We start from the raw sequence: 71,100 nt of genomic DNA on the forward strand, positions 1-71,100 counted from the left end.
CATGCTCTCAAAAATTACTACTGTCAGCAAACTTCCCCACCTCACTGCTCATGCCCTTTTCCAGGTCACTTAGGAGCATGCATTTTTAATGGCACAGATCTCTCCAGGGCTCCCATGTCGACCTTGCTCCTTTGCAAGACCTGACCATTCCTACCTTCCTGACCTTTAACAGGGATTTATCCTTGCAAGGACTTTTCTCCTCTGCTTAGTTTCCCCAGATAGCCAAATTTCCTCTGCATGGTTGCACCAAATAGCCAAATGCCCTCTGCTTAGTTGCACCAAACAGCCAAATGTCCTCTGCTTACTTTCCTCAAATAGCCAAATGCCCTCTGCTTAGTTGCACCAAACAGCCAAATGCCCTCTGCTTAGTTTCCCCAAATAGCCAAATGCCCTCTGCTTAGTTTCCCCAAATAACCAAATGTCCTCTGCTCACATTCCTCAAATAAATGCCAAATTTCCTCTGCTTAGTTTCCCCAAATAGCCAAATGCCCTCTGCTTAGTTTCCCCAAATAGCCAAATTTCCTCTGCTTCGTTTCCCCAAATAGCCAAATGCCCTCTGCTTAGTTTCCCCAAATAACCAAATGTCCTCTGCTCACATTCCTCAAATAAATGCCAAATTTCCTCTGCTTAGTTTCCCCAAATAGCCAAATTTCCTCTGCTTAGTTTCCTCAAACAGTCAACATTTCCTCAAATAGCCAAACCCAAATGTCTTTTTAATCTGACAGTTGCATCTAATAACAACCAAACCAACCATGTGAAGATAAAACCAGGCTGGACAGATGGGCAGAGTCCAAGGGTATGAGATTTAACATATCCAAGAGCTGTGTTCTACACATTGGCCACAACAACCCAAGGCAGTGCTACAGGCTGGGGTCAGAGTGGCTGAAGAGCAGCCAGGCAGAGAGGGACCTGGGGGTGCTGGTTGATGGTAGGCTGAACGTGAGCCAGCAGTGTGCCCAGGTGGCCAAGAGGGCCAATGGCATCCTGGCCTGCATCAGGAACAGTGTGGCCAGCAGGAGCAGGGAGGTCATTCTGCCCTGTACTTAGCACTGGTTAGGGCACAACTTAAGTCCTGTGTCCAGTTCTGGGCTCCTCAGTTTAGGAAAGATGTTGACTTACTGGAAGGTGTCCAAAGAAGGGCAACAAAGCTGGGGAGGGGTCTGGGATACAGCCCTGTGAGGAGAGGCTGAGGGAGCTGGGGTTGCTTAGCCTGCAGAAGAGGATGCTCAGAGGAGACCTTCTTGCTCTCTCTAACTCCCTGAAGGGAGGTTGTAGCCAGGTGGGGGTTGGTCTCTTCTCCCAGGCAACCAGCACCAGAACAAGAGGACACAGTCTCAAGCTGTGCCAGGGGAGGTTTAGGCTGGATGTTAGGAAGAAATTCTTCCCAGCAAGAGAGATTGCCCATTGGAATGTGCTGCCCAGGGAGGTGCTGGAGTCACCATCACTGGAGGTGTTTAGGAAGAGCCTGGATGAGGCACTTGGTGCCATGGTTTAGTTCATTAGGTGGTGTTGGCTGATAGGCTGGACTTGATGATCTCGACGGTCTTTCCCAACCTGGTTAATTCTATTCTATTCTATTCTATTCTATTCTATTCTATTCTATTCTATTCTATTCTATTCTATTCTATTCTATTCTATTCCATTCCATTCCATTCCATTCCATTCCATTCCATTCCATTCCATTCCATTCCATTCCATTCCATTCATATGATCATAGAATCAGCCAGGTTGGAAAAGACCTCAGAGATCATCAAGTCCAACTTATTAGCTAATACCTATCACCTCCTGACAACTAAACCATGGCTCCAAGTGCCACATCCAAGCCTTTTTTGAACACCTCCAGGGATGGGGACTCCACCACCTCCCTGGGCAGCACATTCCATTTGATGATGATGATGATGAATTAATCCAAGAAAGATTACCTTCTCCTTCCTCTCTTTCAGCACCTGAAGATTTGTGAGACTAACTTTTCATCTGATTTTTGGGGGGGGGGGTGCATCTCAAACCCTTCAGGGAAGGGAAAATTGGTTTCCCAACTGCTTTTCTAGCGGTGAGTAAATATCCTCAAATGGAGCTGTGCTGCCTCTCTCCTCCTTCCCTGCTCATTTGATTAAATCTGGCTAATGTTTGACATGGACACACTGGATGCAACTGGGATCTTTTTTTAGAGCTGCACATTCAGAACTCTGCTGGTGTAATTACAGTAGTGTGAGGGCTGACACTGGTACAGTTTGTTTTCTCCATCAAGGGGTATCTGCAGTGATATAAACCGCCTAAAAATAAACACTTATAACTATATTCACATCAGGAGGTTTATCAGCTTGCACTTGCTAATGGAAGACAGGAGATTAAAGTCACTTTTGAGCTTGCATGTACTTAGAATCATAGAATTGTCAGGGTTGGAAAGGACCTCAAGGATCAGCCAGTTCTAACCCCTCTGCCATGGCCAGGGACACCTCACACTACAGCAGGTTGCTCACAGCCACATCCAGCCTGGCTGCAAAAACCTCCAGGCAGGAGGCTGCCACCACCTCCCTGGGCAACCTGTGCCAGGCTCTCACCATCTTCATGGGGAACAACTTCTTCCTAACATCCAATCTGAATCTACCCACTTCCAGTTTTTTTTCCATCCCCCCTAGTCCTATCACTCCCTGACACCCTCAGAAGTCCCTCCCCAGCTTTCTTGGAGCCCCCTTCAAATACTGGAAGGCCACAAGAAGGTCTCCTTGGAGCTTTCTCCTCTCCAGACTGAACTCTCTCACTCTGTCCTCATAGCAGAGGAGCTCCAGCCCTCTGCTCATCCTCGTGGACCTTCTCTGGACTACCTCCAGTGCCTCCAGATCTTTCCTGTAATAGAAGCTCCAGAACTGGATGCAGTACTCCAGGTGGGGTCTCAGCAGGGTGGACTAAAGGGGGAGAATCTGTTCCCTCAACCTTCTGGCTATACTTGGGAGGGTAACTCCTGCTATGCTGCAGGTAGAATCATAGAATACTTTAGGCTGGGAAAGACCTTTAAAATCAAGTCCAACCATGAACCCAATGCTACCAAGTCTGCTGCTAAACCCTGTCCTTCAGCACCACACCTACATGGCTTCTAAATCCTTCAAGGGATGGTGGCTGCTTGATGCCATGATTTAGTTGATTAGATGGTGTTGGGTGATAGGTTGGACTTGATGATCTCAAAGGTCTCTTCCAACCTGGTTAATTCTATTCTATTCTATTCTATCCTACTCTACTCTACTCTACTCTACTCTATTCGACTCTACTCTACTCTACTCTACTCTACTCTACTCTACTCTACTCTACTCTACTCTACTCTATTCTATTCTATTCTATTCTATTCTATTCTATCCTGGGCAGCCTGTCTCAGGGCTTGACAGCCCCTTTGGGGAAGAAGTTGTTCCTACTGTCCAACCTAAACTTCACCTAGTGCAGCCTGAGGCTGTTTCCTCTCACCCTGTCACTTGCTACTTGGGAGATGCTGTAGAAATTCCACCCCCCTCCCTCCCCATCATTTTCAGCCCCCTAGTCCTGCCTGCCCTCTGGGGCCTGCAATCTGCATGGGCTCTGTGTGTGTTTGTCTATTTCCCTCAGAATGGTCCCAAAAAAATGTTCTCCAGAGCTCTGGTTCAGTGTCAGTGCCAAGTTTCAATGAGAGGGGAAAACTTTTATTGCCATTATAAACCTTTATAAAGCAAGTGTGCCAGCACAACTTTCAGTCCAGCTGTGGGAACAACCCTACCTGACTTCCAGGGCACGTCTAAATGAGACACTCCTAACCACTGCAAAGAAAACAACAGAAGGTTTACAGTGCAAAACCAGCCTGGTAATTGTATTCCCAGTCCCTTCTTAAGCAGAATCAGGCTCCCAGCTGTAGCTGAAGCCCATAAAAAGCAAGCCATTAATTTTATGAAGAGAAGTAGCCAGTTTAGTCCTCTGGAAGCTCTGGAGTCTGTAAAGATAAAGGTGATGGACTTTTCTCACAGCTGCAAGAGCTCCATCTGGAAACCAGGTCTGTGCTGCACCATGGATCTGCAGGGGGCCTGGCAAAAGCATATCCTGGCCAAGGATGGGCACCACTGTGGCATCCCTTGAACAGCAATGTGCCCATTGTGAGAGCTATTGGCCTCAGGCTGTGCCAGGGGAAGTTTAGGCTGGATATTAGAAACATTTCTTTTGTGCAAGAGTGGTCAGGCATTGGAACAGGCTGCCCAGGGGGGTGGTGGAGTCACCATGCCTGGAGGCATTCAAGGAATGAGTAGGTGTGGCAATTTGGAACATGATGTTGGAGAGAAAGTTGGACTTGATGAGCTCAGAGGTCTTTCCCAACCTTTAATCACAGAATCAATAGGGTTGGAAGAGACCTCAAAGATGATCAAGTCCAACCTGTCACCCAACAGCTCATGACTACTAAACCATGGCACCAAGTACCACATCCAATCCCTTGTTGAACACCTCCAGGGATGGTGAATCCACCACCTCCCTGGGTAGCACATTCCAATAGGTAACAACTCTCTCTGTGAAGAACTTTTTCCTCACCCCCAGCCTAAACTTCCCCTGGTGCAGCTTGAGACTGTGTCCTCTTGTTCTGGTGCTAGTTGCTTGGGAGCTGGTGATGCTATGATCTTCTGCTTGCCTGCAGCGTGCCATGTTTGCTGTTGGCATCATGTTCTCTAGAGTAATGCTGGAGCAAAGGAGGTTGTAGGCAGGTTTGGGGTTGTTCTCTTCTCCCAGGCAAGCAGCGCAGAGGAAATTTAAGCTTGAGGTGAGGAGAAAGTTCTTCCCAGAAAGAGTAATTAGCCATTGGGATGTGCTGCCCAGGGAGGCTGTGGAGTCACCATCCCTGGAGGTGTTCCCAAAAGGCTTGGCTGTGGCACTTGGAGCCATGGTTTAGTTGTCAGGAGGTGTTGGGTATTAGGTAATAGGTTGGACTTGATGATCTCTGAGGCGGATTCTGTGATTCTGTGTGATTTTTCTTGCCAAAGAAGGACAATCCCCTGCAGTCTTGAGCAACAATGCAAAGGCCCAGAATGAACAAACAAAAAGAAGAAAAAAAACCCAAAGAAATAAATAAGAAGATCCAGTGAATCTGCTTTCCTAATTTCCCTGCTCTTCACTGTTGCCTCTTCTCGCCATCTAACTGTCCGGACTTCCCAAGAGCTGCCAGTCTGCTGTTTCATTTGCCATTCCCATGATCACAGCTGATGTTAGGCTTTATCGAGCAGCAAAGAGGTTTTGTCTTTTTAATTTTAAATTATTTTTTTTTTCACCCCTCTCTCAGAGATTTCACACCATCAGGGCCACTTGCTCAACTTATTGACAGCTTTATGAGCTCTGCTGGAACAGGACCAGCTTCCTTCGTTTCACGGCGGCGCTCCGGCTTTCCGCCGAGCGCAAAGGCAGCTTCTTAATTAGGGCCTGAGAGCCTTTGCTCCAGCATTCCCCAGGTACAGAGCCATACACTGGCCTTTCTGTGCTTAATCACTTCTCCAGACCTCAGCCTGCTAAAATTAGGTGGGTTCTTTGGTGAACTGTTTGCCTGGCTCAGGGCCATCTGAAGAACCTCTTTGGGCTGTCACATCTGCGCTTGGCCCTTGTGTCTGCTTTGGGCTGTGCTCACCAATTAACCAGGAGTGCAAATGCAGTGAAATAATAAACCTAATCTTGACCTGCTTATGAATTTTTCAAGTGAATTCCTGCACACACACACACACACACACCCCCACCCAAACCCCCCTCTTTACTGACTCTCCTTCCTTCCTTCTCACCCAGGTTTATAGTTGTGTCCTCCATGCTGCTTTGTGCTGGAGCGTCTCACCAGTTCCTCTGGCTGCCTTTCAGATCTGTTTATGAGAGTTTTAATCTTTTGTGTTTGTGGTTACACTTAAACTCCTCCTCATCATTATAGTCCTACCAAGCCAATGTCTTTCCCTTTGTAAAGGGAGGGTTGCAGCTTTTCCTTTCCTCCATTATTGCAGCCATGCTGGCAGCTCAGCGTGTTGATATTGGTTGTGTTTTGCTGTAGAGACTGCTCTGTGCTTGAAGCTGCTGGGGTTGCAGGAGCTGAGGACAGTAAGATTCCTTCACAGAATCCCAGCGTGGGTGGGTGTTGGAAGGGACCTCTGGAGATCATCCAGTCCAACACCCCTGCCAAATCAGAGGCACCCACAGCAGCTTGCCCAGGTTCACAATGGCCAGGCAGGGTTGGAAGCTCTCCAGAGAACGAGACTCCACAACCTCCCAGGGCAGCCTGCTCCAGGGCTCCAGCAACCTCACAGCAAAGAATTTTCTTCTCCCGTTCTGATGGAACTTCCTGGGTTCCAGTTTGTCCCTGTTGTTTGTTATCCTGTTGCCGGGCACCACTGGCAAGAGTCTGGCCCCAGCCTCTTGCCACCCACCCTTTAGCTCTTGCTGAGCATTGCTCAGATCCCCTCTGGGGCTGCTCTTCTCCAGGCTCAACAGCCCCAGGGCTCTCAGCTTTTCCTCCTCACAGAGGTGCTCCAGTCCCTTAGTCACTGAGAGTCCCTGTGTGGGTGAATAAATCAGAGCAGCCAACAGTTGCTGGTTGAGAAGATGGAGCCAGAATCTGATTTCCTTTTGTCTATGCCCTGAACCAGAGGGGTGTTTAGAAGTCTGGGGGCCTGACCTCAGGCTGCAGCTGTGCTGGCTATAGGGATTATTTTTTCCAGCTGTATGTCCATCCTGTTCCACAAGCCCACCAGCAAAGCTCTCCAGTAATTGCTCCCTTAATGGACTGTCCCAGTCCAAGCAAATCCAATCAGGGAAGAAGTGCTGTTGTATGTGCTGGAGTGTGTCCAGAGAAGGACCACGAGGATGAGCAGAGGGCTGGAGCTCCTCTCCTATGAGGACATAATGGGGGAGTTGGGGCTGTTCAGTCTGGAGAAGAGAAGGCTCCAAGAAGACCTTCTTGTGGCCTTCCAGTATCTGAAGGGGGCTACAAGAAAGCTGGGGAGGGACTTTTGAGGGTGTCAGGGAGTGATAGGACTGGGGGGAATGGAGCAAAACTAGAAGTGGGTAGATTGAGATTGGATGTGAGGAAGAAGTTGTTCCCCATGAGGGTGGTGAGAGCCTGGCACAGGTTGCCCAAGTTGGTGGTGGAAGCCTCCTGCCTGGAGGTGTTTGCAGCCAGGCTGGATGTGGCTGTGAGCAACCTGCTGCAGTGTGAGGTGTCCCTGCCCATGTCAGGGGGGTTTGGAACTGGCTGATCCTTGAGGTCCCTTCCAACCCTAACAGTTCTTTGATTCTATGATTCTATTGTTGCCATCAGGGAAGGGAGAGTGGCTGCTGTGCAGCTGCAGTTGATGTCTGATGAGGATGAGGGGGTGAGATGGGTGCAGCCTACATGAAGACTGCTCCTCTCCTTATTGCTGCTTCGATGCAGGGGTCAGTTGCACGGTGCTGTTTGTCCTGTAGGAATTAATGGGGAGCCAGAGATCCCAGGTGGGTCCATATCCACATCTTAGCACAGCCATGTGCTTCAGAGAAAGTTCAAAAGGGAAGAGCTGGACTGGGAGCTGCCCTTTGAACAGAGCTGTTGCATTAACCCTACAAAAATGTGATCCTAGAGCCTGTCCAAAACTCTCTTTCTTTTTTTTTTAAAGCAAGTATTTATCACTGTGAATATTATCTGGTTCACCTGGAGCCTGAAAAAGACCTCCCACAGCGATGGGCAGAGGAGGAGCATCTGCAGAGCTCATCTTGCCCTAAGGCCACCGAGCAGCAACCAGGTGGCAGCAGGCTCAGAGCGCACGCTGGAGCTGGGCCACCCCTGGCCAGCTCATCAGATCACTGGTTTGAATTCCTAACCACACAATCATCTCTTAGCCACCTAAGCCAGAGAAAAAGAGCTGGTCAGGAATGTCTGGGAAGGGTAAGTCTTGAGAAATTCACTTTTCCAAGTCGCCCTTAATGAGCAAAGGATCTTTTGAAGGCACAACTCGAGTTGTGCAGTATTGCAGAGCTGAATGCTCCCAGGGGGTTATTTTTTCCTTCCTTTTCTTTTTTTTTTTCATCCAGTCACTGTGTTGCTTTGGAATTCTCAGTAATCCCCAATAAAACAACCCCCAGGTTGCTCTATCTCTTCATCATAAAACCAAAGAAGAGAGAAAGTGTTGGGATTTCAGTTGGGAAAGCAATATTGATGTCTGCTCAGTTCAGTTGATGTTGGCTCACGCAGCTTTGTTGAGGTTTGAGGGGGGATTTGTGTGTGTCTTCTCCAGTTTTAAGAGGAGAGAGAGAGAAAATATTCTGGATTGGGAGTGTCAAGAGCTGGGAAATATTCTGCACAGCTGCCATCTTTCTTTTCCCTTCGATTGCCATATGCTCTGTAAGGGAAGAGATGCTTCTTTGAGCTAACTGGGCAGACTGGGATAAAGAAAGGGTATAGGAGGTTGTAGACAGGCAGGGGCTGGTCTCTTCTCCCAGGCAACCACCAACAGAACAAGAGGACACAGTCTCAAGCTGTGCCAGGGGAGTTTTAGGCTGGGTGTTAGGAAGAAATTCTTCCCAGAAAGAGAGATTGGCCATTGGGATGTGCTGCCCAGGGAGGTGGTGGAGTCACCATCACTGGGGGTGTTTAGGAAGAGACTGGATGGGGTGCTTGGTGCCATGGTTTAGTTGATTAGATGGTGTTGGGTGATAGGCTGGACACAATGATCTTGAAGGTCTCTTCTAACCTGGTCTATTCTCTTCTCTTCTCTTCTCTTCTCTTCTCTTCTGGAATGGAATGGAATGGAATGGAATGGAATAAACCAGGTTGGAAGAGACCTTCAAGATCATCGTGTCCAACCTATCATCCAACACCATCTAATCAAATAAACCATGCAAGCAAGCACCATATCAAGTCTCCTCCTAAACACCTCCAATGATGGTGACTCCACCACCTCCCTGGACAGCACATTCCAATGGGCAATCTCTCTCTGTGTAGAATGTCTTCCTAACCTCCAGCCTAAACTTCCCCTGGTGCAGCTTGAGACTGTGTCCTCTTGTTCTGCTGCTGCTTGCCTGGGAGAAGAGACCAACCCCCACCTGGCTACAACCTCCCTTCAGGGAGCTGTAGAGAGCAAGAAGGTCTCCCCTGAGCCTCCTCTTCTGCAGGCTAAGCAACCCCAGTTCCCTCAGCCTCTCTTCATAGGGCTGTGTTCCAAACCCCTCACCAACTTTGTTGCCCTTCTCTGGACACCTTCCAGCAACTCAACATCTTTCCTAAACTGAAGAGCCCAGAACTGGACACAGGACTCCAGGTGTGGCCTAACCAGTGCTGAGCACAGGGCAGAATGACCTCCCTGCTCCTGCTGGCCACACTCTTCCTGATGCAGGCCAGGATGCCTTTGGCCCTCTTGGCCTCCTGGGCACACTGCAGGCTCATGTTCAGCCTACTATCAACCAGTACCCCCAGGTCCCTCTCTGCCTGGCTGTTCTCCAGCCACTCTGACCCCAGCCTGTAGCTCTGCATGGGGTTGTTGTGGCCAATGTGCAGAACCTGGCACTTGGATGTGTTCAATCTCCTGCCCTTGGACTCTGCCCATCTGTCCAGCCTGTCGAGGTCCCTCTGCAGAGCCTCTCTACCCTCCAGCAGATCAGCTCCTGCCCCCAGCTTGGTGTCACCTGCAAATTTACTGATGATGGACTCAATGCTGAACTCCAGCTCCTCCAGGGAAAACCATGGACAACCTGTGCATTATCCTTGTTTGGGATAAGGAATGCAGAGATATCTCAGCTCCTATCCCCCCAGTGCTGGCAGCCCCTCTCCCCCCTCTCCTTTACTGCTCTGATTTCTCAGCCTTCTGGCTACTTGTTGTTTTCTTTGCTGCTAAACCAATTCTCGCTGTTGCTTTGGTTTGGGCTTTTCACATCACTTAGCTGGGCTGGGGGTGATGTGGAAACTCCCACTTGGAGCCTTCCCTCCAGGAGCAGGCCCATTCCAGAGGCTGCTTCACATATGGGCGTTAGCTGGAGGGGAATTATGTTCACCACTAATAACTTGGAGGGAGCAGCTTTGCTGAAAATCCCAGCTTGGACTCAGGATCAAAGGAAAACTTTGCTCCCAAGTGTGGCTGAAAAATACCTGTCTGAGAGGCAGTGCTCTGCTCTTCACCTCCCTGGGAGCAGGGTCTGGATCCAGGAAGTCTTTCCTTACTTTGGCAGCAATGGAAAGAGCTCAACTTATTGGATAGAGCCCATGAGTCTGCCAGGGAAACCAGGGTTTTCATTTTCTCTCCTATGAGATTTCAGTGTGGTCCAAGGAAGAGAGGATTCTAGTGTGGGAGATGTGATGTGAAATCCTCCTCCCTGCCTCCTCTGCACCGTTGCTGTGGGAGTCCTGGGGGAGGCAGGGTTTACGTGGTGCTTCCAGGAGGAGACATGTGGCACTGGTCCCAACCTGAGCTGCATCTCTCCAGCAGCTCCGGGGCTGCTGAGCTGCCCAAGCAATGTCTCCTTTTGTATTAGCAGACCTTAAGGATTATCAGCTTTGTCAACAGGGCTGACACTCCCTTTCCCAAGTGGGAGATCCTCAGAGCTCCGTGGAGCTGTGCTGACTGAGCTGGAAGCATTTAGATTCATCTTCTTTTAAAAGCAAATGCAAAAATAGCTTCCAGATTTTTGGTGTTCTGTCAAAAAAGGAGAAAAAACCCAACCCCAAAAAGGACTCTTTGGGCAAAAATAGCTGGTTCCTTTTCCCTTTGTTTTGTTTTTAAACACCAAACTGCTCCTGTCCCACCCTTCACCTGTGTGCCACCTGGGGTTGCTCTGTGCTGTGCCCCCATCAGTTCCTCTGCCATTTTTTGCCCCTTGTATTCCTTGTCAGGTCTAGATCATGCCTTTGGGGGGGTTTAACTGAGGACTGAGTCCATTTTGGGACAAGCTGGTGTCACTGTGTGATGGAGGCTGGGATCAGCAGTTTGTGGTAATAACCCTGCTATTGATTTTCCACTGCAGCTACAGAGCTGGGAGCTGCTTTGATGTAGCTGACTGCAGACAGAGCAACCTCCCCTTTCTGTCCTGATATGAGCACCTGACAGGAGAGGGGGGAAATCTGACTCCATTTACACCAAAGCTTGGTTTGGTGACTTGGGGAACAGCTGCTTGTCTGGGATTAACCCTAAGAGAAGGGGTTCAGAAAAGGGCAAGGAAGCTGGTGAAGGGTCTGGAGAACAGGTCTTGAGCAGCTGAGGGAACTGGGGTTGTTCAGCCTAGAGAAAAGGAAGCTCAGGAGCTTCTGGCTTTCTACAACTCTCTGAAAGGAGGTTGGAGCCAGGTGGGGGTTGGTCCCTTCTCCCTAGCAACAAGTGATAGAATCAAAGAAGTTCACGTTTCACCAGGGGAGGTTTAGGTTGTATATTGGAAGAAACATCTTCACCAAAAGAGTTCTCCAACACTGGAACAGGCTCCCCAGGGAGGTGCTTCAATCCCCATCCCCGAAGGTGTGTCAAAGAGGCAGAGATGTGTTGCTGGGGGACATGGCTAAGTATCAGACTTGGTAGAGTTAAGGAATGGTTGGACTTAAGGACCTTAAAGGTGTTTCCCAACTGAAACAATTCCATGATTCTATTCTATGATCCTATGATTCTAAGTTCCAGTTGTCTCTACCTATCAGCCCTGGGAAGAAGTCAAATGTACCTCTTTTCTCAGTGGTTGTGGTGTAATCCTCCCTGTGGGAGAAGAGGAAGAGCAAGGGTGGAAATGCAGCCTCCTGAGTCCAAAGGATGCTCCAGCACACCCTGTGGTGAGCAGCTCATCCCAACAGAGAGCTTGGAGCTGTCTGATTCTTGCACCCTCATGTTGAGCCAGATATATCTTCAGTATCTTCCAGTATCTGAAGGGGGCCTACATGAAAGCTGGGGAGGGACTTTTTAGGATGTCAGGGAGTGATAGAACTGGGGGGAATGGAGCAAAACTAGAAAAGGAGCAAAACTAGATTCAGATTGGATGTTAGGAAGTAGTTGCCTGGGAGAAGAGACCAAGGCCCACCTGGCTACAACCTCCCTTCAAGTAGTTGTAGAGAGCAAGAAGGTCTGCCCTGAGCCTCCTCTTCCACAGGTTAAACAACCCCAGCTCCCTCAGCCTCTCCTCACAGGGCTTGTGCTCAAGACCTCTCAAGGGCTAGAGGGCTGGAGCTGCTCCGCTATGAGGACAGACTGGGGGAGCTGGGGCTGTTCAGTCTGGAGAAGAGAAGGCTCTGACGAGACCTAATTGTGGCCTTCCAGTATCTGAAGGGGGCTCCAAGAAAGCTGGGGAGGGACTTTTGAGGGTGTCAGGGAGTGACAGGACTGGGGAGAACAGAGCAAAACTAGAAGTGGGTAAATTTGGATTGAATGTTAGGAAGAAGTTGTTCCCCATGAGGGTGATGAGAGCCTGGCACAGGCTGCCCAGGGAGGTGGTGGAAGCCTCCTGCCTGGAGGTGTTTGCAGCCAGGCTGGATGTGGCTGTGAGCAGCCTGCTGCAGTGTGAGGTGTCCCTGACCATGGCAGGGAGGTTGGAACTGGCTGATCCTCGAGGTCCCTTCCAACCCTAACAATTCTAGGATTCTATGTACATTCCAGACCTAGGTCCAAACGCTTCCAGCTTTTCGGAAGTGCTAATCCAGCTGAAATCTCAGGCATCTAGAACCATTTTTACTCCCAACCAAAGGCTGAAACAGGGGATTTGTGATTCACTGGTGACAGCAGACAAGCCCTGGCAAAGCATCCAGGGCCAAGCAGGAGCTAATTGCCTGCAATTTCCAGATCCAGCCTCCAATTCCTTACTTACGGCTCGACCTCCGCGGTAATTATTGCGTGTGGGGAAAAGGAGACCTCTCATTTTATTCTGAGCACAATATTAGCAGGAAAGGCCTTTTTTTTCCTTTCCCTTCCTCCCCCCACCTTTTCTGTTGTGGTTTGTTTCACCAAGGCCACTAATGAATGTATAAACACCTCCTGGCATGGATTTCCCAGTTTACCGTGGTGGGAGCTGAGGCGGCGAGCGCTCCTCCCCTGCACCGAGCGCCGCCTTCGTTAACCCTGGGCAGCCACTAATTAGCAGGTCACTTGCAGGTCAGAGGTGTGCTTCTGCTCTGCTGCTTGGCTGCTTGTTGTGTTATTACAGCAACTGGAAATGCCACATGCAGCAGGCTCCCAGAGTGTGTTTGGAAGGCTGGCTGTGTAATTAGGGGACATTATCCCAAGGCAGAGAATGCCAGCTGACATTCAAGAGGCAATAAAAACAACGTGAGGTTTGGGTTTGTTTCTTCCTTTCTTTCTTTTTTGCCTTTCCCCTCCTTACTTTGGCTGTCAAGGAAAATGAATTTGGAAGTGTTGCTGATTTTAGCTAGCTTGGGATAGTTTGCTCCAGGATCTCTCGTAGGAAGGAAGGCTGAGGGACTTGGAGCGTTTTAGCCTAGAGGAGACTGAAGGAAGGGGAAATCATCAATGCTCATAAATACTCAAAGGGTGGATGTCAGGGCAATGGGAGCAGGCTTTTTTACAGTGGTCCCCAGTGACAGGACAAGAGGCAATGAGCACAAACTTGAACAAAGGGAGTTTCTTCTAAACATGAGGAGGAACTTCTGAGGGGCTGAGGGAGCTGGGGTTGTTTAGCCTGGAGAAGAAGAGGCTCAGAGGAGACCTTCTTGCTGTCTACAACTACCTGAAGGGAGGTTGTAGCCAGGAAGGGCTTTGTTCTCTTCTCCCAGGCAGCCACCAACAGAGCAAGAGGACACAGTCTCAAGCTGTGCCAGGGGAAGTTTAGTCTGGAGGTGAGGAGAAAGTTCTTCCCAGAAAGAGTAATTGGCCATTGGGATCTGCTGCCCATGGAGGTGGTGGAGTCACCATCCCTGGAGGTGTTCAAAAAAGGCTTGGATGTGGCACTTGGAGCCATGGTTTAGTTGTCAGGAGGTGTTAGGTATTAGGCAATATGTTGGACTTGATGATCTCTGAGGTCTTCCCCAACCTGCTTGATTCTGTGGCTCTGTACTTTGAGGGTGGTAGAACACTGGAGCAGGCTGCCCAGAGAGGTTGTGGAGTCTCCATCTCTGGAGTCATTCCAAAGCCACTTGGACACCATCCTGTGCCACCCGCTTTAGGTGAACCTGCTCTGGCACGGGGGAGGTTGAACTAGATGATCTCCAGAGGTCCCTGCCAAACTCCATCCCGCTGGGATTCTGTGTTAGCTGAGTAATGCTGAGCCCTTAAAACCAGCATTTGGCTCCCTTCCGCTGCCCCTCAGCTTTCTGGGCATTTGTTGTCTCTGTTTTCTGGCTGCTTACCCATCCACCCCTTTGCAAAGGTTCTGTGGAGGTGTTTTCTGCTTGGCTGAGATCCTAGAGAGCAGCATTCTTTCTCCCTCTGTCGCGTGCCTCCTCCTAGTGAGGCTTTAAGCTGGTCATTAAACGCTCCGAGTGCTCTGCCTTTGCCCTTGACACGACATTAAGAACATGAAACTGCTTGGAAACAATTAGGTGGTGAATAAGTTGCTCGGTAAACATGCACAAACTGCTCTGGCTACACCCAGAGGCTCCTGCTCTGTCAGACTTTCCTTCTGCAGTGCTGGACTGGGAGATCTTCTGATCGTTAGCAGAGCTGTTTGAACATCCATCGCCTGCTGCTTCCTCACCTCTCAGATGTGTGATCAAATCAGAACTAGTCAGAATATAGAATCATAGAAAGGTTTGGGTTGGAAGGGACTTTTAAGGGCCATCTAGTCCAACCCTCCTGCAGTCAGCAGGGACATCTTCAACTAGAGCAGGTTGCACAGAGCCCCAGCTAACCTGAGGTGGAATGGCTCCAGGGCTGGGGCATCTCCCACCTCTTTGGGCCAGTGTTTCACCACCCTCAATCTAAAACATTTCTTCCTTCTCTCCAGGCTGAATCTCCCTCTTTTAGTTTCAAACCATCCCCTCCCACCTTGTCCTGTCACAACCTGCCCAGCTCAAAAGTCTGTCCCCAGCTTTCTTATCAGCCCCTTTAAGTACTGAATGCCCACCAGAAGGTCTCCCTGGAGCCTTCTCTTCTCCAGGCTGAACCCCCACCCCCCAACTCTCTCAGTCTGTCAGTATGCAGCAGAGTAGCATTTCCCAGTCTCTTTAGTTAGCAGAAAGTGAGTATAAGCCAGAAGTGTTCTTGTATCAGCCAGAAGTGTTCTTGTATCAATCAGAAGTGTTCTTAGTGAGGTTTTAGTTTGCTTTTCAGCAGTGGGAGTGACTGCACAAGCCGTGCAACGGAGAGCTGGGCTCTTTGTGTTTTGTCTGAAGCCCCTCAATGCCTGCACAAATCTCCCTAAAAGAAAGGAAGAGAGGGGGGAGAGAGGGAGGTCAGGATTTTTGGTAGAAAGATGGATAAGCTGTAGACAGAAAGCAGGTTGAAATCTGAACACATGAGACACTCCAGAGACTCCCTGAGGTGGCTCAGGAGAGCTTTGGATCCTCTTTGGTTTATGAAATTAATTAGAGAAGGGGAAAAGTTTATGTTCTGTGCTAGTCCTGTGGTGTTGTCTGCTCAGCAAAAAATCTGTTTAAATTAAAAAAGAGCCATGAAAAGACCTGGAAAACCCCGAACTCCCCATTCCAGACAGTTTCAAGCCCCAGCCAGGAGCTGTGCAACTTCCCAAGAGCCAGGGGGCTGTGCGTGGTCAAACATGGAGCATTGCCTCACACCAACAGGAGGGAAGGTCCTTGCAAAATGGGAATAGGAGGAATTCCTGCCCTGGAAACTGGGGGCTGGGAGTTATTTTAAAGGGCAGGAGGAAAAAGCAGCTTGTAGCATGGAGGCTCTTGCTCTGTCTCTCCTGTCTATGGCTGTGTTGAGGAACAGAAGCAGCCAGACAACGAGGAACAGGCTGTTCCCATGTCGGGCGGGAAGTGCACCGAATCCCATGGGGCAGTCTGGGCTTTCTAACGAATTCCAGATGACATCCCAGCCCAAATTTGTTGTCTGGTTGTCTGGATACATCATGGAGCTTCTGCAGCAAATCAGAGGACTCTCCTTTAAAGGCACACCTGGTCCAGAATCAAAAGCCTGGGATGTAAAGATCCATGTGGTGGGTTTGGCTTCCTCTCTCTCAAGGGACATGCTCAGCCTATGGAACACACACTTCAGGTGAGTGTTTGCATTCTTGGCCATTTCCCACCAGGAGCTCAATCCAGGCTGCAGAGTGGATTGGATTAGAAGCACAGAATCACAGCATCAAGCAGGTTGGAAAAGACTTCAGAGATCATCAAGTCCAACCTATTACCTAACACGTAACACCTCCTGACAACTAAACCATGGCTCCAAGTGCCACAGCCAAGCCTTTTTTCAACACCTCCAGGGATGGGGACTCCACCACCTCCCTGGGCAGCACATCCCAATGGCCAATTACTCTTTCTGGGAAGAGCTTTCTCTTCACCTAAAGAGAAACTTCTTTCCTATGAGGCTGGGAGATCACTGGACCAGGCTGCCCACAGGGCTTGTGGAGTCTCCTTCTCTGAAGCCATTCAAAATCCATCAGGATGTGTGCCTGTGCAACCTGATCTGATCCTGCTTTGGCATCTGAGCATCCCATATGTGAGAGGTGGACAAAGCTTGAGAGGTTATGCAGTGGTTTGTGCAGGAGTCAAGGCAGATTGCTCCCAGGAGGATGTCAAACAATACCCTGGAGGATGGTGGTGTGGCCCTGCCCTGCCATGTTGGCCCTACTTCCTGACAACTAAACCATGGCTCCAAGTGCCACAACCAAGCCTGTTTTAAATACCTCCAGGGATGGTGATTCCACCACCTCCCTGGGCAGCACATCCCAATGGCCAACAGCTCTTTCTGTGAAGAACTTTCTCCTCACCTCCAGCCTAAACCTTCCCTGGTACCTCTTGTTCTGGTGCTGGCTGCCTGGGAGAAGAGACCAGCCCCCACCTGGCTACAACCTCCCTTCAGGTAGTTGTAGAGAGCAGTAAGGTATCCCCTGAACATCCTGTTCTCCAGGCTAAGCAGCCCCAGCTCCCTCAGCCTCTCCTCACAGGGCTTGTGCAAAAAGCTTTTGTCAAGGTTTCTCACTGAAGGCTTTTGCACTAAGTTGAGATGGGAGATTGAGGCACATCCTTCTGTGGATTGCACCTGGTTAAAGGAGCTGGATAAACAGTTGGTTTTCCTGGTGGAGAAAGGTCACTAATGGAGTCCTGCATGGGCAAAGTGTCTGGTGGAATGACCAGTTTTGCAGGTGGTCCTAGTTAGGATAGTCAAAACTGAAGTTGCAGGTGGAAATGATAAGGAAGAAGGGAGTCTGCCTCTACCCAATATTACAGATGTTAAGAGGGTGAGGTCCAGCTCTGTGCTCTTCACCCAAGGCTAACCAAACAGCAGGTGGGGCAGTGATGTCAGCTGAGTCAATGAATAATTTGTGCTCACTTTTGGGTCCCTCACTCCAAGAAGGACATTGAGGTGCTGGAGTGTGTCCAAAGATGAGCAATCAGGCTGGTGAAGGGCCTCAAACACAAGTCTTAGGAGGAGTGGCTGAGACACCTGGAGCTGGTTAGCCTTCAGAAGAGAGGGCTGGGAGGAGACCTCATCCTCCTCTACAATTCCCATATTGTGCCAGGGGAGGTTCAGGTTGGATATTAGGAAAAATTTCTTCACAGAAAGGTTTACCAAGCACTGGAACAGACTGCCCAGGGAGGTGGTCAAGTCACCATCCATAGAGGGATTCAAAGGATGTGTGGATGTGGTGCCAAGGGATGTGGTTTAGTGGCAGTGGTTTAGCAGCTGTGGTTTGGTTGTGAGCTCTGTGTGAGTGGTTGGACTTGATGATCTCAGAGATCTCTTCCAAGCTTGACAGTTCTATGATTCTGTGGGCAGTGATGAGCAGCTGGGGTTGTATGTCAGTCTGCCTCTCCACCCTCACTGCAATGGAACTCCATGTAGCTGCACAGAGTGGTGGGAGTGTGCCTGTCCATGCAATCAGATAATTGTTAGGGTTGGAAGGGACCTCAGGGATCAGCCAGTTCCAACCCCCCTGCCATGGCCAGGGACACCTCACACTACAGCAGGTTGCTCACAGCCACATTCAGCCTGGCTGCAAAAACCTCCAGGCAGGAGGCTTCCACCACCTCCCTGGGCAACCTGTGCCAGGCTCTCACCACCCTCCTGCAGAACAACTTCTTCCTCACATCCAATCCAAATTTACTCACTTCTAGTTTTGTTCCATCCCCCTGGACCTATCGTTCCCTGACACCCTAAAAAGTCCCTCCCCAGCTTTCTTGTAGCCCCCTGCAGATACTGTAAGGCCACACTAAGGTCTCCTTGGAGCCTTCTCTTCTCCAGACTGAACAGCCCCGGCTCCCCAGGTCTGTCCTCATAGGAGAGGAGCTCCAGACCTCTAGCACTTAAGAGGTCTTGAGCACAAACCCTATGAGGAGAGGCTGAGGGGTCTGGGGTTGTTTAGCCTGGAGAAGAAGAGGCTCAGGGGAGACCTTATTGCTCTCTACAACTACCTGAGGGGAGGTTGTAGCCAGTTGGGGGTTGGTCTCTTCTCCCAGGCCAAGAGAGCAAGAGGACACAGTCTCAAGCTGCACCAGGAGAAGTTTAGGCTGGAGGTGAGGAGAAAGTTCTTCACAAAAATAGTTCTTTACAGAAAGAGTAATTGGCCACTGGGATGTGCTGCCCAGGGAGGTGATGGAGTCACCATCCCTGGAGGTGTTCAAGAGGGGATTTGATGTGGCACTTGGGGCCATGGTGTAGTTGGTCATGAGGTGTTGGGTGACAGGTTGGACTCCATGATCTCTGAGGTCTTTTCCAACCTTATTGATTCTGTGATTCTCTGCTCATCCTTGTGGCTCTTCTCTGGACACCTTCCAGCATAATTTTCCTAATGGCATTCTTCCAGAAAGGAAGGCCCAAACCAGCAGTGTAATATCATCAAGGGAAGAAGGGAAGGGCCTCCTTTGTGCCACGTTAAACCAGCTTTTCAGGCAGGTAGAACTTTTAATGTGGGGAGGAGAGCTGACCTGCAAGCAGCGCTGTGTAAAGGCTACCTGTTTGCCCTGCCTGCAGCTGCCGTGCCACGAGATGGAACTGTGAACGGCCAACCTGCAAATCTCTGAGTTCTAATCTGTCAATTATCTTTCTGCCAATTGCATGTGGATTTCATTAGCTCACTAAATGGTCTCTATTACAGCATCTCACCAGCTGGAGGGGTCTCCAGTAGGAAACGTGAGATGGGAAACGCTGGCGAACCTCAAATGCCCCAAGGCTCTCCGGAATCCTCGCAGATGGAGTGTGATAAGGGCAGCCTTGAGCAGCCCTCCTTGGTCCTGTGCACTCACATCTCCTCACACTGAGGAGAGGCAACTGGGTGGATTGGTGGTGGGAAGTGCCTGTGGATGCTTGCCTGGTACCTTGGAATTACTGCAGAGGGGAGGGAAAAGCAGAGCAGAAGGTTATCCTAAGGTGCCCCCGTGATGCTTCCCTTCTCTGAAGAGCTTTGGCACTACATTTTCCTGCAGCTTCAGCACTCTGAATTGAAACTTGAGCTTGAAGGTGATAGAATAACTCCCCTGCAAGGAATGTGCTTGAGTGAATGCTGCTCCAGATGGTGAAAGTGCCCAGGATGGATTTGGTCTTTGTGGTCTTTCTGCTATGCAACCTCTCTGCGGTGTCTCCTTTGAAGTATTTACTGCTTTCTTCATCTTTGACCTTCCTCTTTCTTGGGACTCATCAAATTGGAGTGGTGAAAGAAAAGAAGGGGGAGTTAAGAGCTGGAGAGGGCCTTCATTATGACTCCCATGGTGCAACTTTACCATCCAACCTAGTCCTGCCCTGCTCAGCTGGAAGCTCAGTGACTTCCTGTAGTGACTCCATAACCTCAGACACTGACTCCACAGCTCCTGTGCCTTCGTGTCAGGATGCACATCATCCCCTCTGGTGCAACACTCACACAACAGTTAGGGACTTAGCAGGGAGGTCTAGTCAGCTTCCAGCATGGCTGGATCTTGCTGAAACATGCTGGGGACTCTTTCCTGGCTTGGGTGTGCGGTGCCCAGATCCCTCTCCTGGTGTTCCACATGCTGCTGGGTTTCCAGCCACCTCTTGGAAACAAAGTTCTCCCAGATGGCTGTTTAGCTCAAGAAGCCAAATGCTGCTGCCAGCTCCCTCTGGATACCAGCCCCTCTAGCAGAAGATAAGCTAAGCTTGGGGGTGTGAGTTTGCAGGTGATGATAAGGGGTAGAGAAGACTTCAGCAGGAGTGGCTGGGAAGATGAGTGCCTGCGGGCACGTGGCTTTCCCCAACCCGTGGTGCTGCCTCTCAGCTCCCAACCCACAGTGCTGAGCAAGCAGGGTGTGTGAGGGAGTGTTTTGAGATGATCAGCATGACTCAAAGGTGAAGATGCCCCCACACAGAGTGCTTCAGGTGAAAAGCCTGCAGGTGGACAGGGTGCTTTAGGTTGGCTTGAGAGTGTCACAGGTCTTGTTATCCAGTCTTGTGAGGCACGGAGGGGAAGGGACTGCTGTCTGTGGGCTGCAACCACAGGAGAGTCCAGGCTCCCTTTTTCACCGCCCTTGGCCTTGTTCCATGTGCCCATGAAATGTTCTGCTGCTGTTTCTATGCTTGAACAACTGATGTCATGTGTTGAATTATGCCTGTGGGTCTGGCTTTCCTCTGGTCAGCTCAGCATAGGAGCAAGGTAAAAACACATTTAAAGAGCAGAATTGTGTTTGTCTCTTAACCTGTGACATTTTCTGTGCACCAGGAGAAGTGCAAGGGAAGGAGGCCATGGCTCTGAGGAAGCATTCTTGATTCTGTCAGAAAAAAAGACCAACTTTCAGGGCTTGGGAGGGAGGCACAAGTGAAATGCTGCTTCCATTGGGGCTTTCACTGTGGTGCCATTTAGCTGCTTTGCCTCCGGGACTGAGAGAGGAGGGGGAAAAAAAGGGCTGATGCTGTGATAGAAAGGATGCCTTGAAGGCACCTTCATTTAGTTCCCAATTCTGCTGATGCCAGCTGGCACTTGCAATGCCAACTGGGACTTGCTTCCAGTAGCAGCCTTGGTACATAGGGGAGATGCTGCCTCCTCCTCAGGGGTTTGTTCTGTTTTGCTGTGGAAGTTTTTCTGCTCTCCACACTGCAGTTTAGCTCAGTGCTTTTTGACTGTGGTGTAGAAAGCATGCTGAGAATCACTTCTCCAGCTTCCACTGTCTGGGTGCATCAGAGGCTGGAGCACAAGCCAGGGATGTCCCTAGAGCCAACAGGGAGTCCCTGTTGACAGGACCATTCTCCAGGCAATAGAATAGAATAGAATAGAATAGAATAGAATAGAATAGAATAGAATAGAATAGAATAGAATAGAATAGAATAGAATAAACCAGGTTGGAAGAGACCTTTGAGATCATGGAGTCCAACCTATCACCCAACACCATCTAATCAACTAAACCATGGCACCAAGCACTCCATCCATTCTCTTCCTAAACACCTCCAGGGATGGTGACTCCACCACCTCCCTGGGCAGCACATTCCAAAGGCCAGTCTCTCTTTCTATGAAGAACTTCTTCCTAACATCCAGCCTAAACCTCCCCTGGTGCAGCTTGAGACTGTGTCCTCTTATTCTGGTGCTGGCTGCCTCTCCTCCCTTTCTCCCAAAACATCCAAGCCAGGAAGGGCTGGGGTAGCCTGCTGACACTTTTAGTATCATTAAAACCTGGAATCTTTCCTTGGGTTAGAGCCTCAGGGGGCAAGAAGTCATTCTGTCCTAATCAGGGTGGTGGGGGGTGTGTGTGTGTGGCTGTGGACACTGCTGGTTTGTACTGGGATACTAAGGAAAACCATCTAGCCACAGTGAGACAGTGCACTGAGCTGAGCTGCAGTTAACACATGAGGTAAAGAAATAAAGTAAGTTGAGTGTGTGACCATACCTTACCCTTTAAAGGGGGAACCAGCCCAGAGCAGACCCTGTTGGGTGGTGGTAAGTGCAAAGAACTTTAAAGATCTGATTCCAGTCTGATAATCTGTCAGCCCCCATCATGTCTCTGTGGGGTGTCTCCACCAGCCTGGGGTCAGGTGTCTCAGTGTTAATCGTCTGGAAAATCAAACTAGGAGCTGCCTTTGCTTACAAGGCGCCAGAGCTCAAGTGGCAGCTGGCTGGGGCTGGGGCAGGGGCAAAAAGATTGAGCTGTTTCTTCCCCAGGTATCCTACTTGGAAGGATGTGATCAACAAAAACCTAGAGAAACTCCAGAACAGATTGCAATCTGGCATGCATTAGAAAAAAACCAGGGAAGCTCTCACTGCAGCTGATCTCTCCTGCAGTGGGATTTCCCCTTGGATGGAACCAGCATCACCAGACACAAAGTGAGAGATGTGTCCTGCAGCTGACTGCATCCCTCAGAGTACTGTGGGTTTGCATACATTTACACATGCACAGGTCAGCTTTGGAAGGAGCTCCAAGATGAAGAGCTGCTGCCAAGGAGACTGAGCATGTAAAGCTGTTCCAAGGGTGGAGGCACCATGGGTATGTTCACATCAACAGGGAGATGGCTGCTCCTTGGTTGTCTCACCCCTCCTGCCTTTGAGATCACAGAGCCTCAGAATGGTGGGGGATGGATGGGACCTCTGGGTATCATCCAGTGCAACCCCCCTGCTAAATCAGGATCACCCACAGCAGCTTGCCCAGGATCAGTGTCCAGATAGGTTTGGAATCTCTGTAGAGAAGGAGAGACCCAACCTCTCTGGGCAGCCTGCCTACAATGCCCTAAATGGAAGTGGTGGTGAGAAGGGAATTGGTCTCTTCTCCCTAGCATTAAGATGACAAGGAGAAGAAATGGCCTGAAATTGTGCCAGGAAAGGTTTAAGTTGGAGAGCAATGAGGTCTGCCCTCAGCCTCTTCTTCTCCAGACTAAACACCCCCAGGTCCCTCAGCTGCTCCTCTCCAGCCCTGTTCTCCAGACCTTCCCCAGATTTGTAGCCCTTCTTTGGACACACTCCAGCACCTCAATATCCTTAATCTAGTGAGGGGCTCAGCAGTTGTGGTAACCCTACAGCCTGCTGTGGACAACCACAACCTGATTTCTCCTGCCCCTTTGATTACTTCCGCACCGCCCAAAGCCGTTTCTTACAGGCACTGCTTAGAAGTGATCCAAACCTGTAGAGCAGCTTCAAACAGCTGCCAGATGGAGAGCAAAACCTTCCAAGGATTCTAGCTTTCAAAGTAAAACATCTTCTCTGCATTACCTTGACTTAAGGAGCACAGGCAGCATCTGGCTTCAGTTCAAGGTGAGACTAAAGGCCCTCTGCATGATAAACTATCAGGACCAGGAAGATGTGCTCTATAAATGGTTCCGTGTATATACACATATATTAGGGATCTGCTTATGTCATGGAGCACTTCAGCTACCCCTTAAGAAAATAATAGACCCCCTCAGTAGCTAGATAAGCTGGCAGAAAGTGGTTTGGTCCTTTGGATCCATGGAAAAAGTGACTCCTCCTAAACATTGCTTCTTTTTCCTTTGGCTGCTTCCCACCGTGGGCGATTAAAAGCGCAGAACATCCTGGATCCTCTTGCATGAAAGGATGAAGTCCTGGTCCTCTGAACCTGACAGGAGCAGAAATGAAAACTGCCTAAAGAGCCTGTGAAATGTGCTGCTTGTCTCCTGGCTGGCTATGGAGATCGATGAGCAGCGCTGGAAAGCTCTCCCATGAACAGGGAGAAATTGGTTCTTAGCTGTGTGCGCAAGGGCTGGGCAGGAGGCATCACTGGCAGCTTCGTGGCTTTTTAGCACCAAGGCATTGTTGCTGGTCAGAGAGGTCTTTCCAGCTGGAAGGATGACCCCCTGGCTGATCCTTTGCTTTACAGCACGTAACTGCTGTCATGCTGGGCGCTGCACTTTGGCCACAACAACCCCATGCAGAGCTACAGGCTGGGGTCAGAGTGGCTGGAGAGCTGCCAAACAGAGAGGGACCTGGGGGTGCTGATTGACAGCTGCTTAAACATGAGCCAGCAGTGTGCCCAGGTAGCCAAGAGGGCCAATGGCATCCTGGACTGTATCAAGAATAGTGTGGCCAGCAGGAGCAGGGAAGTCATTGTGCCCCTGTACTCTGCATTGGTTAGGCCACACCTTGAGTCCTGTGTCCATTTCTAGGTCCCTCAGTTTAAGAAGGACATTGAGACACTTGAAGGTGTCCAGAGAAGGGCAACAAGGCTGGGGAGAGGTCTGGAGCACAGCCCTGTGAGGAGAGGCTGAGGGAGCTGGGGTTGCTTAGCCTGCAGAAGAGGAAGCTCAGGGGAGACCTCATCGCTGTTTACAACTACCTGAAGGAGGGTTGTAGCCAGGTGGGAGTTTGTCTCTTCTCCCAGGCAACCAGCACCAGAACAAGAGGACACAGTCTCAAGCTGTGCCAGGGGAAGTTTAGGCTGGAGGTGAGGAGAAAGTTCTTCACAGAGAGAGTTGTTAGCCCTTGGAATGTGCTGCCCAGGGAGGTGGTGGAGTCACCATCCCTGGAGGTGTTCAAGAGGGGAGATTGGACGTGGCACTTGGTGCCATGGTCTAGTCATGAGATCTGTGGTGCCAGGTTGGACTCGATGATCTTTGAGGTCTCTTCCAGCCTTGGTGATACTGTGACACTGTGATGCCATCCTGTTGTCCAACCTTTTATCTCTCCTGGCTAAAACCAGGCCATCACTACGTGGCTGCTTTTGCCACGGCAACTGAACCCACAGATGGACTGTCCCGCTGCGAGCTCCTCTCTTCCTCTGAACTCAGCTTTTCAATTCTCCCTTAATTTATTATTTGCAGTTAATTTAATCCATATTGAGCTGCCTCAAAGAGGAGGGGGGAGAAAAAAAAAAAAGAAAAAGAAAGAAAAAGCTTCAGATTTGGTGAAAAAGAATCTATTTTTAATTATTCCTGATGTAGAGCACCAGCCCATAAATAAATTCCACTGCTACCCAGTGGTTTGTTGGTTGCTGGTGTATTTTTTCTTTTTGCCATCAGAGCTGTCTTGCTGGAATCAATAAACAGTTGATTAAAACCCTTGTTATTTAATATATTCAGTAACCCTAATCTATTCATTAGAAACTTAATCACTTTCGTGTCACCAGCTGCCGTGATGGAGAAAAGAGCTGCAGCTAATTATTAGCCATTTTACAAAGCTAATATTGAATTTCTAATGGCTCCTCTGTGGCCTCTATCTCAAGCAGTTTGTCTATCCCACAAACATGTGCTCTGGCTCGGGGCAGGGCCAGGCAGCTCAGACTCACAGCCCCGTGGATAAACTCAGGGCCTGGCAACCAAATCTCTGCTTAGTTTGCAGGAAGGGCTCGCCGGCCCCTGGCCAGGTCTGCCCTTGATGCTCCTCTGCACAATGGTTGGCCATGGGACAAGGAGCTGCTGCTCCAATGAGGCTGGTGCATACTTAATTATGTCCTGATGCAGCAAGTGTTGCAAAGACATGGCATAGGAGGTACCTAGGAATAGCTACAGCAGGGGCTGATGGCAAGGGCAGAGCCAAGCCTGTGTCTTAGCTCCAGTGATGGCCAGCCTCAGCTCAGAGAGGAAAAACCCAGTGGAGAGGTGGGGAAAAGTCATCCTGTCAAGGAAGCAGCCCACACTTCCTGAGCCATCCCTTGTTCTGACACCGTTCACACCCTTGCCAACACTCCCACCCCCCAGCACTGAGCACAGAGATGCTCATCACATGCCCAACTCCACTCCAGGATTGCCTCTTGTATCTCACCCGGGGGAAGTTTTAGCTGATTGCACAATCAATTCCTGAAAATCTTTTTGAATTGAACCCCTTTTGAGCAGCTCAGGACCCTGCTGCAGCCACCCCTGCCCTGGCTTTGCATTTGGGGAGTATGCACTGAAAAGCCCTCACCCCTTATGTCCTGCACAAGGTCCTGAGGAAGGATGTTGTCTTCTTGTGAACTGGACCTTACCTGGTGCAACAGAAGGCTCCTCAGGTGCTATCACAATGAGAGTAATGCCCCTAAGAACAACAGAGAAATACGGATATGAGCCCAGCAACAGCAGATGCTGAAAGGTGGTTGTAGACAGGAAGGGGTTGGTCTCTTCTCCCAGGCAACCAGCACCAGAACAAGAGGACACAGTCTCAAGCTGTGCCAGGGGAGGTTTAGACTCGAAGTGAGGAGAAAGTTCTTCACTGAGCGAGTCGTTCGCCATTGGGATGTGCTGCCCAGGGAGGTGGTGGAGTCCCCATCCCTGGAGGTGTTCAAGAGGAGATTGGATGTGGCACTTGGTGCCATGGTCTAGTCATGAGGTCTACTGAGACAGGTTGGACTTGATGATCCTTGGGGTCTCTTCCAACCTCAGTTACACTGTGATAACTGACCATGCCAGCCCTTAGGTTCAGTTCAATGTAAAAAGCAGCAGCATGGGGCTGAAGGTGTCCTGAGCCTCAAAGCAAATGCAGAGACAGAAGAGCAGATCCAGTGATGTGTGACATTCCCTGACTCTGCACATGTCATGGATCTACTCCATAAGGCACCACATGAAGGAGCTAATTTCTGGAAGTGTGCCTGTGTGCCCAAGTGTCTGTGGGTCTGGAGGGTGTGAGGTTATCCTTCCTCTGTGGAGCCCCTTCCAACAGCCTGAAAGGGAAGCCTGAAACGTGCTGTGGCTGGGTGTTGGAGTTTCAGCACCACAAAAACATGCAGAGCTGTCTCCATGGTGTACTGGAACCAGCCACCCTTGAGGTTTGCAGCCAGCGTAGGGTCCTGGTTTGTGTGCCACCAAAAGCGACAGCGGCAGCTTCTCTAACCTTCTGTGCCATTAAAAGCAGGGTGTGATCTAGCTAAGGGGGGCCTGACAACAAGCATGTTTTGGGAGGGATGCTGCTGAGAGGTGGCTGAGTGCAAAACACTTCCTCCCTTGGGCTTCAGCGATCTGCCTCGGGAGGGGATTCACCAGATGGAAGGCAACAGGAACACAAACATCTCTAAACGCCTTCAAAATGGCTTCGTGTGCTGTGTGTGCAAAATGGTGTGATTGAGCTTGTTTTATGGGCTTGGCCAACTTCTGGCAGCATCTGGCTGAGCTAAATATTATACTTAATAGCCCAAGACAGCAGTGATTGCAGAGAGCTGTCTGCGTTCCGGGTGTGTTTACAAATGTGCTGTAGCAGTTCCATGGAAATTAGCACAGAGCCTGAACAGCAAAACAAAGGGGATGCAGAACAAAGAGGAACCTCTCTCAGCCTCTCTCCTGCCTCTGTGTATATTGATCTGTGTGTCTGTCTGTCTGTCCTCACGACTGGTGCTGTCTCTCTGCTCGTCTCACAGCCTGTGGGCAGGGCTGTGGGCACAGGGAGCCTTTCTGCTGGTGGCATGACCCATGTCAAGAATGAATGGGTCAGTTCCTGCTGTGTGGTGACTCTGGGCAGGGCAGTAGGGAATCCCAGCATGGTGGGTGTTGGAAGGGACACCTGGAGGTCATCCAGGGGCAGGGGTACACATGGTAGCTTGCCTGGGACCACAATGTCCAGATGGGTTTGGAATGCAAAGGAGACTCCACAGCCTCTGTGGGCAGCCTGCTCCAGGGATCCAGCACCCTTACACAGAAGCTTTTCCTGATATGCAGGTGAAACCTTCTGGGTCCCAGTTTGTGCCCATTGCCCCTTGTCCTGTCACTGGGCACCACTGACAAGAACCTGGCCTCATCCTCTTGCCCCCAGCACCCTTTGTCTACTGATCAGCATTGAGAAGATCCCCTCTCAGGCTGCTTTCCTTCAGGCTCAACAGCTTCAAGTCTCTTATGCTTTCCTCCTCACAGAGATGCTTCAGGCCCCTCAGCATCTCTGTGGCCTCTGGTGGACTCTCTCCAGTAGTTCTCTGTCTCTCTTGAGCCGTGGAGCCCAGAGCTGGACCCAGGATTCCAGCTGTGGCCTCATCAAGGCAGAGTGGAGGAGGAGAACAACCTCCTTTGACCTATTGGTTCCACACCAATCCATCCACGGCAATGCAGTGTCTGAACAACTGTGCTTTCCCATCTCTGGTTTTGTGCAAGGGTCATAAAGTTACTCTGAGGGTGCCTGGGAATGCTCTGTGGTGTGATGCAGAGGGCATGGTGGTGTCACCAGCTGAGCTAAGATTCCACCTGACACTAACCTCCAGCAATGGGTCTTGCCTCTGGCAGCACTGGGCTACAGGGACCGTGGCAGCTGGGCCAGCATTCTCTACTCGTGGAAGCAGTCTGCCTTGGCTGCCACAGGCTGCTGATGCCTGCAGAGCAGCATGGAGGCTGTTCAGTCGTGTGCTGGAAGCTGTCCCAGACTGCAGCTTGCCCAGAGCTGGGGAGGAGCCATCAGAGGAGTTATTTAGGTGTGCACCCACACCCTGTGTGCTATTAAACACACCTGGCCTGGATCATCAGCTCCTGTAGCTAGGCAGAGCTCCATACCAATCTTCTGAGGCTCTGCATCTGCAGATGAGGTATTATTGAATTATGCTTGATTAGCTGTTTCCCCCCCCCCCCCGTTGCTTAACAGAAAGCAAATCTCAGCATAAATGAGATTAGTGTGTGCCCTCCATGTACACCAGCTCCTGCTCCCAAAGAATGTAACAGTCTTAATTGAATGATTATTTTCTTTCTTCCTTTTTCCAAGGAAAAGAGGAGGGGAGGGGGGAGAAGCAAGAAAGGAAGGGGGGGGGGGGAGAGAAAAATGAAGAAAAAAGTTACAAAAAAGAGTCTTTGAGGCTCCTGTTTCATTTGCCAGATTATCTGAACATTAAATTAAGCAAGTATGGGAATTCAAACTAGGGCTGTTCTCCAACATGTGCTGACACTGGCACAACAATATCAGTAATCCCCCTTGACAGCCATTACAGCTTAATGCTCTAAGAAAATGAACTACTTATTTTCTTTGCCCCACATACACAGTGCCTCAAAAAACGAAATATCTTTCCTCTGTCTTCCAGCCAAGATGACTCTTTGCATTAATCTCCCCCAGGTACCAGCTGTGTTTGTCTCATCCCGGTGAGCAGCGCTGATGGCTTCGAGGTTGTGTCACCTTGACAGCTCCGAAAAGCCCCAGATGCTCGGGAGGGCTTCCTTGCACTGGAGGTTTGTCATGGGGTTGGACTTCCTTGCCCTGGAGGTTTGGCACGTGGTAGAGGCCCACAGACATCTTGAACTTTGGTTCATGCCAGGGGCACCCCTCATGGGTTCTAAGGTCTTGCCCTACTCTCTTTTTCATAGAACCATAGGTTGGGAGGGACATCCAGAGGTCATTGAGCCCATTGAACCCCCTGGCAAAGCAGGATCACCTAGGGCGGGTAGCACAGGAGTCATAGAATCACAGAATTGTCAGGCTTGGAAGGGACCTCAGGGATCAGCCAGTTCCAACCACCCCTGCCATGGGCAGGGAAACCTCACACTGCAGCAGGTTGCTCACAGCCACATCCAGCCTGGCTGCAAACACCTCCAGGCAGGAGGCTTTCACCACCTCCCTGGGCAACCTGTGCCAGGCTCTCACCACCCTCATGGGGAACAACTTCTTCCTAACATCCCATCTGTATCTACTCAATTCCAGTTTTGTTCCATTCCCCCCAGTCCTGTCACTCCCTGACACCCTCAAAAGTCCTTCCCCAGCTTTCTTGGAGCCCTCTTCAGATCCTGGAAGGCCACAAGAAGGTCTCCTTGGAGCCTTCTCTTCTCCAGACTGAATAGCCCCAACTCCCTCAGTCTGTCTCCATAGGAGAGCAGCTCCAGCCCTCTGCTCATCCTCATTGCTCTTCTCTGGACACATTCCAGCATGTCCAGATCCTTCCTGTAATAGGGGCTCCAGAACTGGACACAGTACTCCAGGTGGGTCTTGACAATCTCTAGAGAAGGAGATTCCAACACCTCTCTGGGCAGCCTGCCCCAGTGCTCCATCACCTTTACAGTAAATAAAGTTTTCTCCCTGTTTTTGTTGTTCCTCATCTCAAGGCAGGCGAAGGAGGTGTGGAGTCCATGGCCACAGAGCTCCAAGGTGTTTTCAAGTCTGGGTGAGTTCTCCTTTAGCTTGTTTTAATGTCATGCCCTTCAGCAAACAGCGAGATTTGGTCTTTGGATGATGCTGACCTGCAGCTGTGGCAGTGGAAGCGTTGTGATGAGCCAAGTTGGAGAGTGCTGTTGAGAATGGGTTGAAGAAAAGACAACTTGTGGTTGTGGGAGGTGGCAGCTGAGCCTGTGGCTTGTGCTGAAATGTGTATCCTTGTCCTTCTCTTTAATAAGAAAAGCTGTTCTCACTGCAAGCATCATCAGTGGAGGTGTTTAGGAGGAGTGCTAGGTGATAGGTGTTCGGTGCCATGGTTTAGCTGATTAGATGGTGTTGGGTGATGGGTTGGATGCAATGATCTTGAAGGTCTCTTCCAGCCTGGTTAATTCTATTCTATTCTATTCTATCCTATCCTATCCTATCCTATCCTATCCTATCCTATCCTATCCTATCCTATCTTGCCCTTGGTGCCTTTGGGAAGCATCTAGAGGACTTGCTTAGAATACCTCCTTTTGGGGTTATAAGGAGAGTTTAGCTGTTTCTTTGCCGGTTCTCTGGATCCCAGCAGGTCTTTGGCCCTCCAGAATGGTCTGGGAAACCCTGGGAACTTTCACTAGGAAAGAAGCAGGCCACAGAGAGGTCACTTGAGAGTTTTAAGGCTTCTGGGAGTAAGTGCCTGGGGATGCAAGGGCTTTCAGGTGTGCTTTTGGGAAAAAAAGGTTCTTAAATTCTACCAGAGTCCAATTTTTTGGCACCCAATGAGCTTTCCCCAAATACACCACTGAGCCCAGATTTACCAAGATATTTAGGTACTTAAACTAAAGCTGGGCATCAGGTGGGATTTCCAAAAAACCTCTTAAGAACCTGGACTCCTCTAAGGGCTTTTGGAGCAAGCAGAGGTTATAATATCATAGAACTATTGAAGTTGGAGAACACCTCTAAGATCAAGTCCAACCATTATCCAACTCAACCAAGTGTAGTGCTCAACTATGTCCCTCAGATTCACATCTATACACCAGGGATGGGGATTCAACCACCTCCCTGGGCAGCCTGTTCCAGTGAGAACCCTTTCAGTGAAGAAGTTTTGTTTCTAATGCTCAACCTAATCCTCCCCTGGTGCAGCTTGAGGCCATATACAGAGACCCAATTTTGTTGAATCATTTCAGGTCATAAAAGGACTTCAACAAGAGGACACAGTCTCAAGCTGCACCAGGGGAGCTTTAGGCTGGATGTTAGGAAGAAATTCTTCCCAGCAAGAGAGATTGGCCATTGGGATGTGCTGCCCAGGGAGGTGGTGGAGCCACCATCCCTGGAGGTGTTTGAAAAGAGACTGGATGAGACACTTGGTGCCATGGTTTGCTTCATTAGATGGTGTTGGGTGATAGGTTGGACTTGATGATCTTGAAGGACTTTTCCAACCTGGTTAATTCTGTAGTTGTCTCATCTATCAAAGCCTTTCTAAAGAGTATCACTTCATAGCAAAAGACTATTTTTCAGGAGGTGAGGGAGGGAAGGCAGCTTTAATGATCCTGACCTCAGCTAGCTGTAAATGCATTTTACTCCTTGGAGTATGCTCAAGACCTCTCTAGTACTAGGTGATATAACGAGACAGATATAATGAGGCAGATGTAATGACAGGTTGGACTTGATGATCTTTGAGGTCTCTTCCAACCTTGGTCATTCTGTGATCTTTGAGGTCTTTTCCAACCTTATTGATTCTGTGATTATTGAGTCTATGAAAATGTCCTCAAGTTTTGCCAGGGGAGGTTGGCTATCAGGAAAAATGTCTTTGCTGCAAGAGTGCTCAGGGATTGGAAGAGGCTGCCCAAGGAGGTGGTGGAGTCACCATTCCTGAAGGTGTTCAAGAAACCTCTGGCCATGGCACTTGGGGCCATGGTTTAATGGCCATGGTGGTGTTAGGTTCATGGGTGGATTGCATGATCCTAAAGGTCTTTTCCAACTGAAGTAATTCTATGATTCCATGATGTGCAGGAGGACTCACCTCTTGCTCATCAGGTGTGCTTGCCAGCTCATTCAGAATGAGGAGAGAATTTCACAGAATCACAAAATCACCAAGGTTGGAAAAGACCTCAAAGATCATCAAGTCCAACCTGTCACCACAGGTCTCATGACTAAACCACGGCACCAAGTGCCACATCCAGTCCCCGCCTGAACACCTCTAGGGATGGGGACTCCACCACCTCCCTGGGCAGCACATCCCAATGGCTAACAACTCTCTCTGGGAAGAACTTTCTCCTAACATCCAGCCTAAACTTCCCCTGGTGCAACTTGAGACTGTGTCCTCTTGTTCTGGTGCTGGTTGCCTGGGAGACCAACCCCTTCCTGGCTACAATCTCCCATCAGGTAGTTGTAGACAGCAATAAGATCTCCTCTGAGCCTCCTCTTCTCCAGGCTAAGCAACCCCAGCTCCCTCAGCCTCTCCTCACAGGGCTGTGCTCCAGACCCCTTCCCAGCCTCGTTGCCCTTCTCTGGACACCTTCAAGAGTCTCAATGTCCTTCTCAAATTGAGGAGCCCAGAACTGGACACAGGACTCAAGGTGTGGCCTAAGGCCTAACCAGTGCTGGGTACAGGGGCACAATGACTTCCCTGCTCCTGCTGGCCACACTATTCTTGATGCATGCCAGGATGCCATTGGCCTCATTCCACTGAGCAAGGATGGAGCTGCTGCTTTATGAAACAGCAGCTGGCATCTCTGCACCGTGTCCCCTTCCAGAGCCTGGGAGTGAGGAGCTGATTGCCCTCCTTAATAATGAGTCCCCAAATTGGCTGCAATTGCAATAGCTCATCACTGGGATAGAAATACTCTGCTTTATGGGTACATTACTGGGCTGTATTTTACCAGGCTGTTCAGCTCGACGCACTTCCCCTCGCAGTAAATGTCAGCAAGGTGACAATAAAATTGAATACAACATTATTAAAGCTGAAGTGCATCAGCATGGAATGATCATGTACACACACTGCACAAAAAAAGAGGAGTCTTTATTATTTTTGCTCTCTACAACTACCTGAAGGGAGGTTGTAGCCAGGTGGGGGTTGGTCTCTTCTCCCAGGCAACCAGCACCAGAGCAAGAGGACACAGTCTCAAGCTGCACCAGGGGAGGTTCAGGCTGGATGTTAGGAAGTTCTTCATAGAAAGAGAGATTGGCTATTGGAATGTGCTGCCAGGGAGGTGGTGGAGTCACCATCACTGGAGGTGTTTAGGAAGAGACTGGATGGAGTACTTGGTGCCATGGTTTAGTTGATGAGATGGTGTTGGGTGATAGGTTGCACACAATGATCTCAAAGGTCTTTTGCAACCTGGTTAATTCCATTCCATTCCATTCCATTCCATTCCATTCCATTCCATTCCATTCCACTCTATTCTATTCTATTCTACTCTACTCTATTCTACCCTACCCTACCCTACCCCACCCCACCCTACCCTACCCCACCCTACCCTATCCTACCCTACCCTATCCTATCCTATCCTATCCCACCCTATCCTATTCTCCACTATCCTATCCTATCCTATCCTATCCTATCCTATCCTATCCTATCCTATCCTATCCTATCCTATCCTACCCTACCCTACCCTACCCTATCCTACCCTATCCTATCCTTGCTTCCCTAACCTTCTTAAGGAGCTGCTTGCTTTAAAATACAACCATGAAAAGGAGCAAATCCTGGAGGTCTCCACGCTGTCCATCCCTTTGGGGGAGGGGGGGTGGTGGGGAGTTTTGGAATGTGTTTGCTCAAGTAAATTAAACACTAAAAGCTCAGCTCTGCCAGGGAAATTTCAATACAGCTGCAGATTATAATACAGGTGGTGAGGTCTCCTCACGTTCACCTTAGCTTCCACGGGGTGGAACTGATTGGCAGATTGTTGGCCTCCAAAGAAGCCCTCCCTGGTGCTGCACCTCACAAGCCTTCGGGGCTCTACCATTACCATGACAATGCCAGTGCCCTTCCCCTTGGAATGAAATCAATAGGATGGGGGAGGGGGAGGGGGGCTCCTAAAACAATTTCCTTGCCCTCCCGAGGTTGCCAAAAGCAAGGTCAAGTAGCAGAGATCAAAGGCCCAGCAGAAAGAGGCGACCCCTCCCTGACCTGCTGGGCTTGGGAGGGGGATCAGGCTTACCTTGAAGTATTTGCTTCATTTAAGAAAATGGTATTATTTGCACACACTTTAACCAGAAGAATCAGAATGAGTCCCAGTGAAATCTGAGGCATTGTCTTCCATCTGATGAGACTCTGAGCTCTGCTTTGGGGTGGCTTTCGTGGGCAAAGCAGCGTGCAGAGCCAGAGAGCGGAGCGGAGAGGTGCTTGGGCTTGGGGCACGGTGCAGAAGAGGCAGGCTGAGGCTCAGCCACGTATCTCTGAGGGATCAGCAGTGCTTAGAGCTGCTCTGGGTGCTTGCAAAGCTTAGCCTGAGTAATGCAGAAAGAGCAAGAGAGACCTTGACTGCGGGAATTTTGCAGTCAGCTTCAGACTTGCCTGGTAGGAGTAGCTGATGTGGGGAGGTGGAAAAAAAAAAGGCATTTCGGCTGCAGTTTCTTATCAGCAATCTTAAACTTCCCACAGGCAGATCACAGGAGCTCCAGAAATCACCTTCTGCTTGAGGCACAGCAGCTCTGGGACTGGCTCAGGCAGCCTGCCCTGTGTTCAGCTTCTCATTAGACACTCGCAGCCTTGCAAATTGCTCCTGATTTTCTTTTGTCATGAAACGGATTTGGATTCTTGTCAAAATATTTTGGTGCTTGAGAAGAGCTCCCTGAGAGAGTGGATTTTAGGCAAGTGGGTAATTGGTGCTCCACAGAAACCTGGTCCTAGCAGGGGTCTTGAAGCTGCAGAGCCCTGGATGCGCTGCTCAGAAGCACAGAATTGCCTAGATTACAAGAGACCTTTAAGAACATTGAGTCCAATCATCAGCCCAACACTAACAGGTCCTTGACTAAACCATATCCCCAGGCACTACATCTACACAGCTCTTAAACACCCCCAGGTATGGTGACTCCACCACCTCCCTGGGCAGCCTGAGAGCCCTCTCAGTAAAGGAATTCTTCCTAATGTCCAACCTAAACCTCCCTTGGTGCATCCTGAGGCCATTTCCCCTTGTTCTATTGGTTGTGACTTGGTTGAACAGAGCAACCCCCACCTCTCCCATACCTCCTTTCAGGGAGCTGTAGAGAGCCAGGTGGTCTTCCCTGGGCCTCCTTTTCCCCAGATCAAATACCCCTCAGCTGCTCCTCACAAGACCTGTTCTCCAGACCCTTCACCAGCCTTGTTGCCCTTCTCTGGACATGCTCCAGCATCTCTTTGTCCTTCTTGTAGTGAGAGGCCCTAAACAGCCCCCATTTCTTGAGATGCTGGGTTCATGAGCTCCTTTCCCTCTCCAGGCAGCAACTCCTCCAAGTGGCAGCTGGCTCTGCTGACTTAAGTTCCAGGCTCTGCTGACTTAAGTTCCAATCTCTGCCGCTTCTGGTTTTGACCATGCATTTAAATCACAGGTTTAGGAGCTTGTGTCAGAGCTTTCATCTCTGGATGAGGAGCTGCTGCCTGTTTTGCAGGTGTAGTTTTATGTGCTAGCCCTGCCAGAGAGCCTGGGGCAGCCCTGTGCAGCCATGGGGTCTGCTGTGTCCAGGTGCCTGCAGACGATGCAGGAGGAGAGCAGAGGCTGGAAAAAGGCAGGGATGGGTTCAAATGGAGATGAGGAAACCTGTGGTGGTGCTGTGAGGCCAGCAGGCTGCTCTGCCTATGCACTGGGCAAAGACTCTTCAAGGATTTCTCTGAAGGCCAGCTCAGGTTTGGTCATCCCACATGGCCTGGTCAGTCCCTCCTGTGCACCAAGCTTGCGCTGGTGGTCACCTTGAGCACGTGGCATCAGTGTGTGATGGGGATGGAAGGGCAGAAGAGGTGTGGGAAAGTGCCACATAAGATCTTCTGATTTTTCTCCCTTCCCTCTTGCAAAGCCATGGAAAGGAAGGGCTTATGACAGACCTCTGAAGTGGGTCAAAGAACAAAGGTGCATGAGATCAAGCCCCCAAATCTTGCTTTACGTGGATACAGAGCATACTGCAACCTTTCTCCTTTTCACCTTGCTTGCTCTCTGTTCTCCCTCCCCACCCAGCCCCTGCTGGCTTTTTTCCTTGGCTGTCTCATCACTGTGCTGTGGAACCCAATCCCTTTCCCACGTGGGTGACATTCTGGCAGTGTTTAGCTCCCACTGTGAGCTCCCAGCAGCTCTGCATGTCAACGGTCCACCCCACAGTGACTGTCCTCTTCATCTCCTCCTTGCTCCTTCTGTTCTGCAGCCATCCACCACTTTCCTGTCCATAATTACTTTCCTGAGGTTTATTTTCATCTTGGTGCCTGATGTGACCAAAGTACATAAGTCTGTATCTATTGATTTCTGACAGCAGAGTCTGCTTGTTCTCCACTAATATTTCTAGCATCAGCATTCATCTTCCTTTCAATCTAAAAGATATGTCAGGACCACATCACTAAGGCTTCAGTTTTTTTCTCCCTGTCAGCAGCATTCTTTCCCCATGATTCATATCTGTAAATTGCTATGGGGAAAATTAAGCTTTTCATCAAACCCTTAAACATTTTTGAGACTCCACAGCTCTTCCAGGCTTCCAGGAGGGAGGCTTTGGCCCAAGAAGCCCTTCCCAGTGATCTCTGGGGTTTTGGGGAGCTGCCTTTTCGGGCTGGTGTCTGTGGTTTCATACAATCAGAGTCATCAGTCCCTTTAATTCCCTGCCAGCTTGCATCCACATGCACACACACTTTGTTTTCACCATGCCTGAGGGTAGCCCAGCCTCATCAATAGCCTTATTTATTATTTTGACACCAGCTCTGGCATTTCTGAGGGCTGCAGCAATGAGCTGTGTCTGTCACTGTCATGTATGATGTAGGTAAATAGGTGTCTGTCAGTGCGGTTCCCCACTGCTTCCACTTGAAGCCAGAGCTGCTGTAGGATGAATGGGAGGTACAAGCTGCAGAGGCTCGGTGGCAGGACACTGTGTGTGGCTTCCAGCCAGTGCACAACCACTTGTTCACTGCTGCTGTGGTTTCTGCTTGCAACAAGGGAATCCCAGGGACCTGGGGATACTGGTTGACAGCAGCTGAACAGGAGCCAGCAGTGTGCCCAGGTGGCCAAGAAGGTCAATGCCATCCTGGCATGCATCAGGAACAGTGTGGCCAGCAGGAGCAGGGAGGTCATTCTGCCCCTGTGCTCAGCACTGGTTAGGCCACACCTTGAGTCCTGTGTCCAGTTCTGGGGCCCTCAGTTTAAGAAGGACATTGAGACACTTGAAGGTGTCCAGAGAAGGGCAACAAGGCTGGGGAGGGGCCTGGAGCACAGCCCTGTGAGGAGAGGCTGAGGGAGCTGGGGTTGCTTAGCCTGGAGAAGAGAAGGATCGGGGTGACCTCATTGCCCTATACAACTACCTGAAAGGTGGTTGTAGCCAGGAAGGGGTTGGTCTCTTCTCCCAGGCAACCAGCACCAGAACAAGAGGACACAGTCTCAAGCTGTGCCAGGGGAAGTTTAGCCTGGGGGTGAGGAGAAAGTTCTTCCCAGAAAGAGAGATTGACCATTGGGATGTGCTGCCCAGGGAGGTGGTGGAGTCACCATCCCTGTGGGTGTTCAAGAGGGGATTGGATGTGGCACTTGGAGCCATGGTTTAGCTGTCAGGAGGTGTTAGGCACCAGGTAATAGGTTGGCCTTGATGATCTCTGAGGTCTTTCCCAACCTGTTTGATTCTGTGATTCTATGATTCTCTGAATTTGGTGAGGTGCTCTGGAGTTCCTCTATCTGATGGCAGAGGGGGATGTGCTGGAGATTTGGAGCAGGCTGTGAAGTGCACAAGCCATGGCTGCTGAAACCTGTAACTTTTCAGTGACATGAAGGATGTTTTTAATTTCCCCATAGGTGCCTTTTCCATCTCAGGGCCCAGCTGATGGTGGCATTAGTTCTGCTTCTATTATTGAATTCACGTGTCCTGAATTATGCTTGACCATCAGAGGGATGCTGTGACAGAGGCCATATTTCATGTGCCCCTTCTCCTGAGCAGATCCCCTCCACAGCACTGGCTGATTTCCAGCCATCAGTATATCACACATTTTTCACCTGAGAGCAGCACCATGATCACTGACTGCTTTCAACAGCTCTGCAGATCTGCCCTGCTGCTTTCCTTGCCCTCTGCTCTGCCTGGATGAGGCCACATCTGGAATAATGTGTCCGGGTCTGGGCTCCCCAGTTCGAGGAGGACAGGAACTTGGTGGAGAGGGTACAGAAAAGGGCTACAAAGATGATTAGGGGACTGCAACACCTCCTGTGTGAGGAAAGACTAAGAGAATTTGGTGTTTTGAGTCTGGAAAAGAGCAGATCAAAGGGGATCTCATCAGTGCTAATCAATACTTAAAGGGTGGATGTCAGGAGGATGGGATCAGGATTTTTTCAGTGGTGCCCAGTGACAGGGCACATAATGGGCACAAACTGGAACATAAGAAGTTCCATCTAAACAGGAGGAGGAAGTTCTTTCACTTAAGGGTGATGGAGCATTGGAACAGGCTGCCCAGGGATATAATGGAGTCTCCCTCTCTGGAGACATCCAAAACCCACTTGGATGTGTTCCTGTGTGAACTTTCTTAGGTGAGCCTGCCTTGGCAGGTGGGTTGGACTTTGATCTCTGGTGGTCCCTTCCAATCTCTGCTCTTCTGTGGTTCTGTGATTCCCAGGGCTCATGTTCAAACTAGCTTATCCATTTTTTCCCCCTCCAGCTGATGTACCTGCCTTGGAGATCTCCATGTTGGGTTGGGACTGCTGGAAGTCTTTTTCAGGTGGTGTTTGATTCCTACACCTTCAGCAAAGTTCCTGCCCTTATTGATCTTTTACTGCTTTCAATAGGAGGAGAATTTTTGCAGCAGGGAATCTGAGAGCTGGGGAAAACCCACCCTATAAACCAGAAGAAATGGGCAGCAGTGGGAAACTTGTGTTGCCAGCTTGAGGTTGCGTAACAGGTCACACAGCCACCCTGTTGTGATGCTGTGTGAGCAGCTGAAGGTGCAGGAAGCCTGCATGGGTGTCTGGCATGGTCACCGTGACTGCAGGCTTTCAGAGGCCACAGGAAGGCATTTGTTGAGGAAGGTCTCTCCAGAGGGAACTTGGAGGTGTCCATTCCTTGACACAGGGGCAGATTTCCTGGCATGGAGGGATCACCTTTTGGGGCTGGTGCTGCCTGCAGCTGGCGTGTCCCTGGTTGCAGGGCAGGGGTTGCTCCCTGCCCTTCCACCCATCTCCTGCCCAGCAGGCATACAAGGTGTAACACAACACCCCCAGCCTCTCTGTTCCAGCATCTCCATGGTGCTTCTCTCTCTCTCCTTTTTTTTATTTTCCTTACAAAGGGCAGGGTTTATTTCAGATGTGTGCTGAGCTGAGACTTTGGCTCTTTGTTCTGTTCCCTGTGATGGATTCCTGAGCTGTGGTGGCACAAAGAGCCCAACGCGGTGCCGCAGTGCAGCTCCAGGCTCTTTGCAGGGTCTCCAGAAGGATGCTGAGAAATCACCAACTGCCTCCTGAACCTTGCAACAGGCATCTCTCCAGATGTATCCACCTCACAAAAGGTAGTCATTGCCGTGGAGAGGAAATTGGTCCCCTTTATTCATGGGGTATGACTGCAGGAGGAAGAAAAAAAGTGGGAGCAAGTTTTAAGGGATTGCACAGAGAGGGTTCAAGGGGTCACTTGCATTTGTGAAATGTCCACTGCCTCTTGTCCCTGGTGCAGCTGACAGATGGAAATCATTTCAGCACGGGGGTGTGAGCTGGGGTCAGCAAGGCAGAGAGGCAGAGCCTGTAAGGAGCAACTCATTAATACCCCGGGGCCCAAGAACCACCTTTCCGAGCTGTTTTCTTTGTCTTGGTACGAAACACAAAGGCAAGCAGGAGGACCCCTGGGCTGGGGGAGTTTAAATCAATATGACAAATCCATAATTACACAGCCACTTGTGCACTGAGAGCATCCTGGGCTGCTAAGGCATAAGGAAGGCCAGGCTGAAGATGTCTCCAGAAAGCCCAGGCCTCGCTATTTGATAGCTAAAAGCATATTTTGCCTCAGTTTGGCTCTTGTGTACACCAGCACTTGTCTAATGCCTCTGATCTTGCTGCCTAATTCATCAATCATAACAGCAGATACAATAAAATGAACTGGGTGATCATTAAAGCAGCCTGCACTGGATGTATGTTTTCCCCCTATCCTGCCTCGGTCTGAGAGCTCATTAAAAGCTCACTTGCCTCTTGAAGCATCCTGACACTGAAGATGATGATGAATAGAGCTGCAAAGGAGTGTTAATAACTAGAAATGGGTTGTCAGAATCAGGTGGTGATGCTATAGGAGGCTGTTACAGGGGGAGTTATTTGTGTTTGGTTTGCTCAGTTATCCCCTAATCGACCAGGATGACAAACACAGCATTAAGCTGAGCAAGTATTTATTTTCTTCCCTGAAGGACATGTTAATTAAAAATGAGCTATTAAATGGAGAAGGCCAGGCAGGTGGAAATTACTGCAATGGTGGCATCAGGGCCAGCTTCACCAAACCATTCTTAATCCCAGTCCCCTGCTGAAGCCTCCTTGCGTTGTAGAATCATCGACCCCGAGAATCAAGCAGGTTGGGAAAGACCTCAGAGATCATCAAGTCCAATCTGTCACCTAATACCTAACACCTCCTGACAACTAAACCATGGCTCCAAGTGCCACATTAGGCTGGAGGTGAGGAGAAAGTTCTTCCCAGAGAGAGTTGTTGGCCATTGGAATGTGCTGCTCAGGGAGGTGGTGGAGTTGTTGTCCCTGGACGTAGAATGGAATGGAATGGAGTGGAATGGAATGGAATAGAGTGGAATGGAATGGAATGGAATGGAATGGAATGGAATGGAATGGAATGGAATGGAATGGAGTAGAATGGAATGGAATGGAATAAACCAGGTTGGAAGAGAACTTCAAGATCATCATGTCCAACCCATCATCCAACACCACCTAAGCAACTACACCATGGCACCAAGCACCATGTCAAGTCTCCTCCTAAACACCTCCAGTGATGGTGACTCCACCACCTCCCCAGGCAGCACATTCCAATGGGCAAGAGATGTTCAAGAGGGGATTGGATGTGGCACTTGGTGTCATGGTCTAGTAGTCATGAGGTGTTGGGTGACAGGTTGGACTTGATGATCTTTGAGGTCTACTCCAACTTAGTTGATTCTATGATCCAAGCCTTTTCTGAACACCTCCAGTGATGGTGACTCCACCACCTCCCTGGGCAGCACATCCCAATGGATAACAACTCTCTCTGTGAAAAACTTTCTCCTCACCTCCAGCCTAAACTTCCCCTGGCACAGCTTGAGACTATGTCCTCTTGTTCTGGTGCTGGGTGCCTGGGAGAAGAGACCAACCCCCACCTGGCTACAACCTCCTTTCCTCAGTTCCTATCCTGCTGAAAGTTAAGCATAGGCTGAAGCACTTTGCTGAACCCCATCGCTCGGCACTTGGAGCTGTCTTTCTGCCCTTAGGATGGCAGGGACAGTGGGCTGGATGCCCTCACCTGCAGTACTGTTCTGGCAAGTCCTGCATCACAGCTGGCTGCACTCCTATCGTGAGGTGCTCAGCAGCTTATTTGCTCTTCACAATGCAAAAATGCTCTCCATGCTCTCCAAAAATCTCTGCTAGCAGGGGAGACCTTCTTGCTCTCTCCAACTCCCTGAAGGGAGCTTGTAGCCAGGAGGGGGTTGGTCTCTTCTCCCAGGCAACCAGCACCAGAACAAGAGGACACAGTCTCAAGCTGCACCAGGGGAAGCTTAGGCTGGAGGTGAGGAGAAAGTTCTTCCCAGAGAGAGTTGTTAGCCATTGGGATGTGCTGCCCAGGGAGGTGGTGGATTTCCCATCCCTGGAGGTGTTCAAGAGGGGATTGGATGTGGCACTTGGGGCCATGGTTTAGTAGTCATGAGGTGCTGGGTGACAGGTTGGACTTGATGATCTCTGAGGTCTCTTCCAACCTTACTGATTCTTTGATTCTATGATCTCCAGAGGTCCCTTCCAACCCCTGCCTTCCTGTGGTTTCTAAAGGATAGGGGACATTACCCACCTTCAAGATGTGCAGCCCTTGTATCTTTCTCACCCAGCTCTGCATCCTGCAGCAGAGAAGCAGCTGCTGCCTCCCCAGGGCACACCACTCCTGCCAGGCCAGCTCTTCATTTTCCTCCATCCACTCGACGCTCTCCCATAGAGCCTCCAGTAAATCATATTTAAAAATACATTAGTGTAATGTTGCTGGAGTTGATATTAAGTGAGCTTCAGGGACCCTGCTGGCTCCAGATCCCCCTGTCTCAGACTCATTTACAGTATATTTCACCAGGAGAGGCATTTCCATACCCAAGGACCCACCCTGACCCTTTTCTCTCTCTCTTTCTCTCTTTTTTTTTGGGTGTGTGTTCTATTATTCAGCTGTTTGGGTTTTTTGAGAGGATGATTGATGGCTTCTGATGAGATTGCTCTTCTGCTTCCCCACCTACCAGTGGAAATGGGAGAGGGAAAGGATAAAAGGGCAGCACATTACACGGGGCAGGAGAAAGCACAGCTGATCCCCACCCCGTGGTAACTCCTTGGCCTTTGCAGGTGGGACATTTGGCACCAGGGCTCAGGGCTTTTGTTTGCTGACGTGGGATGAAACCTTGCCTTGGCAGGAGCTCCGCTCCTCAACATCAGGAGCGGGGCTGGGGGCAACTCAGGGCTTCAGCATGCCTGTAGCAGCAGGGATATTGCTGTGCAGTTGCTACAACCCCGTGAAAGCTGATGAATGTTCAAGCGAGGATCACACTGAATCACAGAATCACCAAGTGTAGTGGTTCGAGCCTTAACTGGGAGTTAAGAGCTCAGATGGGGGCAAGGCTGAGAATCTCTCCCCTGCTCCCCCCTCCTCCCTCCCAACAGAGAGGAAAAAAAGGAAAGGGAAGGAGCAAACCCCCCAAGCAATAATTTGGAGTCAGCCTGGAAGTAGAGAGGTGAAGAGTTTTCTTTAAACAGTATATATATATAACAATAACAGGTAAGGTTCACAAGGGCAAGGGACAAGGATGGATGGGGGGGGAGGAAAAAACAAGAACACAAAAGCAGTCTCTCTCTCTCTGAAGAGGCACGGAGGCAGCAGGGAGAAGGATCTGGTCCAACCATGTGGCAGAGGAGCAGGAGAGCAGCCACAGTAGCTCTTGTCCAGGAGAGGCAGGAGCCAAGAAAGGAGAGCTAATGGCTCCAATGCCCTCCCTTTTATACCCTAACTGGGCAGAGAAGGAGGAGTGGAACAGACTCAGTTTCCCAGGGAGGGCAAAGCACTCACAAGCCCTCCACCCTGTTTCTCAGGATGGGTCCTAACCCACCACACCAAGGATGGAAGAGACCTCAAAGATCATCCAGTCCAACCTGTCACCACAGACCTCATTACTAAACCATGGCACCAAGTGGCACATCCAATCCCCTCTTGAACACCTCCAGGGATGGGGACTCCACCACCTCCCTGGGCAGCACATCCCAGCTCTCTCTGGAGAAGAACTTTCTCCTCACCTCCAGCCTAAACTTCTCCTGGTGCAGCTTGAGACTGTGTCCTCTTGTTCTGGTGCTGTTTGCTTGAGAGAAGAGACCAATCCCCTCCTGGTTACAACCACCCTTCAGGTAGTTGTAGAGAGCAAGAAGGTCTCTCCTGAGCCTCCTCTTCTGCAGGCTAAGCAATCCCAGCTCCCTCAGCCTCTCCTCGTAGGGCTTGTGCTTGAGGCCTCTCCCCAACCTCATTGCCCTTCTCTGGGATCATTAAGGTAATTCTCCCTCCAACAGGGGCATGTGAGATGTGGAGAGCCCCCCAGTCTGGCTGAGAGCTTAGGGAAAGTGATGCAACAACAATACTTTGCATTTAGAGAAAGCTTTCATGGAGTGGTTTCAAAGCACTTTGCAAATAATGCAACCCTGAGCCTTGGAGACAGGCTAGAAATCCACCAGGACCTGGTGCTGCTAAGAGAAGTCCTCAGCAGGAGGGGAATGGGGCTTGGAGACAGGCTAGAAATCCACCAGGACCTGGTGCTGCTAGGAGAAGTCCTCAGCAGGAGGGGAATGGGGCTTGGAGACAGGTTAGAAATCAGCCAGGACTTGGGGTTCCTAAGAGAAGTCCTCAGCAGGAGGGGAATGGGGCTTGGAGACAGGTTAGAAATCAGCCAGGACTTGGGGTTCCTAAGAGAAGTCCTCAGCAGGAGGGGAATGAGGCTTCTTCCAAGTGTATGTTTTGCTCTCTGGCAAGGGACTGAGAAGATAATTATTAGATGTAAGGGCTGATCTTCATCTTCAAAACGCTGATCAGCCCATCAGGTGCTTGGTCTGAATCTGGGTGGTGCAGTCACACCCACTTTGCATAAGAAATCCTTTTACAGCCAGAGAGAGAGCTTGGTGCCTGCACCTAAGAAGGAAACCTGGTGCCTGCCAAGCTGAAGTCTCAGGAATTGCCTCAGGGAGGCATAGCAGTGATTCATGTCTACCATCCTCTTACCCTTCCTGATTATTAGACTATTTTGAAGGAAAATCCTTTAAAAAATCTTTTGAATATAGCTGAAAAGGATGAAATGGTGGAGACTCTGGGCTCTTGGTTTTCACACACACAGGATCACACACAGAGAATTGCCTGGTTGGGAAAAACCTTAAGATCATTGAGTCAAACCACAGAATCACAGAACTGTTAGGCTTGGAAGGAACCTCAAGGCTCAGCCAGTCCCAAACCCCCTGCCATGAGCAGGGACACCTCACACTGCAGCAGGTTGCTCACAGCCACATCCAGCCTGGCTGCAAACACCTCCAGGCAGGAGGCTTCCACCACCTCCCTGGGCAACCTGTGCCAGGCTCTCACCACCCTCATGGGGAAGAAATTCTTCCTAACATTCAATCTGAATGTCCCCATTTCTAGTTTTGCTCCACCCCCCCCAGTCCTATCACTCTCTGACACCCTCAAAAGTCCCTCCCCAGCTTTCTTGGAGCCCCCTTCAGATACTGGAAGGCCACAATTAGGTCTCCTTGGAGCCTTCTCTTCTCCAGACTGAACAGCCCCAGCTCCCTAAGTCTGTCTCCATAGGAGAGGAGCTCCAGCCCTCTGCTCATCCTCGTGGCCCTTCTTTGGACACCTTCCAGCACCTCCAGATCCTTCCTGTAACAGAGGCTCCAGAACTGGACACAGTACTCTAGGTAGGGTCTCAGCAGAGTGGAGCAGAGGGGGAGAATCACCTCCCTTGCCCTGCTGGCTATGCTTCTCTTGCTGCAGCCCAGGATACCATAACCTGACATCTCCCTGTACACAACTCTTTCCCAGCTGTTCTTCCATAAGAGGAAGTTCCATGCCCTGTGAGCCACTGGGTGAAGGACAGGCTGCACAGACTTCATTCCTCGCTGATTTATCAATGAGGTGACAGCCCACCACAGAGAAGCCCTTTGAGCTGTGGTCCTGGTGTCCTACAGCAGCTTTGGGCAGAGTTGCATCCCAAGGTGAAATAACAGCTTGTTCAGTGGTTAGTCAGTCAGACCTTCACTGGGTCCTCTCACACCTTTGTTCCCAACCTCACCTTGCTTCTCCTGCTCTGTTGAATTTCAAGTCACTCCAAAATGCATCAAGAAGTTGTAAGAGTCATAATGTTTCAGATCTGGTTTACAGGGCTGGCAGTAGAAGCTCTGACATCCAAGGAGGCTCTCTGGAGGAAGAAAGCTGATGAAACAGCCAAGCTCACTCCTGGAAGCTGGGCAGAGCCAAAGGCCTCTGCTTTTACTTTGTCTCCACTGAAGGTGATTGACTTTGAGTGCACAATTGCTGCAGACTCTGCAACTTGATCCTGGAGTTTATGTACTGTGTAAGTAACCTTGAGATAGGGATAACTCACAACCTTTACCTGACCCTGGCTGAGCATCTCAAGTGAACAGGAGCTCTTTGTTTGAGGCTTTTGGAGCTATGGGAGGTATGTTTAGCTTGTAGTCATGAGCTGACGCTAAACATATGCGCCCAGGGGGCTGCTCCTTCACTCTGTCTATGAGTAAGTGTTGAGTAATGGAAGTGTGAATGTGCACATGGATGGAGTTGCTCTGTGGAACTGGTACCAAACCATCAGTGGGATGGCTGGGTCTATTTAATGTGAAATGACAGACTTGTTTGGAAGGCAAAGGGACTTTGGATGCCGACGTTGCGTGGTCCCTGCTCTGCGTGTCGTGGAATTGCCACCAGATGGACAATTGCTTTGGCAAGTTGCAGACTTCCAAAGTGCCATGCAGATGAAGAGTGCTCTGGTGACCATGGGATGTGTCCTGCACATTGTACACAGTAAGGCTGTGACAGGCAAGCCTGTGTTGCGTGCAAAGGGATAGTAGCAAACCAACAGACACGTTAGGAGGTCAATGAAGGGCAAGCTGACTCCTTGATCATCGCCCAGATCCTTTGGGCAGAGTGTTTATGGAGGTTCTGGAACATTTGGTTTCAATCCAAGTTTGGTCTGCTCTGAATACACAGACAGAGCATTTGGGACTCAGAATTAGTCTCAGATCTTGGCGGATCTTGAGGGGAGTGACCTTCTTGACTGGCATAGCAATGGCAGTGACAAATTCCATCTCTGTGACTCTTTGTCTGACAGTCTGGGGTCTTGAGCTGCTCTTACAGAGGCACAGAGCTACCTGCTTCATGGGCAGCTTTGAAGGCCCCAGAGCATGTGAGATGTTGTCCTGGGCTTGGAAAGTCCTTTGCCTGTTGTTTTGGGTGGGTCTTTCTCTGACCTAAGGACCTGATGGATGACAAGGACATGATGGATGGCAAGGACATTCAGTCCATGCTGTACTGCTGGAGAGCTTTGCTCCAAACCTAGAGCTTCTGGAAGAAAGTGAGAGTCTTGTATGGATTGAGGGAAATCTTCAGGCTGGTCTGGATTAAACATTTTGGTCTAAACAAGCCATGCTTTTCCCCCCTAATCTGCTGTCTGTGATTCAGCACTCTCATGCCTCTCCATTGGGCAGAAAATGGATTGTGTCAAAAACAACCTCACATGTTTTTTTGCCCTGGGAGAAGTCAGAGGCTTTAAGCTTCTTTTAAAGAGAGCTGTTAGATGATGGCCACTACAAAACCTGCAGTGCTGCTGCTCTAGCACCAAACACCCAGCAGTGAGGTGGGGGCACTGGAGCCAGCTTTATCCTCTCTTGGGTATGGCATAGAAATTGTGTCTCCTGGGACCCTACAAGCAGCAAGGTGGAAGAAGGCAGCAAGGCTGTGAGTGGTGGAGGTGAAAGCACAGCTCAACCATATGCAGCAGGGCTTTCCCTTGCCCAGTAAGGTGCTTGCACAGAAAATCAGCTCCTGTTCAGCCTCTGTGGTAGGTGGGTGTCATGTACAGCCATGCAGGAGCTAAGTGATGGAATGAGTTGTGTCCCTGCTCACCTGCACAATCACACCCATGTGGAGCTGCCTGTCCAGCCTGGATCTGTGTGTGAAGGTGGTTCAGGAGGACACAGACTGACTTTTTAGCCTGGAGAAGAGGAGGCTCAGGGGAGACCTTATTGCTCTCTACAACTACCTGAAGGGAGGTTGTAGCCAGGTGGGGGCTGGTCTCTTCTCCCAGGCAAGCAGCACCAGAACAAGAGGACACAGTCTCAAGCTGTTCCAGGGGAGGTTTAGGCTGGATGTCAGGAAGAAGTCCTTCATGGAAAGAGTTATTTGCCATTGGAATGGGCTGCCCAGGGAGGTGGTGGAGTCACCATCCCTGGAGGTGTTTAGGAAGAGCCTGGATGGGGCACTTGGTGCCATGGTTTAGTTGATTAGATGGTGTTGGGTGATAGGTTGGACTTGATGATCTTGAAGGTCTTTTCCAACCTGGTTAATTCTATTCTATTCTATTCTATTCTATTCTATTCTATTCTATTCTATTCTATTCTATTCCATTCCATTCCATTCCATTCCATTCCATTCCATTCCATTCCATTCCATTCTATTTTTCTCGTGTGGTTGCACATCCACATCGGGCTGTCCGTGTGCCCCCACAGCCCTGGTAGGAAAGAACCCATTATGGATAATCCCAATGTCAAACCCAATATCACCCAGGGAATGAAATGCAGAAGCTGGCCTCCTTTGCTGGGACAGTTTATGCTGCAATCACTTCAAGCTGCAGAACGTCTGAGAGCCTGATGATATGCAGGTTGGGTAAAAATGGATTATTGAGGGGTTTGCCTGCATGACTTCCACATGCTGATACTTCTAATCCTCTGCATCAGCCAACAGAATGGGGGAAGGAGAGGGAAAAAAAAGGGCTGAAGAAAAACAATTTACATTAGCAAATACTCAAACTATATCCTATCCTATTATTTTAAACTGTCTCTGGGGAATAGGAGGTTTTTCAGTAGCAGGCAGGGTGCCTGGCTTCATAAACCCTGCAAAATTACCACCTCTCAAACAGCCTCCAGCAGCTGTCCTGCTTCCACAGCTTTCCTCTGTGTGTGTGTAGGGGGGGTTTGGTTTGGTTGTTGGTTGGGTGGGGTTTTTTTTTGGGGGGGGTGTGTAACATTGGAGATTTAAAAACCCAACCCCTGAACACAAAGCACAGGCTTTGAAGCCAAAGCTCCCAGTGGATCCCACACCGTGGGGAGGGGGCAGCTCCTTCTGGCTGGTGAACGCTGACGTTAGCCAGCCCTGCCGAGGAACAATGGCTTCAGAGAGCAGGGGGATGTGTTAAAGCAGCTTGAACTCGTGGAGCTGGTGTTTATGTGCCTTTGCTTCCAGTGGAAAGCAGTGGTGATGCTCTTGGAAGAGAAAAAAAAAAAAAACAAACCACCTAAAAACTACCTTGAAGGATAATTTCATTCTCTCCACATAGGAGCTCTGCAGGGAGAGGGGGAGATGAATTGCAGAGAAAGGGAAACGGTCAGGCAAAATGCCTCCCTCCTGCCAGCGGGGCTCTGCGCTTCCCTCAGCAGAGACTGAGGTTTGTTTGGGGAAGCAAGCTTAACCTCATCTGCAAGTGGAAGGATGATCATGGGCAAGCATCAGGAGACTCACAAGTGTGGTTGTTTTTCAGTCTAGTACACAATAAACTTGGCTTATGTCTTCATTCTGGATGGGAGACAAAAGAGGTGCGTGAGTCTCTTCGTCCCCCCTTCAGCAGCCTTCTAAAGCTAAGCTGCTGCAAAAGTACATCTCATCTGCACAGCAATATCATAGGAACATAGAATGCTTCGGGTTGCAAGGGACCTTTAAATGTCACCTGGTCCAACCCCTGGGATACCATCAGTTAGATGAGGTTGCCAAAAGGAAGTCATTTGGGAAGTTTAGGATCATTAATGAGGTTTAGGTAGAGCATTTGCCTCTGACATTGCTTCTTGTGTCCAGCACTGGGCCTCTCGATTTAAGAAGGACATTGAGACTCTTGAACATGTCCAGAGAAGGGCAACAAGGCTGGGGAGAGGCCTTGAGCACAGCCCTGTGAGGAGAGGCTGAGGGAGCTGGGATTGCTTAGCCTGGGGAACAGGAGGCTCAGGGGAGACCTTCTTGCTGTCTACAACTCCCTGAAGGAAGGTTGTAGCCAGGTGGGGGTTGGTCTCTTCTCCCAAGCAACCAGCACCAGAAAAAGAGAACACAATCTCAAGCTGTGCCAGGGGAAGTTTAGGCTGGAGGTGAGGAGAAAGTTCTTCCCAGAGAGAGTTGTTGGCCATTGGGATGTGCTGCCCAGGGAGGTGGTGGAGTCACCATCTCTGGAGGTGTTCAAGAGGGGATTGGATGTGGCACTTGGTGCCATGGTTTAGTAGTCATGAGGTGTTGGGTGCCAGGTTGGACTTGCTGATCTTTGAGGTCTTTTCCAACCTTATTGATTCTGTGATTCTATGATTCTCAGGTCCCACCTGTAGCACCTGGAATTTCGGGAAGCTGCCCTTTTGTCTCCTCACCATTAAGCTTTTACCTGTCTTTTATTTGTAGATGCCACCCATTTGCCCATTTGCTGGTTCTAGTTTTTAGAATCACAGAATTGTCAGGGTTGGAAGGGACCTCAAGACTCAGCCAGTTCCAACTCCCCTGCCATGGGCAGGGACACCTCACACCACAGCAGGTTGCTCACAGCCACATCCAGCCTGGCTGCAAACACCTCCAGGCAGGAGGCTTCCACCACCTCCCTGGGCAACCTGTGCCAGGCTCTCACCACCCTCATGGGGGAGAATTTCTTCCTAACATCCAATCTGAACCTACCCATTTCTAGTTTTGCTCCACTGTTCTTCAATCCCAACAGTTGCTGATGTTGTTGGTTGCTTTTAGTCTAATGTCAGAGTTCATCAGATTGACTCTGGAGATGGAACTTAGCATGAAAGCCATCACAGATTAGCCAAGATCTGAATAAACTTGGCCTTCTGGATTTTCTATTTAAATGCTGAGTTCAGCCTTCAGTAAGAGCAACCTTGTGTGTAGTCTCTGTTTGAGTTCCTGTGCTCCTTCCTGGTTTGCTTATCATTAGCAGTATAATTAGTTTGTTGAGGAGCTTAACTACTCCCTGTGTGATCACTTGTCTGTAGACCCTGTGTTTGCTCTGTCATATTTAATGCCAGCAACACAGCTTTGGCCCAAATCACTGTTGTCATAGAACCCTAGGACCACGGAGTCATTTCAGTAGGAAAACACCTTTAAGGTTGTCAAGTCCAGCTCTTCTCTAACTCTACCAGCTCTGATGCTGAACCACAGAATCAGAGGATTGCTTTGGTTGCAAGAGACTTTAAGATCATTGAGTCCAACCCAGCACTGCCAGGTCACCTCTGTGCCCTTTAAACACCTCCAGGGATGAGGATTCAGCCACCTCCCTGGGCAGCCTGTTCCAGTCTTTGAGAACCCTTTCAGTGAAGAGTGCTTTCCTAATATCCAGCCTGACCTCCCCTGGTGCAGCTTGAAGCTGTTTTCTCTTGTCCTATCACTTGTCAGTAGGAAGAAGAGACCAACCCCCCACCTGGCTCCAACCTCTTGTCAGGGAGCTGTAAAGGGCCAGAATTTCTCCCCTCAATCTCCTTTTCTCCAGGCTGAACAACCCCAGTTCCCTTAGGTGCTCCTCACAAGGCTTGTTCTCTAGACCCTTCCCCAGCTCTGTTGGCCTTCTCTGGACCTGCTCCAGCCTCTCACAATGTTTTTCTTGCAGTGAAAGCCCCAAAGCTAAACCCAGTACTCAAGGTGTGAATCCAACTCAGTGTTGGATAAACACATCCCTTCCTAGCACAGAGCTCCAGTTCCTGGCTGTGAGCAGTAATTGACTGCAGTGGGGCTTTGATGCTCACAAGTATTTAGTCACTCACGCTGTGCTCCTTGAATCAATAACCCCCTTTGGTCTGTAACCTAATAGAATTGCTTAATGGAAAGAATTCTGCTTGTGTTTCATCCACTTAGCTCTTTCATTCCTTTGATAGATTTGTTCCATCAGGATAACTGCTGGAAATGATCATGCACTTGTTGTCTGCCCGTGACAATGAACATCATCATATTTTCCCACACATACTCCAGGAGATGGGGAAGCTGCATCCTTTGAAAGGAGCTGGGGTGAGAATGTCCTCTGCATCAAACCAGAGCTGAGTGGAAATCAGCAGCAGCTGCTGGGGAAGTGGGAGCCAGGCAGGGAAGATTGGATGCAGGAGAGCTGCTGGGTGAGTCTCTACTCTTACTGCCTGCACAAGGATGTCACAGGGTTTGCAGAGCCAGGACAACCTGTCACCTCTGCTTGGAATCAGGTTGTTCACAGAGAGCAGGTACGTTATCATGGAATCATAGAATGGCTCTTTCCCAGATCCCTGGTGGTTGTTCAGGTCCCAGTTTTAGGTGGTTATAGAATCATAGAATTGTTAGGGTTGGAAGGGACCTCAAGGCTCAGCCAGTTCCAACTCCCCTGCCATGGGCAGGGACCCCTCACACTACAGCAGGTTGCTCACAGCCACATCCAGCCTGGCTGCAAACACCTCCAGGCAGGAGGCTTCTACCACCTCCCTGGGCAACCTGTGCCAGTCTCTCACCACCCTCCTGGGGAAGAGCCCCAAAGCTCCATGTGGGATTTAAAGTGTCCAGCCTGTGGAAGAGGCTATGGTCACATGCTAGTTAGTAAAGGGATAGGGCAGAGGTGAGGGAGAAAGCTGAACTTGGAAGAAATGAGAGAAAGAACAGAGTTTAGGCCTTGGTTTCTTGATGAAAAGGATCCAAAGGATTGCTTGTACCAGGACAAAAAAGAAACAGCCACAAGTTGTGCCAGGGGCAGCTTCAGGTTGGCTATTTGGAAAAAACTCTTCACAGAAAGAGTTATCAAGCACTGGAAGAGGCTGCCCAGGGAGCTGGTGGAGTCACCATCCCTGGAGGTATTTAAAAGACACATGGATGTGGTGCTGAGGGACATGGTGTAGTGATAGTGTCTCAACAGTAGCCATGGGATTGTGAGCTCTCAGCACGGGGTTGAACTTGATGATCCCAAAGGTCTCTTCCAGCCTCACCAGTTCTATGGTTCTAGGGTTCTACTGGTAGTGGAGAGGGTGAGCAAATACCTGCTCCTCGAGCCAGTGAAGATTCTGCTGGTGTGGGCGTTGGATACCTGGCTGCAAGTGTGGGTCTTTGGGTACAAAGAGCTTAAGCTGCCTATGCTCTTTTATTTCACCCTGCCTCTCCCTTCAGAAGAAGGCTCGCCTGTAAAGCTATTTTTAGCTGCCTTGTGAGCAAGTTTAGCGGAAAGACAAGCAGCCAGCAGCCCCTGGCGAGCTGCTGAGCCCTCCCCTCTCTGCTTACAGCATGTAATTAGCAGCTGATGGTGCCAAAAGCGCAGACTCCAACAGGCTAATTTTATCGCCTGCGCTGACATCGGTAAGCTTGTTGAAAGTAAGTTGTGGGTAGTTGGTTCAATGTGTTTCCTCCTTTGTTTATGAGGTGGTGCTCCTGCCTTTGCTGTGTGAAGGCAAGAGCATGTACAGGGCTGGGAGGGCAGCAGCCAGGGTGGTTGGGTTAGGTTAGATACCACAGGATGGGTGCTATGGTTTAGTTGATTAGATGGTGTTGGGTGATAGGTTGGACTCAATCATCTCAAAGGTCCCTTCCAACCTGGTTAATTCAATTCTCTTCTCTCTTCTCTTCTCTTCTCTTCTCTTCTCTTCTCTTCTCTTCTCTTCTCTTCTCTTCTCTTCTCTTCTCTTCTCTTCTCTTCTCTTCTCTTCTCTTCTCTTCTCTTCTCTTCTCTTCTCTTCTCTTCTCTTCTCTTCTCTTCTCTTCTCTTCTCTTCTCTTCTCTTCTCTTCTCTTCTCTTCTCTCATTAAAACTGTTTGTTATTAGGAGGTGGTCACTGCTAAAGGTGTTTCAGTAACGTGGTGGTGTGCTGCAGGGTTGGTATGGAGGGTGCTGGAGCTTTGCTTCAGCAGTACAAGCAGGCACATGGCTTCTGTTGCAACTTAAAGATCACCTAGTTCCAAACCCCCTTCCACTAGTCCAGGTTGCTCAAGGCTCCATCCAGCCTGGCCTTGAACACTTCCAGGGAGGGGGCAGCGACAACCTTTTGCAGTGTCTCTGTGCCCTCCCTGTAAAGAGTTTCTTCCTAACTTCCAGGCTAAATCTACCCTCTTCCAGGTAGATTTCCAGCTAACTTCTTCAGCTAATATGTAATTATATGTTTAGAAATGTGTGTATAAACCCCCTGTAGGTTCCTGCTTGAATGGAGCTGTAATTTGCCCTCATTTAAATGGGAACAAGACATATTTTAAAGCTACATTTATACTTTGGAGTTTTGCTGATTGAGGGACTTAGTAACTCTAACAGTTTGCTTTAGCTTGTTAGGGGTTGGAAATCTCTCTGGAGATTACCTGTTCCAAACCCCTGCCAAAGCAGAACCACCTAGGGTAGGTCACACAGGAATGCATCTGGTTGGGTTTTGAAGGTCTTGAGAGAAGGAGACTCCACAACCTCCCTGGGAACCCTGTTCCAGGGCTCTGGCACTCTCAAAGGAAAGCTTTTTTCCCATGTTATTTCCTCTGTTCCAGCTTGTGTCCATTGCCCCTTGTCCTGTCACAAGGCACCACTGAAAAAAGCCTGACCCCTGCTTCTTGACACCCACATTTCAGATATTTGTACAGGCTGCCCTTCTCCAGGCTCAACAGCCTCAGATCTTTCAGCCATTCCTCCTCACAGGGATGCTCCAGGCCCCCTCAGCATCTTTGGAGCCTCCACTGGACTCTTTCCAGGAGTTCCCTGGCTCTCTTGAACTGGAGAGCCCAGAACTGGACACAATACTCCAAAGGAAAAAGAATAATAGGTCTGATGGTGGAAGGCTGAGCAGCCTTCAGGAGCTGCATACCTCTCTTCCTGATGTGATAAAACAAAGATACTTCTTAATAGGAAACACAGCCCAGAGCCATCCATCTGGGTACAATAAATCTGAGACAGGTAGATACAATAAAAACTATCACTATTTCCTCCTGATAATGGGAAGATTAACTTGGCCACAGTTACAGGGTCAAAAGTAGGCTCAGTAACAGAATCTTTGTGAAAGATGACCTGGAGAATATGAAAAATGAGCCTGACCTGCCTGATTTTTTTTTGCCCATGGGCTTGGAAAATTTGACTCTGGGACAGGTACCAGCATGAAGCTGGCAAAGGTGGCCTGGCCTGGCCCAGAGGTCAGCCAAGGAAGGGGAGTGTTTGGCTTCCCTTGGTTCTGCACTTTGGCTACAACAACCTCATGCAGCGCTACAGGCTGGGGTCGGAGTGGCTGGAGAGCTCCCAGACAGAGAGGGACCTGGGGGTACTTGTTGACAGCAGTTGAACATAAGCCAGCAGTGTGCCCAAGTGGCCAAGAAGGCCAATGGCATCCTGGCCTGCATCAAGAATGGTGTGACCAGCAGGAGCAGGGAAGTCATTCTGCCCTGTACTCAGCCCTGCTTAGGCTACACCTCGAGTCCTGTGTCCAGTTCTGGGCCCCTCAGTTTAAGAAGGACATTGGGACTCTTGAATGTGTCCAGAGAAGGGCAAGGAGGCTGGGGAGGGGTCTGGAGCACAGCCCTGTGAGGAGAGGCTGAGGGAGCTGGGGTTGCTTAGCCTGGAGAAGAGGAGGCTCAGGGGAGACCTTGCTCTCTACAACTCCCTGAAGGGAGGTTGTAGCCAGGAGGGAGTTGGTGTCTTGTCTCAGGCAAGCAGCACCAGAACAAGAGTACACAGTCTCAAGCTGTACCAGGGGAAGTTTAGGCTGGAGGTGAAGAGAAATTTCTTCACTGAGAGAGTTGTTAGCCATTGGGATGTGCTGCCCAGGGAGGTGGTGGAGTCCCCATCCCCATCCCCATCCCATGTTCAAGAGGGGATTGGACGTGGCACTTGGTGCCATGGTTTAGTCATGAGGTCTGTGGTGAGAGGTTGGACTCTATCTTTGAGGTCTCTTCCAACTTTGGTGATTCACAGAACTGCCTTTTGGTGGGGGTATTTCTTCCCTTGAGGACATTTTAAACTGTTATGGACAGCTGACTGTTTGGGAACAATCCTCTGGTGGCCAGAGGAACGGTGAGGAAGGTCTCTTCTATTTACAGGTACCTCTGCTTTTCACATGAGGATGCTCAAGGAATAGTTACCACCCATCAAAACAGTTCTCAATTCCTGCCTGAGCCTCTTCTCTGCAACATTTTGGATCTGGCTTGCTAGAAGCCTCTCTCAGCTGAGCAGTTAGTGGTTTATAGGAGAGAACAGACCTTTGTAACCTCTTCTTGCTTTCTGAACACTTACTGTGACCAGAAGTGTCTGTAGCTGGATTAAAAAGACCTTGAGCATTTGCTGCAGTGTTCATCCAAATCCATATGGCTCTCGGCTACAAGCTCTTTCAGATTGTCTCACCTGTGAGTTCAGATCTTTCTGGCAGGACCTTGTGCTTTTGAGCTGAGTAGGAAAAGCAATGAGGGAAGTAACAGCTCAAGCTGAAGCAATGAAAACCTAAAGTGACCCTGCCCTGATAAGCCAGCAAACAAATATTGGTCTAGGAGATAAACTTGGTTCCTTTTTTTTCTCCCCAGCCATAATGAAGGCTGCCTGCATAGAGCAAATATCCCTTGTGAAAGGAAGCCAAAATCAAGGGGCTCCAGGCACAGCTGAGTCCTCTGCCTGCCTGTCATATGGCAAATTAATTCAATGGCAGGATATAGCACCACTGCCCCAAGCAGGCAAGTGCCATCCTGCAGGAAGCATCGGTCATCCTAACAGCTGGCTCGTGAGAAGCCTATCAGAGCAGCAGGCAAGTGACATCTTGCATGCAGGAGATGTGGCAGTAGCTCCAGAAATGAGATTGCAGCTCTGGTTCCATCACAAGTCCCCATTTCCCCATCCATCCATCCATCCATCCATCTATCCATCCATCTAAAAATCACTCAGAAGCAGTCATTGGCTGCTCCCCCCATTCAGATTCAGGCAACCTGAGTTCTTGAGTCTTGTCCAAATCTCCCCCAACACTTTCTTTGTTGTTGTTTAAAGCTGTTTGTGGCTCTTTAGAGAGAGAAAACACCCTGTTAGTGGGAGCATCATCATCTCTTCCTTAAGGCAGATCATCAGTGGGAATGGGACAGTTACCAGGGAGGGTTCCTGTTCCATAACATTGTGGCCTGATGTCACTCTAACTAGTTCTAGCTAGTAATGGAACAAGAGGAAATGATCTCAAGCTGTGCTAGGGGAGGTTTAGGCTGGATAGTAGGAAAAAATGTTTCACTGAAAGGGTTGTCAGGCACTGGAACAGGCTGCCCATGGAGGTGCTTGAGTCACCATCCCTGGAGGTGTTTAAAAGCCATGTAGATGGGGTCCTGTGGCTTGGTGGTAGACTTGGTAGAGCAGGGTTAATGGTTGGACTCGGTGATCTTGTAGGTCTTTTCCAACTTAAATGATTCTATGATACTCATTTGAACATGTAGATTAACTTCAGGAAGTTGATTTGTTCCCTGGCAGAGGAAGGAGGAAGGTGGGAGGAGAAAACCCTACAGCACTCTTATGGGATGTGCTGGGGTTCATTTATAGAGCTGTATGGGAGCGGGGACAGTTCTGCTGTCACAGTAGGGATTGTTGCTTTGACTGTGACCTAGCTCCCAGAGGAGCTGCATTTTTATTCTGTCCTGACTCTCCTCTGCTGCAGCCACACAGAAACATAGAATTGTTTCAACTGGAAAAGATCACAGAAACACAAAATGGTTTGGGTTGGAAGGGACCTCCAAAGGTCATCCAGTCCAACCCCCTCTGCAGTCAGCAGGGACATCTTCCACTAGATCAGGTTGCCCAGAACCCTGTCGAGCCACACCTTGGGATGGGGCTCCCTCTCCAGGGATGGGACCTCAACCACCTCCTTGGGCAGCCTGTTCCAGTGTACCACCCCTCTCACAGTGTAGAACTTGCTCCTAACATCCAATCTAAATTTCACTGAGATCCTTGAGTCCAACAGATCACTGAGTCCATCACACAGCCAGCTTGCTGCAGGATGCTGAGTGTGAGTGGCATGCTGGGCCAGGCTATGGGCACACTCAGGGACAGAACCTGCTCAGCCTTCACTGCCATCCTTTGAAGCTGAACCCTTCCAATCAAACATTTCCCTGTGGAGAAAATGGCAAATCCTGATAAAGCCAAGATTCATTGGAGTTCTTCTGATCAGACCTATTTATCACTCAGCTCTCTCAAGGGCCACAAATTATCAAAACCTAATTACATTCACACTTCTGGCTTGGCCTCCAAGCCAGATCCAAAGACAGGCAGAAAAGTTATTGTCAGTGGTTCAGAGCCTGCCAAAAACCCTCCTGAGAACCAGCTACTGAGAGCTCTGTGTTTAAGCACTGACAGATGGAAGCGGTATCTGATGCTTCAGCCTCCTTTAATTGAGCGCTCAAAAGGCATGACAAGGTCCAATGGCTGGAAACTGAAGCCAGAAAGATTCAAGTTGGAAATAAGGTACAAATTTTTAGCAGTGAGAGTAATTAACCTCTGGAACAGTTTCCTGGGGGATGTGATGGATTCTCCATGCTCTGCTCTCTTCAAATCAAGAATGCGTGTCTTCCTCAGACCCGCTGCAGCTCACACAGAAGTTAAGGGGCCCAAAACAGCTTGGTTTGCCTCTTTTTTTTTTTTGGAGCTGCAGTTGCGTGACCTGGAGCCCTCAGGAGGCCAGCCTATCATATCTGCAGAGATAAGAATCTGTGAATCTGAACTTAAACATGATCCCTTGGTTCCAAGCTCCTGCGTTTAAACTTGATCTGGGCCTAAATTCGCCCCCCCGCTTCATTCAGTCAGCGTGGAGATGTGGAAGGGTTGGGTTTTTTTTCCTGAGGCAGTGATTTGGAGAGTGTAATGCTGTCTTTTCCTCTCAGCCCAGGAAGGTCTGTGGGGATTTTGTCTGAGAAGCTGAAGAGCTCAAACCCTACTATTTATTTTGACGTAGAGAATGGCTCTTTCTTATCCCAGATCCACGGTAGTTGTTCAGGTCCCAGTTTTAAGTGGTCATAGAATCATAGGATAGAATAGGATAGAATAGAATAGGATAGGATAGACTAGAATAGAATAGAACAGAACAGAACAGAACAGAATAGAATAGAATGGAATAGAATAGAATAGAATAGAATAGAGTTAACCAGGTTGGAAAAGACCTTTGAGATCATTGAGTCCAACCATAGAATTGTTAGGGTTGGAAGGGACCTCAAGGCTCAGCCACTTCCAACCCCCCTGCCATGGGCAGGGACACCTCACACTACAGCAGGTTGCTCACAGCCACATCCAGCCTGGCTGCAAACACCTCCAGGCAGGAGGCTTCCACCACCTCCCTGGGCAGCCTGTGCCAGTCTCTCACCACTCTCATGACTTCTTCCTGATATCCAATCTCAATCTCCCCATTCCTAGTTTTGCTCCATTCCCCCCTGTCCTATCACTCCCTGACACCTTCAAAAGTCCCTCCCCAGCTTTTTTGTAGCCCCCTTCAGATACTGGAAGGCCACAATTAGGTCTCCTTGGAGCCTTCTCTTCTCCAGACTGAACAGCCCCAACTCTTCCCAGTCTGTCCTCACAGGAGAGATGCTTCAGCTCTCTAATCATCATCATAGCCCTTCTCTGGACATGTTCCAGCACCTCCAGACCCTTCCTGCTATCTAGAACTGGCTCCGTGGTCAGAGGTGTTACTGAGCAGCTGCACCTTAGGGAGCCAGGTAATTCATTCCCCATCTCCTTGGGCTTCTAGGAACACCTTTCTCCCCTGCTTGCAGTTCCGGGGCTTTTGCTCATCCTTCGAGCTAAATGTCCTCTGTGCCACGGAGCTCTGATGCTCTCCGGAGTTAATCAGCGGGGCTGCAGCGGCTGAATCGTGAAGGGCACCGTGGAGAGCGGCGCCCAGGTTAGCAAACAGGAACGTTCCAGGCACCTCCCGCTCGCTGAGCTTACACAAACTATTTCCCCCCCCCCGTTTCACTCTTTTAATGGCACGTTGTAACGACCGGTGGCTCAGCCGCGGGGACTGGCGGCTGGTGCCAAGAAAAACTGGCAAGACAGAAGGTGGAAGAGGTCCATTAATTGGCTCCAAGTACCAATTTCTCTGGAGGGGTTTTTCTTAACAGAGAGAAACTGTTCGGCACCGCAGGGGCGGAGCATACCTGCGGAGCAAAAGGCCTTTTCTGAGTCTGAAGACATCTACAGACTGCGGTAATAACGCAGCAGAAATATCAGTTTGACTTTAAGGGACACCTGAGAATGCAGAGGAATTGCTCTCTATTAAAAAAGCCCAGACCAGAGTCTCTCTTGGTGCATATCGAATACAGATTCTTTCACAAGGATCCTTTGGCGGAGAGGGGAGGAGGGAGGTGGGTGGAGAAGAGGAGACAGAGAGGGAATTTAACCCTTGAGGGCCTTCCCTCGAAAACCTTGGTTGGTAAAGTTGTTGCCACTGGAAGGTCTCCTCACCCAGGGGGGAGTTATTTGCTGTGTCTGTAGAGATCAGCTGGCTTTGCTTTGGTGGAAGAGCTGCTCGTGTCTCTCCTGTTTCCCCACGTTAAAGCAGATCACCCTGGGTGTTGGAGGGAGAACACACTGGAAAGTCTTTACATGACATAGAATAGAATAGGATAGGATAGGATAGGATAGGATAGGATAGGATAGGATAGACCAGACCAGGTTGGAAGAGACCTTTGAGATCATCATGTCCAACCCACTGTCTTCTCTGCTGTGACACCCTGCCTCAGAAAGTTTCCTTCTGGCCTCAGGAGCTGGGATCTGGTTTGGGTTCCCCAGGTGATGCTGGGAGTGCATCAGAATGCAGATAAGCACTTCAGGGTTTTGTGGGGGACTTTGGAACATTCTGAGTGTTTCCAGGACTGTCTGCTGACTCCTGCCATTCAGAGCTGCCTTTGTTCTCAAGGATGCCTTTGCTGCTTCCCTGCTACTCAAACTACTCAACATTGAGACATCATCATCGTGTACTTTGGTATTTGGGTAGGGGAAATCTGGCAGACACGGTGGTTGAGGAGGCTTTGGAGAATCCCCAGGCTGCCTGCTGTGAAGTGTTTGCTGCCTGGAACAGTTGTGTTTGGAATGGCTCTGCCAGCTCTGTCTGTTGTCCTGAAGCCTTGGACTAACTCCATGGAGCTCCTTCTTGGTCATTTGTGTTTGGAATAGAATAGAATAGAATAAACCAGGTTGGAGGAGACCTTCAAGATCATCACACCCAACCCATCATCCAACACCATCTAAGATGGTTTCTGAAGATGGGTTGGATGGACAAACAGCACAGCACAGTGCTTGTGTGGTGTTAGCCATAACTTGTGCAGCCATAGGATAAGGTCAGCTAGAAAGAGATGAAGATGATGATGGACTTTTTTAGCTATAGAAGATGTCTCTCAGCTTTTGATTGAGCAGAGCCCTACTCCAGTGTCCTGCTGCTGACAATATAGAGCTCCCCAGTGGCTGCCACAGCCACCAAAAGTGGCTTGTCTGGAAGAGCATCTTTTGATGGCACTTTCCCTCTTCAGTTCTGCCTCTGGTCCTGTTCCTGCCATCCTGTCACCTTCTTCATGCCACTGAAGAACACTGAAGCAGAGTGGGCAGCTGAGGGAACACAGGGTCTGTCTCCAACCCCACTGGGGGCAGCTTGCCACTCCTTTTGCTTTTTGAGATCAGGTCTGCCTCACAGACAGAGACGATTCCAGCACGGAAGGGCACTGCTGGGGCTGCTTCATCCAGCAGCAGCAGAGCTAAATGTGCCAGCAGAAGGTTTCTCTGGTGCTGCCCATTTGCTGCTTGCTGATCTGAATCTTTGACCTTCTGCACACAGAGGGAAAAAAAATCCAGACCCCTTCATTTCCTCTTTTGTCTCCAGTATCTTTATTTCCCTTCAATCCATGCATGACATCCTTTATCAGTTCTGTGGAATTCCTTGCTGCTGACTTATATTCATTGCCACTAATATTTCTTGTCTTCCATGGGGAAGAATTTCCCTTTTATTTATTGCTTTCTGACTTGGCTTTCACTTTGCCCTCCAAGCCGGAGCAGCTCTTTTTCCCCTCCTTCTCAGCCAGCACAAGCTTCCTTCTGTTCCCTGGGATCGTGGCTCCTCTGCCTAGGCAGCACAATGGGCTCAACCCTTTCCCAGTTCTCATCCACAGTATTCCTGCTCAGATTCTTTCTCCCAATTGTTTGGCTTTGTAATTATTTTCAGCTTTGTTAAGCTGGCACTTTACATCACCGAGTGGATACATTCCTCCTGTGGACTTGATTCTATTTGCACATAACAAATGTAATCAAATCAGGCTCTTGTCCCTAAGCTGCTACTATATATTTTACATCCTGTCATCAGCTCTCCTTGATCTGTAAAAATGGGGCCTAATATAGAGTTTCTTTCGATGTTAGAGGCAATTGCTTTTGTGTCTGGATATTTTCAAGGATAATTTTAGGCATTCCAAGCACTGGGTTGTTGGGGTTTTTTTATGTGGGGGGGGGGGGGAGGGGGAAGGGAGGGGTTTGTGGTGGTTTCTTTGCTGTTTGCAGCACAAGGCTCCAACATATGGCTGTCGAAACACAGCCCTCCCCACCCCTCCCGGCTCCCCCCCCCCCCCCAGCCGAAGCGCAGGCTCTCTTCCGTGAGCGATATAATTATGGGGAGAGCAGCTCAGTGCTTCAGGAGGATGAAAGCATTGTCAGGAACACTGTGCAGAATGCTGAAGAGTTGAGGAAATATTTCTGCTTCCTAGGGGAGGGGAGGAGGGAGGTGGTGTGCTCGTGTCCCTTCACAATAAACCCCCCTTTTTGTCAAGTAAGACTCCGGCGTTGCAGCTCTTAATTAGAGACGGTAAAGAGCCCAAGTCACAGGTCTGTGGAAAGAGTTGAGGATTTGTGCCATTATTTTAGTTTGGGTGGGTGGGTTTTGGTTTTTTCTCCTAAAGGGATAAACAAGGTGGCTCACATAACCAGGGATTTGGGGTTTGGTTGGGTTTTTTTTTTCGCTGCCTGACATTAATCCCAGACAAAATAATGGAATTGCTGATAGGGCATGTAATTAGTCAAGAATTAAAGGGATTAATGTAAGTAGTGTCAATCAACACAGGCTTATAGAATATGGGTCTTCTCTAATTAGATTTTTTTTCTGGTTTTTTAGTTCTCTCTTTTTTTTTTTTTCCAGGAAGATTATAAGTTATACAAGAAAGATTAGAAGTGTTGATAAATGTAATAGTGCTGATGTGGCCAAGCGGGCCAATGGCATCCTGGCCTGCAGCAAGAATAGTGTGGCCAGCAGGAGCAGGGAAGTCATGGTACTCAGCACTGGTTAAGCCACACCTTGAGTCCTGTGTCCAGTGCTGGGCTCCTCAGTTTAAGAAGGACATTGAGAGTCTTGAACGTGTCCAGAGAAGGGCAAGGAGGCTGGGGAGGGGTCTGGAGCACAGCCCTGTGAGGAGAGGCTGAGGGAGCTGGGGTTGCTTAGCCTGGAGAAGAGGAGGCTCAAGGGAGACCTTCTTGCTCTCTCCAACTCCCTGAAGGGAGGTTGTAGCCAGGAAGGGTTTGGTCTCTTCTCCCAGGCAACCAGCACCAGAACAAGAGGACACAGTCTCAAGTTGCACCAGGGGAAGTTTAGGCTAGAGGTGAGGAGAAAGTTTTTCACTGGGAGAGTTGTTAACCATTGGGATGTGCTGCCCAGGGAGGTGGTGGAGTCCCCATCCCTGGAGGTGTTCAAGAGGGGATTGAACGTGGCACTTGGTGCCATGGTGTAGTCATGAGGTCTGTGGTGACAGGTTGGACTTGATGATCTTTGAGGTCTCTTCCAACCTTGGTGATTCTCTGATTCTCTGACCAACTTTTGGAAAGGGCTGAGGATCCTGGTCTGCTCTCATGGTCCCCAGTTCAAGAGGGATCTGCTGGAGCAGGTTCAGCAGAGGGCTCCGAGGATGCTAAGGGGACTGGAGCACTGCCTGGGGAGGAGAGGCTGAGGGGTCTGGGGCTCTTTAGTCTGGAAAAGAGAAGACTTAGAGGGGATTTAATACATGTTTCTAAATATCTGAGGGCTGGGGGTCAGGAGGGAGGGGCCAGGCTCTGCTCACTTGTTCCCTGTGATGGGACAAGGAACAATGGATGTAAGCTGCAGCACAGGAGGTTCCACCTCATCACAAGGAGGAACTTCTTTACTGTAAGGGTCACAGAGCACTGGAACAGGCTGCCCAGAGAGGTTGTGGAGTCTCCTTCTCTGGAGACTTTCAAGGCTTGTCAGGATATGACCTGAGCCAGAGTGTAGGGTCCTGCTGTGGCAGGGGTTTGGACTCGATGATCTCTTTGGGTCCCTTCCAACCCCGACATCCTGTGAGCCTGTGACTCTGCATTGAGGAACAGGTTAGACTAGGTGACCTCCCAAGGCCCCTTCCAATGTGAATCACCCTGTGATCCAGCAAAAGTATTGCTTTGGCTATGAATAGCTTCTCACACAGGACTGGAAGGATAGGAAACCAATGAGGCACCTCTGAAATGGCCAAGAAACTGCTGTAATCTCCAATTTTAATTGGGAATTCATCAGTGAGTAGACAAGCTTCTGATGGAGTCCTGGGGTTACCACGGAGCTGTCTTTGGGAGGAGGTCTAAATCTGATGTAGAGATAACTGAAATAAGAGACTGCTGACCTCAGAGTGCAGAATGATTTAGATCCCATTAGTAGCCTGGAAGAAAACAGGCAATGTGTTTTAACAGGTCCTATGCAGACCTGGGCCATGTCCTGGGAATTGATGAGTCTGGAAAAGGTGGGGACCATCAGCCACGTACAGACTTCTGCATAGAAGGGAAAGAAGGGAAGTGTTTGGTTTGGGTGTTTAAAAAGAGAAGTATTTGAGGCAAGGAGGAAGGTGCTCCTCCTGCAGGTTCCATTTGGGACTGTGGAAGTTCAAGGTGTTGCTACCAACAGCTGGAGAGAGTGGAGAAAAAGAAGAGTTGTTGAATGACTGGAAAGCACCCACCAGGGCCTGGAGGAGACAGTTTTCATCTTCTGACAAAGAGGAAGGTGATGGGAAGAGTGGTGAGGCATTGGAACAGGCTGCCCAGGGAGGTGGTGGAGTCACCATCCCTGGAGGTATTTGAAAAACAAGTAGATGTGGCACTTGGGGACATGGAGGTGCTGGGTAGAAGGTTGGACTTGGTGATCTCAGAGGTCTTTTCCAACCTTAACTATTAGTTGATTCTGAGATATGAGCACTCTGGAGGAGAGAAACATGAATACAATAAAAAGGTTGACTTGGATCCAGCAAACACACATGCAAGAAAAGCCAGTAGAGAGCCAGTGAAGGTTGGTGAACTCAGACTAGACATAAACCACGTCTCCAGCAGTGAAAGCAATTAACCACTCACAGCAGCTCACCGAGAAACACGAAGCTTCCTATTTCATTGGAAATCTTCACATGTTTTCCTGTTCCTAAAATACCCTGCTCTAGTTTTAGAAGGAATCAGTTTTGGGAAGCCTTACAGCTTGGGTTATCCAGGGTTGGGGGTGGGGGTCAGAAGTGAAAATCACAGTGGTCTCATCTGCTTTTGTCATCGATTAATCCACCCTCCCCTGACGCTGGTACAGGCTGCCAGCTCAGCGGGCTGTGTGTCAGGGGGTAAGAGGAGGTGGGCTCCCAGACCCAGGCTGAATCCAGCAGTGAATGAGCAGTTTTATTTACTTCCTACCAGCTTAGAGTGGGGGTTTCCAGAAGAACCCAATAAACCAGGGAGTGAATTTGCTGAAAAACCTTGTTATTTATTAAAGTGGTCCAGATAGAGATTAATTCACTTAGCTTCATATTGATCCCTTCACCTGCCCGGAGACGAGAAGCTCATCCAGGCAGACAAGCGGCTCGACAGGCTCCTGGCATGGCTGCATCTCCTGGGAGCCCCTTTTAGGGGACATCTCTGGACCATTTGTGCAGCCACTTAACTTGGTTGAGAAACATACGGAGGTAAATCAACACAAATCCCACTAGTGTGGATGTTTTCAAATCAAGTTACATGCCTTAAATCACTTCAGGCTTTATCCTCCTGGAATGCAGCCTGTTGTGCAGCGTGCCGAGGCTCCCACGGCGCACCCAGCTAGGCAGCCAGCCTCAGCCTGTGCAGCTCAGTCTGTCCCCTCCCAACCCCCCCACTGGCACTGGGAGGAACTGGTTCTTGCCACTGACTAAGGAGATGCCCAAGACCAGCTGTAGTGCTCAGAAGGCAAAGTCAGGAGCGTGGTGGGTTGGAAGGCAGATCCTCCCTTGCTTCCCACCAGGGCAAAAAAACCCCATGAGTCTCACGCAAATGGATTGCAGAAGTGATGGAAAGTTTAAATGGAAAAAGAGTGAATGCTTTACAGAGGAACTACACACACACAGTGACCAAGGAGATCCCAAAAGCATACCCAGAAGCATCCCCGCACTCCCCTCTCCCCTCCTGAGGGTACACCCAAAACCCCCAGAGCTCTTTCTTCCCCCCCTCGACTGTTAGGCTAATCTCAGCTGGCCAGATCTGAGATTGCCCTTCCCCCTTCTCCTCCTGGCATTAGCCCTAGCCAGGCCCAAGAGGCCATGAGATAACTTCCCCTCCATTACCAGATGGGGAGCATCTCCCATGGGGCAGTGAGGGAAGAAAGAGGAAGTGTGAGACCTTGCTGGTGGTTTTTATAGGGAGCAGGACATTATGGGAATGAAATACACAGCTTCCTGTGTCCATGCACTGGGCTGGACCCTTGGGACACCGGAGGTGTATCTTATGTGGCCACAGCAGGGGGCACCCAGCCCAAGCTGCCACAAGGAGAGATAAACCCCTCCTGAGACAGGTGCCTGCTTGTTGCTCAGCCAGCCTGTCCCCACTTGCCTGCTCATGGACCAGAACTCCGTTTCCCTATCCACCCCATGTGGCTGTTAATTAATAGAGTCACAGAATGGTGGGGTTGGAGGGCACCTCTGGAGATCATCCAGTCCACCACCTCTGCTAAAGCAGGGCACCCGCAGCAGCTTGCCTGGGATCACAATGCCCAGCTGCGGCTGGAATCTCTCCAGAGAAGGAGACTCCACAACCAGTGTGGGCAGTCTGCTCCAGGCCTCCAGCACCCTCACAGCAAAGAAATTTCTCCTCCTGTTCAGCTGAAACCTCCTGGGTTTCAGTTTGTGTCCATTGCCCCTTGTGTTGTCACTGGGCACCTTCCACAAGAGTCTAACCCCATCCTCCAGACTCTCACCCTTTAGATATTGATCAGCATTGAAGAGATCCCCAAAAATTCCTGCTGTGACTTGGCTCTGAAATTCCCCAGATGTTTTTAGCCTCCTGAATTCAGCTAGACCCATGGAAAGAGCAGGGGGAGGTGGGAGGGGGAGGGAGAAAAGAACAGGAGCACGTGAATGAATGTGATTAACAGGTCATGGCTATCCCCAGCTCCTTCTCTTAAATGTAATTAGTTCATTACAATACATCCATGGGAGAGAACTTCTGTAAACAAGCATTCACTTCTGTCTGCTCAAACCCTTTTAAAGCCCAGATCTTGGAGAGGGGGGAGGGAAAAAAAAAAAAGAGAGATTTGGGAGAAAAATAGCAATTAGAGTTAAATGGCAAAATGGAGAGTTAATGTGCAGCCAGCAAAACCTCCTCTTAGTGGAAAATGTTTTTTGTGTTAACTTTTGTAAGAAAACAGTTTTCCATACTTGTCAGGCTTGACAGTTAAAGTTAATGGTGTTAAAAACCAGAGGGCTGAAAAATGTTCCCTTCAGTGTAAAAGATTTATTCAAGGAGAGCTTGCTTGCAAAGTTATTTTGGCTAAAGGTGCTGGCTTGTGCCTAACGCCTGGAACAAAGGTCCTCGCTGTGTTACCAGGATGGAGACAGCCCTGAATTCATGATTCCCCAATTAAGATGACATGACCTATTTTCTTCTATTGTTGACCTATTGTTGACCCCTTCTGAAAAAGAATGCCACCCTTCAAATGGCTTTCCCCCACCTCCCTCCCCCCTTCTGCAAAAACACACAGAGCTGATCTTGCTGCTGCCTGCACTGAGGCTTGGTAAGTGCTGGGGTGCTCAGAGGCAGAATTCACAGGATCACAGGATGTTAGGGGCTGCAAGGGACCTCAAAAGCTCACCCAGTCCAACCCCCCTGCCAGAGCAGGAGCACCTAGATCAGATCACACAGGAACGCATCCAGGTGGGGTTTGAATATCTCCAGAGAGGGAGAGTCCACAACCCCCTTGGGCAGCCTGTTCCAGGGCTCTGGCACCCTCACAGTGAAAAAATTTCTCCTCCTCTTTCCATGGAACTTCCTATGCCTCAACTTCCACCATTGCCTCCTGTGCTGTCATTGGGCATCACCCAGCAAAGCCTGGCTCCAGCCTCTTGGCACTCACCATTTACATGCTTATAAACATGAATGAGGTCACCCCTCAGGCTCCTTTTCTTCAACCTAAAGCTCCTCAGCTCCCTCAGTCTCTCCTTGTAAGGGAGATGTTCTACTCCCTTCATCATTTTTGTAGCTCTGTGATGGACTCTTTCAAGCAGTTCCCTGTCCTTGAGCTGAGGGGACTCACCAGTTAAACTAGTTGTGCTGAACTGGGTGCTAACTGCTATTATATGCTATTTAGCAAGAAATTTAGGGACTGGAATGTCTCATGTCTTGTTTGTGTGGACAAAAAAGACTGCCCAGGACTGGAGATGGCTCTCCCTTTGCTGTGGTGGAGGTGATGGTTTGTAAAGTATTTGTAAAGGTTCTCCTCACCCTCAGCTCTGCCCTAGTGAGGCCATAGCTGGAGTTCTGGGTCCAGTTTTAGACTCCCCAGTTAAAGTGACACAGGGAACTGCTGGAGAGAGTCCAGTGGAGGGTATGGAGATGCTGAGGGGCCTGAAACATCTCTGTGAGGAAGAAAGGCTGAGAGCCCTGGGGCTGTTGAGCCTGGAGAAGAGCAGCCCCAGAGAGGATCTGAGCAATGCTCAGTAAGAGCTAAGAGGTGGATGGGGGGCAAGATGTGACCATGCTCTTTTCAGTGGCAGGACAAGTGGCACAAACTGGAACCCAGCAGGTTCCACCTGAGCATGAAGACTTCTTCGGTGTGAGGGTGCTGAAGCCCTGGAGCAGGCTGCCCAGAGAGGTTATGGAGGCGTCTCCTCTAGAAAGATTCCAAACCAGTCAGGCCATTGTGATCCTGGGCAAGCTGCTGTGGGTGGCCCTGCTTTTTGCAGGTGGGTTGGACAAAATGACCTCCAGAGGTCTTTTCCAAAGCCTACTGTGCTGGGATTCTGTGATTCTGTGGCTTGGATTCCATCAGGGTCATGGCTGGGTGCTCTGGGGCTGTTTGCTGGCTGAAGCTGCTCCCTGGGAACGTACTGGGGAGGGAAGGGATTCTCACAGCTGCCCACCTAACCTGCAGACACAAAGCTGCTTGAACTGATGACCTGCTTGCTCCTTACCTCAGAATTTATAACTAATTGATCTTTTAACCTTTTGGTGTGGTTTTGTTTGTTTGCAAGCCTGATCCACAGTGGGTGGTAGTTGAGGGCTTAACATCAGGGGGGTTCTCTCTTGAAGTTTTCACTGGATTTTTTCAGCTCCTCAGGACAGTGATAAGGTGGATATCAATGCACCCTCTGGTTTCTTGGAATTAGGGTGTGGGGCCTTAAATGAGTGTTTTGTGTTGGCTGTAGCCTGTGTTCTTCTAAAGCAAAGGCTCGTGAAGGGTCTCTTAAAATCTGTCTTCCCCCCCCCCCCCCCCCTTGCCCTGTTTTTCACCTTCCTGATTTAGTGCTGCTCCTTATAATCCTGAGCTGTCAAAATCTCTGAATCCTGCCTATCAGAAATCCTTTTAAATACAGAGTTAGTGTGGATTGGCAAAGCTCCTCTGGCCTCCACAAAAAAGCTGGTTGGCACCATTTGGGAATCTAACCTGGTGCTTAGAATAAATCCATCAAGAACTGCTCCAGAGAGGCAGAGATTAAAGTCAATAGTGTTAAAGCTCTGGTTTGGAGCCCACTCATGACAGAAATTCTCTTTTCCTGAGCTGCTGTTGAGCAAGAATTCATTTTGTGTCTGTTTCAGAAGAAAGCAAAAAATGCCCTAAGGTTTTCCATGCTCCCTAAGGAACACAGCAGTACAGGTGCTGGCCTTGGTACACAATTTTGGAGTTGCTGTTCATTCAGGCCCTTTGATTTGTCATATCCTGTTTGGATCCTGGATCCTGGAGAGTCCAGGAACTGAGACTCTTATTCCAGTTACTGGCTGACTGATGGCCAAGAGTCTCACAAACACCTCCTTTCCTCAGGATGGTCTTTGCTGCCCAACAGATGTTGGCAGGCCCTGGGCGCTCTCTTATCCAAGACCTTTGCTCTTTTCCCACCTATGCTCTGGCTCTTGCTGTGTCCTCCAGCTTGTCTGGATGATGGCACAGGTGTGGTTACAGATTGCTCTTCAGGAAAGGGTGCAAACAGAGAGCAGGTCATGGAGTTCTCCCTGCAAACATCTGCAAATGCAGTGTGTGCTTGGTTTAAGCATTTCCCACTGATGCTACCCTGAATGCTAGCCCTGTGCCTCCGGCGCTGCAGGGACTGAAAGGAAAGGATGTCTGGAAGCTTTTGGAAGTGCAGAGTTACAGCATGGGCATTTGCCTCTGTAGTTGAAAGGTTTGTGAAGCCTCCAGCTACACCTCTTTGGAGACATGGTAATGATGTTGCTCAGATGGATTCTGGGATCAGCACCGGTGCAGCAGCAGATTAGACCAAGAGAAGAATGTTGATAATGTCCTCCTCCTTCACATCTGCCCAGGAGAGGCTTTGCTAATGTTACAACTGAGTCAGATTTCCCTGACCTGGGAGATGGATGTGTTTTTCCTGGAGAAAATTCCACATTCCTCACATTGTGAGTTCTGGGGAGCCACATTTACCAGTGTTAGGGGCTGGGGAGAGTGAGGAGGTGGCAAAATCCATGTGGATAAAGTCATTAAATGGCTCCTTTGGCAGGTAACCTCTTGAAGATTGGTGGAAGATTACCAGACAGACAGAGGATTTGGGTAAAAATGTTCACAACAATGTTCCCAGAAAGGTTCCTAAATCCAGCTTTAGATCCTGTATGAAAAGAATCCTGGTTTCTACTGGCACTGAAGAACTGCATCTTTGAATTGGAAACGTTTCTGCTGCAGGGAGCCTGAATGCCCAGAGATGGAGTCAGAGCCTAACTCTGGGCTCTTAGAATCCCAACCCAGGCACTAGAGGATGGGTTTTCTACAAAACTGCTTTGCTTGTGGATGTTTGCACTGGGCTGGAAGCTTTCTAGCAAGATTGATTTCAAGTTACCCTCCTACTTATCCTCTGTGCCAGTAGCCCTTAACATAAAGCTAGCCCCCACATGACCCAGCTTCCTCGCCCATGCACAGCTTCCCGTTCGCCTCGATTTATGAGCCTGGGTTTTGACTGATGCTTATTGTGCCTGACTGGGTACAGAGCCATCTGCCTTCTGTTAGCTTTCCACGCACTGCCTCTCCAGCCAGACTTCAGATGGTTGTTCTGGCAGGAGAAGGCCAGGTTCTCAATTACATGGTAGCGACAGAATAGATGGTTAACGAGAAGGAAATGATGTTGTTATCTCTTTGGGAGGGAAGTTTGCAGTGCCCTGGAAGGGAGGATT

Source organism: Dryobates pubescens, chromosome 20, assembly GCF_014839835.1.
Source record: "Dryobates pubescens isolate bDryPub1 chromosome 20, bDryPub1.pri, whole genome shotgun sequence".
NCBI classification, from domain to species: domain Eukaryota; kingdom Metazoa; phylum Chordata; class Aves; order Piciformes; family Picidae; genus Dryobates; species Dryobates pubescens.